The sequence below is a fragment of the Spinacia oleracea genome, chromosome 1 (genome assembly GCF_020520425.1).
Source record: "Spinacia oleracea cultivar Varoflay chromosome 1, BTI_SOV_V1, whole genome shotgun sequence".
NCBI lineage: Eukaryota > Viridiplantae > Streptophyta > Magnoliopsida > Caryophyllales > Amaranthaceae > Spinacia > Spinacia oleracea.
In genome coordinates this window covers 82,102,122-82,174,210 of record NC_079487.1, presented here as the reverse complement: position 1 = coordinate 82,174,210, position 72,089 = coordinate 82,102,122, and the positions used below count along the sequence as shown (strand labels likewise).

Sequence of the window (72,089 nt, the reverse complement as noted above, 5' to 3'; positions counted from 1 at the left end):
AGTGTTATATGTTGCATATTGCTAAAATCAATTCAGAATAGTTTAATAGTTTAACGCATCTCCCTTCAATTATTTATGCTGAGCTAGTAAGGATAACCTGCCTCTGGAGTATCATCGATGAGCACTCTTCTCGGTAGCTACAGTCCCCCGAACTCTCAATCTCTGCCCTGCGGGTGTACGTTGAGCGATCCCCACACCAGGGATCACAAGGGAACCTATGGCCGTCGTGGTCGAACATAATTGCACTCCCTTTATGTCACGATAACCGAGTTTTGTCAGTTTTTCTCATTGTCGTTAAAAACTGAATGGCGACTCCTATATTACTAGTCGATTGGGTGTAAACTCACAGGAAATCCAATTACACTTGATCTGACAACGTCACGCCCACGAGGGACGAGGTCACGCATTAGCCTCGTGCCTTTTCGACCCCCTCACAGGGAGTGTACCGTCCCATGTGGTATCTGGGTGAGCGGGTGACTCCTCAGCATAAAGTGAGAGGCAGGTTCGTCCATATGGATCCTCCGGAGTCTATGCTGGCGATGACTGTTGATGTTGCTCGGCTTTATTGGGATGCCATGGAGGCTGGGGGCGAGTCCATTTGTCTTCCATGGGAGAACTTTGTGGATAGGAGGAGCCGCTATAATGACCTCTTGGAGAGGCTTGCCCCAGCTGTTCTCTTGGTGCCGCCGGTGAGCTTTTGGATTTGAATCTTGTATTTTTGTATCTTGTATTCTTGTATTCTTGTATAATCGGACCATTGTATGTATGCTTGTAGGAGGAGGCGATCGACCCCAAGGATGTCCCTTATGCTGACAAGGTTATCCGTTATGTGGACTCATATGGGGAGCAGGTGGAGGTTACTATTCCAATGGCCTCTCCTCCACATCGGACGGCGACTGATGCCCTTCCCGAGTATTATGTAGTTGTAAGTGCCATCGCATTTTCTTGAAATTGGTTGAAATTTTGTATCCTTAGAAATTGTTCTTGAATTTTGTATGCAGGCGCCTCGGGCGAGAGTGCGTCGCTGGATGCTCGTGATTGATTCCTTGAAGAGGCACTACGTCAAACTGACCAAGAAGCTTGCTGGCAAGGACAGAGAGGTGATTTTTTTGCCTATGAGGTGTTTGTATTCTTGAAACTTGTATATGGATATCAGATGCTTGAATTTTGGATCTTGTATAGGAGCGTCGTCGAGGTCAGAGGGACTCTGTGGATAGGGGTTCCCCGGTAGATACTTCGAGAGAGCAGGCCGGGCAACTTAGGTCAGGGCCCGGGTTCTAGTGTTGGTTCCCATCAGAGGCATTCAGATGTTGATAGGGGAGCTGTCCCCTCTACTTATGCTGAGCCTACCAGGCATTTGTACTCTACATGAGCCGGATCAGGGGCAAGGAGCATGCGATTGACATTGTGGCTGATGATGACTCCGATTGACCCTGCATGGTAGCGAGCCCTAGCTTTGCTTTGGTTAGGATTTTGTATGATGATATTTGTATGGATTTTGTAGTTGTATTTTGTATTTAGATTTATATGGTTTGATTTTGTATGACTCGAATTTGGATTTTGTATGTTTTGAATCGGTATGATTTGAATTGGTATGGTTTGTACTTGTGTGTGTTTGTATTTGTATGGTTTGAATAGAATTTCGTATTGGTTGTGTGTGCTTTTGAAATTTATGGCTATATGTATGCATGCAAAATGAAAAAAAAATTGCCCATTTTTTCGGGTGTACATAACCACTATAAGCCCCCACTTTGACTGAGGTTTTTTGGTTAGAAAAAGCGCAAGTCAAAGTATATTCAACTCTTGCTCCATGCATATGCTAACTCGACTTAGGACGCCAATCTAGGACTAGAATGCTTTGAATTTTGAACAAATTAACCCGAAATGACCCGAGTGCTGATTCGGACTGCTTGAAATTGCGCGGCTTGCGGCTTTTGGAATCTTCAGCATGAATTATTGAGGCTGACCTAGCTGCCCAAAGCTATAAAGAGCGCGTACTTGGAGTCATAAAGTGGACGTTGAACTCGTCCTTCTTGCAGGCCCTGCGTCTGGCGCAGGCTATGGCGCCCAGCGCAGGTGTTTCTTTCGAGTACCACCATAAGTGCTAGTTTTTGTATAATTAGGGAGCTTTCGGGATCACATTTCTTGCACCAATCCTTCTCTGCTCTTCTTTACCTTCTACTTCTTCCCAAAAAGAAAGCAGATGGCTATATCATTTGAAAATGCCTTGAACTCTTGGCTTGGTTCGTTAGGCAAGCTGGAGAAAAGGGAGCTCGATGGCATGCATCTCGGGGTGCTCGTCTCTTTCCGACTCGTGAAGCTTGACTTGCATTTCATTCATGCTGCTTTGGAGGCTTGGGATCCGATTCAATACGTTTTCTGCTTTGATAACAACGAGGTATGTCCCCTCCCTGAAGAGTTCAGTGCCATATTGGGGATAGAGCATTGTATGCCTAGTGTTGAAGAACACTTTTTCTTGGCTTTTGAGAGGTATCTGGGCTTGAAGCCCCCACTTTTGAGTGCTGTTGTATATAGCCGAGGGGTGGATTTGTCCCTCCTTGTCACTTACTTTGCTGGGCTTGACGTCCCCAAGGTTTTCCGCTTGAGGGCCTTGAGTTTTTGTATCTTTGCTCGCTTCCTCTTTTCAAAGCAGGGGCTTGGCAATGGCGATGCCTCCCTAATAGAGATTGTGGAGTAGTTTGCTAGTGGTAGGGACCCAATGCCACTTGTGATTGGCGAGACATTGATGGGCCTTGATTTGCTGAAGTTGGACCCCTCTTCCATGCTGTCGGGAAGCCCGATGCTACTCCAAGTAAGAATCTGGAGTTTCTTGTATGTTGAAATTCGTACTTGTATATAGAACATTGAATTTTGAATTTCTTTCTTGTATTTTCCTCAAGGTCTGGCTTATGGAGAGACTCATGTTGGTGGCACCACCAGAGAATATGGAAAGCTATAATAGGAAGGGATTCACTGTGCGGCCAATTATGTATGGCCGACTTTCACTGGATGAGCGGCGCTGCGCACTCTCAGGGGTTGGATCTTGTATCAGGTGGGTAGTTCCTTGGTCGGGAATCGCTGCTATGAGATATGCACCCGACTCTACTGCCTTGAGAGTGCCTAGCCTTACAATGTTAGTCTTCTACTCGCCTGCTCGAGTGATGAGACAATATAGATTGTGCCGAGGAGCATCCGACACCTGTTGTACTGAATGCTGATCGTCTTGAAGTTTGGAGGCGGTATTGGGTTGCCAAACCGTTCTTGAATATTCAATTCCCACCTGAGCCCTGCTACTCTGTCTGCGGGATATATTGTATGGATGAAAGGTCCAAGCCAAAGGGACATTTCTCTCTCCGGGCCAGCGGGAGCCCGAGGTTCTAGAGCTAGGCGCTCTACATCAACTGATTGTGAAGAAGGTGACGGGAGTGTGGCCCGTCCGGTGCTTGACCGTTCTGGGTCCAAAGGAGGTTCATCATCCTCCCGTCTTGGAAGACTAACGAGTTCCTTCTCCCACCGCTTGGGCAAGGGGAAGATTGATGAATGATTGCGCGAAGAGCCACGGGATAGTACTCAAGGTGCCAAGACTCAAGAGCACAGTCGCCCGACTCCGGGTCTTTGTAGGCTTAAATGTGTTTGAAATTGTATTTGCAGGAGATGTGTTTCGAGTGTGTTTAGAAGATGTGTTTAGAAAGTGTGTTTTGTGGAAGTGAAAAGGCTTTGAACTTTGCTTCACTTGATTCCAACCTTGTAATCGAATTATCTTTGATGGAGGCTTTAGACCCAAATGAAAGTTACTGTGTTAAATTCCGCTTGAACATCCTTTGCATTTTATTTGCACATTTGGAATAAAAACCACAACAACAATTGAATTTTGAATTTTGATTTGATTTTTAGGATGCCCTTAATTGAGGAAATTTTGAATTTTTTTGTATTAAAGTGGTCGGGCCTTGGAATGAGGTTGCCTACGTGTCCCTTTAAGGAATCAGGCCGAACGTAGTTCTAACATACATAACCTTTCGAATTTGAATTTTGAATTTAGACATAGAACTTCTTGAGCTGATCCATGTTTGTCAAGGAACGGAACTCGGTCCTATCGACATCTGTTAACTCGACTACTCCTCCGGAAAGGATTTTCTTGACAATGTATGGCCCGACCCAGTTGGGTTTGAATTTTCCCCTTGGGCCCATGACGCTCTTGCAAAGGGCTTTCAGGACAAGCTCGCCTTCTTTGGTGTTTCAGGACAACCCTCTTGTTGAAATATCTGGCCACTCGGTGCTGATAGACTTGTACATGGTGAGCGGCTTGAAGCCTACGCTTATCGAGCATGACTAGCTCGTCATATCTTGCTTGTACCCATGCAGCTTCTGGGATTTTGCTTTCGAGGACTATCCTTAGAGTAGGTATCTCTAGCTCAATAGGTTGTACTGCTTCCATTTCATAGACCAATGAAAAAGGGGTTGCGCCAGTTGAAGTGCGGATTGAAGTTCGATACCCCCACAATGCGAAGTGCAGCTTTTGGGGCCAATCTTTGTACTTGGTTGTCATTTTCATGATGATGGTTTTGATATTTTTGTTGGCTTCTTCGACTGCCCCATTAGTTTGTGGGCGGTAAGGCGAACGATGATGTTGAATTTTATACTCGGTGAACAGATCTTCACACTCTCCTTGGAAATGGGTTCCTTGGTCACTAATGAACTCGTGAGGAACACCGTATCTGCATATGATGTTTTCTTGTATGAACTGGACAACTTGCTTGGAACCCAACACTTTGAATGACCTGGCTTCGACCCACTTGGTGAAATAATCGATTGCGACCAGTATGAATTCATGACCCCCGGTGCCTGTTGGAGTGGCTTTGACAATGACGTCGATACCCCAAGTTGAGAATGGCCACGGTGATGATTGAGAATATAGCAAGGATGGTGGAATGTGCTTCAGGTTCGCACACTTTTGACAGATAAGACATTTCTTGACGAAGAAGTAGCAGTCCCGTTCGAGGGCGGTGCAGTAATACCGAGCCCTGCTGACTTTGAGGGCCAACATCTTTCCATTCATGTGAGTACCACAGACCCCCATCATGCATGGTGTCCATGACTCTTTGTGCTTCATGCTTTTCAACACATCGGAGATTGGGGCCGTTAGGGGATCTCTTGTATAGAACGCCGCCTTCTAGGACGAAGTTGGCTGATTGTAGGTGTAAAGCCCTTTGACTTTTGCTTGAAAAATGCGGTGGATATTCAGAGTTTTGTAGGTACCTTTGGATGTCTGTAAACCAAGGCTCATCTTCAGGCTTGACGTCGTCAATAGAATGGACATAAGCTGCTTCTTGACGCGTTTCAATTATAATGGGCATTTCATCCATGCCATTTGGAATGTTGATCATTGATGCCAGTTTTTCTGTTGGGAGGTATGTGTAACGAAGATCTTCTACTTGTTCGGACATCTTCTCGAGATAAGACTAGTATGGGCCGGAAATCTGATTGATGATTAGGGAGGAATCCCCGTATACTCGAAGTTTCTGGACGCCCAATGCTAAGGCGGCTTCCAGGCCCATAATGGATGCTTCATATTCGGCAGCATTGTTTGTAACATTGAATTGTAATTTTGCTGATATGGGAATGTGAGTGCCGTCCGGAGCAACTAGGATTACCCCGACACCACATCCGTTTTGATTTGAGGCACCGTCAAAGTGCATCGACCAACTGTCATCGCTTGTCATTAGAATTTGCTCATCGGGTAGATCATAATCCTCCTCTTCTGCTTCGATGGGACAGTCGGCTAGGAAGTCTGAAGCTGCTGAACCCTTGATAGACTTTTGAGGGATGTACTTGAGATCGAATTCTGCTAACATAACCAACCATTTGGACAACCGTCCGTCGATAGCCGACTGTTCGAATAGGTACTTGAGAGGATCTGCTTTGCAAATCACATACACTGTGTGGGAGAGCATGTAATGCCGAAGTTTCTTTGTGGCCCAAACCAAGGCGATACTGAGTCTTTCGAGTTGAGTATAGCTGGTTTCGTACTCGAGTAACTTCTTACTTAGATAGTACACGGTGTTTTCTTTGCCGTCGATCTCTTGGGCAACATGGCCCTTACTGCCGAGTCAGTTGTTGTAAGTTAAAGCCTGAGGGGAGCCCCCGGTATCGCTGGCTTCAACACCGATGGACTTGAAAGATAGTTCTTGATAGTGTCAAATGCATGTTGACAGTCTTCGTCCCATACCTTGGGTTCACTCTTGCGGAGTTTCCGGAATACAGGCTCACAAATCATGGTGAGTTTTGAGATGAATCTGCTGATGTAGTGTAAGTTGCCAAGGAACCCCCAAATTTATTTCTCATTCGCTGGCGGTTTCATGTCTAGAATGGCGTTGATTTTTGAAGGATCAGCCTCGATGCCCTGAGAACTGATGACATACCCGAGTAACTTGCCTGACGTTACCCCGAACACACATTTTTGAGGATTAAGCCTCATATTGTATTGCCTGAGCCTGTTGAAGAATTTTTGAAGTACTGTTGTATTCTCATGTCGCTCTTTGGATTTGACTATCATATCTTCGACATATATCTCAATTTCTCTGTGAATCATGTCGCTCATAATGGTTGTAGCTGTTCTTTGATACGTAGCCCTCGCGAGTCTGAACGGCATAACTGTATAGCAATAGGTAACCCACTGAGTAATGAAGGTTGTCTTCTCCATATCTTCCTCTGCCATGGGAATCTGATTGTAGCCTGCGTACCCGTCCATAAAAGAGAGCAAGGCATAATTTGCTGTGTTGTCGACCAAGATGTCAATGTGAGGCAATGGAAAACCGTCTTTAGGGCTAGCCCTGTTAAGATCTCTGTAAAAACGCACATTCAAACTTTGCCGTCTTTCTTTGGAACTGGGATGACATTTGCAATCCATTCTGGATACTTGGCTTCTCGAATAAACCCGACCTCTAGCTGCTTAGAGACTTCTTCTTGAATTTTGAGGGAAACATCCTGTTTCATGCGATGGAGTTTCTGCTTGATGGGCTTTGAACCTGGAATAAGGGGAATTGTATGCTGACCGATGCTTGGATCAACCCCTGTCATATCATGATAGGACCATGCGAAGACGTCTATGTACTCTGAAAGTAGCTTGATGAGATCATCCTGCTCTGCTTGAGATAGAGTCAAACCAATCTGAACTAGTTTTGGATGACTGCTATTAGAAAGGTTAACTTTTTCTGTTTCCTCAATTATGGGCATTCTGTTTTCATGATTTTCGATAGCGTTTAAGATTTCAAGGTCAGTTTCTTATGAAGCAAGTTGTTTGGGTTAGGAATGTGTTTTGAATTTTGACTTGAAGAGTAGGAGGAAATTGAAGTATTATTGAAATTAGCAATCATTACATCGACAACTTTAACTTGAAGTTCGACCTTTAGAGGCTCTTGATTGATGCAAGAATTTATCCCTTGACTCATAGACTCATCATTAGACTCAGATCTAGACTCATCCTCTTACTCAGACTCGCTCATCATAGATCCTCCGCCCACTGTAATCTTGAACATTTTGCCATTTGGAGCAGTAATCTTGAGGGACTTCCTCCAGCAATTAACCATCTTCCCGCTAGGAGCAATAAGCTTAGACGGGTCAAAATCTTCGATTTGAGTGATCATTTGACATCTTCAGAAATGACTGGTGTTACTTCTTAGCCGAACAAAAGACCAAAAGCTGATGAATCAAGGCATTCTGGGGTAGCCTTGTTTTGTATGGGAGGTGCATCTTCGAGGAAGTGACAGTCTTGAAAAATCTCGAACCCAGGGTAAAGGACCCCTTTTGAAGTATCATAGAAAGGCTCTGGGAAGTCAAAGTGCAGGTCATCCTCCCCTTCTTTTATGAATTGCGCGTTGAGTGTGCGTTGACGAGGAGGGATTTTGAATTGGTCGTTACCAGCTCGACGGGCTCTTAACTTAGCCTCTTGTTGCTTGTTGTCATGCTTAGTTGGTTTGTATCCCAGGCCACTATAGTTAGTCTGACCATGGGTCTTGAAAGGAGATTCGATAGGCGATGACAGAGTAGTGCCCATGAAGCGCCCGCGCTTAATCATTATATACCTTGCCATGGATTCATTTTGGACTCGATGGCTCCTACTTCAGCACTGAACCCCCAAAGGTCTTCATCATTTTCATCATGCTGTATTAATATTAGAGCCTTGTCAGCTATCTTGGTTCTTGGATGGGATGCATTTAGAGTAATGATATTTCCTTGGACCTCCATTCGAACTTTCTCATGGAGTGAAGATGGTACCGCCTTGAGGTCATGGATCCAAGGTCTCCCCAAAAGGAGATTGAAGCTTGCTTTGATGTTGAGAACTTGAAAGCTCACCTTGCGCTTAATTGGGCCTGTTCGGAGTAGAAGTGTGAGGGTCCCCATTGCTTCCCGACGAGTGTTGTCGTAGGCGCGAACGCCTTGGGAGGAGCTAGAAAAGTCACTAGGAGTGAAGCCCAAATTCTCAGCAGTGCGAAGAGAACACACATTGATGGCTGACCCATTGTCCATTAGAGTCATGGGGATGATTTTGTCTTTGTATTCAACAGTCAGATATAAAGCCTTGTGATGGCTTGCCCCCTTGGGGTGATGGCTTGCCCCCTCGGGCTGGAGGTCTTCATTGGTAAAGGTAATCCCTTCTTCCAGATTTGTCAGTAACCCAACCAGCTCGTTAGGAGTAACTTTCGGGGTGACATTCAACTTGACAAGAGCATTGATTAGAGCAGTGAGATGCTCAACAGAGGAAGCCATGAGTTGCCATATATTTACCTCTGCCTTTGTACGCTTCAATTTTTTAATCAAGGGATTTTCCTCTGTAGGTGGAGGGACATTAGTTGCCGGTGTTTCTCTATTGGTTGGCTCTTGCATTCGGCCGGATCGAGTCATGACCTGAACACTGTTCTCTGCCTTCGTCCAAGTACCAATTGGCGTTCATAATTTCTTGACATTCATCATCAGAGAGGTTCCCAATAGGAGCATCATGGTATATGTCTTCATCGTTATTGGCCCATATCCCACAAATATCTTCTTGAGGTAATCTAGTAACAAACCCAGACTCCGAGTTTTCATTTGATTGCCCAGGTCGATCACGGGCCTCTGGTTATGGAAAATTTCCTCTACTTCGAAAGGACCCACATCATGGAAAAGGGTTTCCTGATTGTCTTTGAGAGCCCTTATGCGAGCCTCAGCTTCCTTAACACGTTCATAGATCTTTGCTACAGCCGTTACTATTGAGGTCATCTTGAATTGAATTTTGAGAGAATGAGTCCGAGCACCTAGTTAGCACATGACTTGAATTTAGAACTTGGGGACCTAGTTAGCACATGACTTGAATTTAGAACTTGGACTTCCCGACACATGGTATGATATGCATGCAATGAATGAGACCTAGACTTGACTCTAAGTGCCACTACGAAGATTCAGGATTTTGGATTTTGTACTTGTATCCGGGGTTTACGACCCGTTGGAAATATTTCGAAGGAGTTTTAACCTATTGTTATTTGTATGAGAATTTGTACTAGTATCGGGACTTACAACCCGTTGGAAATATTTTTGAAAGGAGCTTCATTCTTTTGTGGAGGTTTCCTCCTCGTACCATTTCCCTAGAACTTGAAATATTGAAAGGGAATTTCGACCCGTTTAATTTTGTATATTTGTCCCGGGATTTGCAACCCGTTGGAACTGTTTAGGGGGAATTTCAACCCAAAGTCGAGTCCGGAATACTTTAGGGGAATTTCAACTCGACAGAATGTAGAGATTGGATTTGTACTATTTCAAGGGACTTTCAACCCGGGAATAGAGTTCGAACTTGTATTATTTCTGGGGAATTTCAACCCATGGGAAGGAAAATTGAATCTTGCACTATTTCAAGGGGATTTCAACCCGATGGAATTTGTATGGGCGTTTGGATTATTTCAAGGGATTTTCAACCCGTTGGAAATGTTTTAGAAGGCCGAATTTGTATTATTTCTAGGGACTTTCAACCCGTTGGAATTGTTTTTGGAAATCGAATTTGTATTTTTCTAGGGACTTTCAACCCGTTGTTTGCAATTTCGAAATATTTTAGGGGGGATTTCAACCCATGATTGAATGTGGAAATTGAACTTGTATTATTTCAGAGGATTTCAACCCATGATAGAATTTGGAATATTTTAGGGGAATTTCAACCCAATTGAATCATATTTGGAATATTTTAGGGGGATTTCAACCCATTTGGACTTGGAGTATTTTAAGGGAATTTCAAAACAACCCGTGAGAAGGGAATGGGATTTTGTACTATTTTAGGGGATTTTCAACCCATGATAGAATTTGGAAATTGGACTTGTATTATTTCAAGGGATTTTCAACCCATTGGAAGTGCTTTTTGAATTTTGTATTTGGGAGAAATGGAAAGCAAGGGTTTTTGTAGTTTGAAAGTGAACTTGAAATTGGAATTTGACTTGGAACTTGAACTTGGAATTTGAAAAGAGGAGCTTTGTATAGAATATGAGGCTTTGAATTTGGAATTTTGAAGAACTAGAATTTTTGGACTTGAAAATCCGGCATTACGCCGCCATCGGTTTTAAGCATTTGAAATTGGAATTGGAATTTTTGATTCTTGAAAAGGGATAGGAATTTGAAACTTGAAAGTCCGGCATTATGCCGCCGTGGACTTGGAAATTTGAAGTGCTGATCATACAATCTTGAGATTGAATTAAAAATTCGGCATTATGTCATCATGGATTTTAGACTTGAGGTTTGGATCATTGAACTTGAAATTTGAATGATTGAATTGAAGAACATGGACTTGGAAATTCGAACTTGAGGTTTGAATGGTTGAATTGAAAATTCGGCATTACGCCATCATGAGTTTGGACATTTGAACTTCAGTTTTTGAGGTTTGAATGGTCAAATGGGAAATTATTAATTTAGGAATTTGAACTTGAGGTTTTGAAGTTTGAAGTGGAGGTTTAGAAATCCGGCATTACAACGCCGTTGGATTGAATTTGAGTTTTGAATTTGAAATTTGGACTAGAAAATCCGGCATTTTTGACGCCGTTGAATGGAATTTTGGAATTGGGAATTGGAATTTGGACTAGAAAATCCGGCATTATGACGCCGTTGGATTGAAATTTTGAATTTTAGAATTTGAAGTAGGACTAGAAAATTCGACATTATGACGCCGTTGGATTGAATCTTGAATTTGGAATTGGAAATTGGATTTAGAAAATCCGGCATTATGACGCCGTTGGATTGAAATTTTGAATTTGGCATTTGCGCGTGAGGCGTGTTTAAGGGTTTTGAATCAAATGGAGTGGCATCCTAAAATACCCTAAATCGGAGATTTTTTGATGCATGAGGTTTGAATGATGCTCCTAGGGTTAGGTTTCCTAGTTGGAGGCTAATGGTTTTGGCAAAGCTAGAATTCGAGGTTAGCCATTCACGCGTGCAAAGACGCCCACACAATGCACAAATAGCACGTTGTCACACTAGCATGAATATGAATGCGACATGCAAAGTTCTCAACCTAAGGCCGGTCTAAGTTTTGTATGATGCAAGTGGTCGGCTTAGGGCGTCATAAAGGGTGCTTGACTAAGAGGCGAATCCGGCAACAACTAGTTCACCTCCTCAAAGTGGAGTTGTTGGTTGGCGGACGACCTCCATACTTGACATCAGGAATGTCAAGAAAATTTCAAATTTCGGAAGGCGCGGAAATGGTCACACACTTTGGTCAGGAACCGTATGGAGAGTAACCATTTCGTTGCCCCCAGGGCTAACCCGAATGTAGAACACATCCGTATTGGGCAACGTATAAATTCATTTTGCACAAATATGATTTTTTAAAACATGTATGTCATGCCTAGAAATTGAAAAATTGTACTCGAATATTGTATTTGAAAAGCTTGTTTTTCGGCATTCGTTTTCAAGGTTTGGGAGCGTCCTTAAAAATTCAAAATCAGAACCGAACTCCCACTCGAAAACTTGGGCAACATGGGCAACCAACCACTGGAAGCCACTGTACTGAATGCAGGCATCAGCATCTGGCGCAGGGGTCTGCGCCCAGCGCTGGTGTTGGCACACAAAACTTGAGCGTGGCAGTGGCAAGTTGCTCAAAGCTTGCTCGTATAATCGAATTTGAAATCAGAACTCCCCACCGAAATCGCCAGAATTGTAGGGGATTTTTTTCGTATGTTATTCCCTACGGGGTTTTGTAAGTTTTTGAATTTCGAAGGAGTCGCCACCAAACAATATTAAAAGAGTCCAATTTGGAAAGACCAAGGTTGACTCTTTGTGGATAAGGCATTGAATCTTAGAAACAAATGGGTGAGATCCGGGCAAGGAAACGAGATGCTTATTTTACGAGCTTTTAAAATTGTATTCGAATACATGAAAAGAAGCATTTTCGGATAACCCTAGTCATGAAACTATGTTGGTTTGAACATTCATTTAGAACACGAACATTGCTACTTGTATGTGATCACTTTCTTTAAAGTTAATTAAAGGAACCTAAGGCCGGTTTGTCCAAGAATTATTTTTGTTAAACGTGATGTGACCTTTTGTATATTATTGAATTCAGCATGTGAGGTGATGAAATCAATAAATAAGTAAAGCATCATCACAATAAGTAAAGGAATTATTGAAAGTGCGTACAAAACCACATCACCTTAAAATAAGGTGAGTAAAGAGTGCAGAATTAAAATAGCAAGAATAAAGGTGCAATATTGAAATGCGATATTGAAAGGTGCGATATTGAAATGCTTTATTGAAAAGCGGTATTGAAACGACGGTATTGAAATTGTGATATTGAAATTGTACTATTGTATTTGAGATCCGAACGCCAAACGATTACTTAATAATAAGTGCATCCGACACGGATTCAATTCTAAAAATCTCAACTTTAGGACAAGTTTCTCATCCCAAAGTGTCTTGATTTTGATTATTGAAATTGAACTTTGAATATTGAACTTGAGTATTGAAATTAGGAGCCTTGAATCTCAAAGATTAGACCTTTTAATGTTAAAAAGGCCTCACCTTTAATGTGCTCCCTAACTTGAAATTGATTCTAGTTTAAGGAAGTGATTACAAACAACCTTAAACATCATCGAATCTTGAATATTGAATCTTGAACTTAGGAGGCTAAATATTTAAATTCCAAATCTTTTAATGTGAAAAAGATCTCAACTTTAATGTGCTCCATAACTTTGACATTGATTCTAGTTTAAGGAAGTGATTACAAACAACCTTAAACATCATAGAATCCATAACTTGTATTTGAATCATAAAAGGGTTTTGATTTTGTAAAAATGTGTGATTGTTGTAACACTTTTAAGAGTAAAAGTGTCAACTTTACTAATCATTTTTGAAATAAAGATTGAATCTTGTATGGCATAATGGAAATGGTGTTTTGGACAATCATTTGGAGAGGGTTTCAAGATTGAAACCTCCCAAAGACGACACCTTTGGCATTGTTTTTCCTAGTTAATCAAGGGTATGGACCCTAATGATAACATCATAGGATTTTGGATTTAGAAAGGTAGAAGAGTAGAAAACATTGTAGATTTGTGTAGGGATTCGGAATTACCTAGTTAGGATTAGGTTGGATTTCCGATTAGTGCTCCCAATTTCTTAAATGCTTGAAATTGTATAGGAATTTGTAGTTTAGAATTGGATTTTGTATTTTGATTTTGAGAGCAGATTTTGAAATTATGACGTTGCGTTTTTGTTTTGCTGCCCCAAATTCTTAAGAAATGAGGGCTTAAATAGAGAATTAACTAGCTAAAATCCAAAAGCCACCTGCGCCTGGTGCAGGTGACGTGGCTCATAATCCGCCAAAGCAAGGACGATGACGCCGTCCTTGCATTTGTCTCTTATGGGTGTACCTTTGTACGAATTGTACGAAGTTGGCACGTAGTGAATGCTTAAGGATTAAGGCTTGATTTGCATATAAAAACAAGCCGTTTTGAATTTCGAAAATGTGTTTGGACTCGGTTTTATGGGACGGGGCCCGGCATGCTCGGTTTTGTGGGTCGGCGCCCGAATTTGGATCCATTGGCGAGATTGTGTTTGGATTTTGAAATTGATATTTAGAAATTGAATTTTGTACCGAGTTCCGTAATGGGAACGGGCTCGGGGATTGGACTTTGGATTTTGGAATACATTTTAGCAATTGGGACTTCCGCACGGAGTAGCACCAACCACCTAGAAAGGATAATATTATCGTCATCATCCTATTAGGGGAGACATGATTTAGGTGTCTACACTACTCAAGGCATCTGCAACTACATTTGTTTTCCCTTCGTGATATTGGATGTCCAAATCATAATCTTTTATTAATTTCAACCACCTTCTTTGACGCATATTCAAGTCCTTCTGTGTCAAAATGTACTTTAAACTCTTGTGATCCATGAATATCTTACATTTCACACCATACAGAGATTGTCGCCATATCTTCAATGCAAACATTATGACAGCTAATTCTAAGTCATGGGTAGGGTAATTGGTTTCATACGTCTTCAACTGCCTTGATGCATACGCAATAACCTTCCGATTCTGCATCAATACACATCCTAAACCATTCTTCGATGCATCACTATACACATCGTAGGTATTATATCCATTTGGTAGAGTTAGCACTGGCGCGGTTGTCAATCGCGTCCTCAAAGCTTGGAATGCTTCCTCACACTTATCATTCCACTCAAACTTAGCTTCTTTCTTCATCAAGGTAGTCATTGGTTTGGCTATTCTAGAGAAGTCTTATACGAAACGCCTATAATATCCAGCTAAACCAAGAAAACTTCGAATATCGGTGACACTCTTAGGTGTAGGCCATTCACTAACTGCTTTGATCTTTGCAGGGTCCACTGCAATTCTTTCCTTAGACACAAAATGTCCCAAAAATGCAACTTTCTCCAGCTAGAATTCACACTTTAAGAATTTGGCGTACAACTGGTTGTCTCTCAATGTACTCAACACAGACCTTAAGTGTTCATCATGATCTTCTTAATTCTTTGAATACACAAGGATATCATCTATGAAAACCACTAAAAACTTGTCCAAGAATGCATGGAATACTCGGTTCATTAAGTCCATAAAAATAGCAGGTGCATTGGTTAACCCAAAAGGAATAATAGTGAACTCATAATGACCGCATCTAGTCCTAAATGCAGTCTTTGGTATATCGTGATCCGCGATTCTCAGCTGATGATAACCTGATCTCAAATCAATCTTGGAAAAGATTCTGGCTCCTTTCAACTGGTCAAACAGATCGTATATCCTAGGAAAAGGATACTTATTCTTGATTGTGACTTTGTTGAGTTCCTTGTAGTCTATACAGAGTCTCATACATCCATCCTTCTTCTTCACAAACAAGCTAGACTGGCGCCTGTTAGGTTATGATACATATGACAATTCATAAATCATGCGGAAAAACCATTTAGCAAGGAATACATATTATTTACACATAATCATATAGCATACTCTTTGTTGCGTGCCTTCCCTAGCTGCGCCCGAACCGAACAAGAACAAGTCTTTAGAACTCCAAGTGTCATCCCTCCGTAGATAGTCCACAGCACGTCGGATCCGCCTTAAGATTGACCAACTAGAATCGCCCTTAAGGTACTAATAATTTCGGCACTTTTAGGCAAGGTATGTGACTGAATTTTTCTCTCAAAAACTCACTTTGAATACTTGAATAATCTATGTAAATATGTGACCCTAGGCACCTATTTATAGAGTTATGGAAAAGGTTTTGGAATCCTATTAGGATACTAATTTATTTAATTATAATCCTAATAGGACTCTAATTAAATAATCATTATCTAATAGTTTTAGGATTTAATCATATTTCGAATCCCGATTGCTTTAGGATTCCCGCACAAGCATTGCATGAGCACCGTACACCCGCGCAAGCCTTGCGGCTCACGCTAGGCGCACAGCGCTCGGCCCACTGCTGTGCTCTCGCGCGCGCGCCCCAGGCCTTGGCTGGGCCTGGCCTTGCGCTGGGCCTGGTCGAGGCTTGGCATGCGATGGTGCGTGTTGGCTCGCTGGGCGATGGCCTGGCTTCGTGCTGGGCCTTCGTCTAGCGGGCCTCGTCCGATGCTAATTCGTACGATACGGTTCCGATTAAATTCCCGATTCCAGAATTCATTTCCGATACGAACAATATTTAATATTTCCGATTCCGGAATCAATTTCCGTTTCGAACAAATATTTAATATTTCCGTTTCCGGAATTATTTTCCGATTCCGATAATATTTCCGATTCTGACATTATTTCCGTTTCCGGCAATATTTCCGATTCCGGCAATATTTCCATTTCTGATAATATTTTCCGATACGTACCATGTTTCCGTTTCCGGCAACATCTACGACTTGGATAATATTTATATTTCCGATACGATCCATATTTCCGTTTCCGGCAATATCATCGTTTCCGGAGTATTCATTTCTTGCCTGTGACGATCTCAGCTCCCATTGAAACCAAGATCCGTCGATTCCGAATATCCATAGATGGAGTATTTAATGCCATTAAATACTTGATCCGTTTACGTACTATTTGTGTGACCCTACGGGTTCAGTCAAGAGTAAGTTGTGGATTAATATCATTAATTCCACTTGAACTGAAGCGGCCTCTAGATAGGCATTCAGCTCACTTGATCTCACTGAATTATTAACTTGTTAATTAATACTGAACCGCATATATTAGACTTATCATTGAATGCATACTTGGACCAAGGGCATTATTTCCTTCAGTCTCCCACTTGTCCTTAGGGACAAGTGTGCATTTCCTAATTCCTTTGTCGCTCGATGCTTGCTCTTGAACATAAGGTAAGAGTTGTCATCCTTATTATGTCCAGAGGTGTTTCTCGGTTTCAGAGTTCAACTGATCAAATAAACAGATAATCATAGCCTATGATTCATCCGAGCACGGCCATGCATTTCACAGTTTCTAGCTCTCCGAGTGGCCTTGTACAACTTTTAAGCATCTCATCCCGATTTATGGGAGGACAATCCCAATCTTGCGATCTTGAGATTAGACTTCGTTTGATAGGTGATTACCTGAGCGTTGCCTTTATAGCCTCCTTTTACGGTGCGACGGTTGGTCAACGTCAAAGCAACCAGTTCTCAAACAAGTAATCTCAAATCACTCAGGTATTGAGGATTTAGTGTCTAATAATTTTAATGAAATTTACTTATGACAGATTTTCATCTCTTACAGTAAAGTTTCATAGGTCTTTTCCGATACTAGTCTTCACAAAGTAAGTATCTATGCAAATGATTATGACATTGCCATGTCCACATAGTTCAAGAAACAGAACTACTAGTCATCTTGCATTCTAGTCGTCTAACATTTTCTATGCGTCCAATTTTATAGAAAACTCCGACTAGGGACCATTTTCAACCTTTGACATTCAAGTTCACTTGATATACATTTCTTAGTCACAGGACTGGTCCTGACAGTCTATCTTGAATATATCGTCAAATTGAAGGGACTCATCATTTAATAAACCACAAATTAAATGGAAAAATGAATTCTCTTCATTTATTGTGAATGATTAACCAATAATGTTTTACAAAGATTTAAACTTTAAAACTTTAAAACATTAAACAGAGACATCAAAGCCATTCTCCAATATGCTTGATTCCCATAGCTGCAGTGTGCGAGTTGTGCTTCGCCTGCGCCAGAGGTTTAGTCAATGGATCTGATATGTTGTCATCAAGTCCAATTTTGCTTATCTCGACTTCTTTTCTTTCAACGAACTCTCGTAGAAGGTGAAATCTACGAAGTACATGCTTGACTCTCTGGTGGTGTCTAGGCTCCTTTGCCTGTGCAATAGCTCCGTTATTATCACAATACAGGGCTATTGGTCCTTTAATGGAGGGGACTACACCAAGTTCACCTATGAACTTCCTTAGCCATATAGCTTCCTTTTCTGCTTCATGTGCAGCAATGTACTCCGCTTCAGTTGTAGAATCCGCAATGGTGCTTTGCTTAGCACTTTTCCAGCTTACTGCTCCTCCGTTGAGGCAGAAGAAAAACCCAGACTGTGATCTGAAATCATCTTTGTCGGTTTGGAAACTTGCGTCCGTATAGCCTTTAACAATTAATTCATCATCTCCACCATAGACCAGGAAGTCATCTTTGTGCCTTTTCAGGTACTTCAGAATATTCTTGGCAGCAGTCCAATGCGCCTCTCCTGGGTCTGACTGGTATCTGCTCGTAGCACTGAGTGCGCACGCAACATCCGGGCGTGTACATATCATAGCATACATTATTGAACCAATCAATGATGCATATGGAATCCCATTCATTCGTCTACGCTCATCAAGTGTTTTTGGGCACTGATTCTTGCTTAGAGTCATTCCATGAGACATGGGTAGGTAGCCTCGCTTGGAGTCCGCCATCTTGAACCTATCAAGCACCTTATTGATATAAGTGCTTTGACTAAGTCCAATCATCTTTTTAGATCTATCTCTGTAAATCTTGATGCCCAATATGTACTGTGCTTCTCCTAGATCTTTCATCGAAAAACATTTCCCAAGCCAAATCTTGACAGAGTTCAACATAGGAATGTCATTTCCGATAAGTAATATGTCGTCCACATATAATACCAGGAAAGAAATTTTGCTCCCACTGACCTTCTTGTATACACAAGATTCGTCTGCGTTCTTGATGAAACCAAAGTCACTGACTGCTTCATCAAAACGTATATTCCAGCTCCTGGATGCCTGCTTCAATCCGTAGATTGACTTCTTTAGCTTGCATACCTTTTTAGCATTCTTTGGATCCTCAAAACCTTCAGGCTGTGTCATAAACACAGTTTCTGTTAAAACGCCGTTTAAGAAAGAAGTTTTGACATCCATCTGCCATATTTCGTAATCGTAATATGCAGCGATTGCTAACATTATCCGAATAGACTTTAGCATTGCAACTGGTGAAAAGGTTTCATCGTAATCCACACCGTGGACTTGCCTGTAACCTTTTGCAACCAATCTAGCTTTGAAAACTTCAAGTTTCCCATCCTTATCCTTTTTCAGTTTGAAAACCCATTTGCTTCCAATGGCTTGGTAGCCATCTGGCAAATCGACCAAATCCCATACTTGGTTTTCAGACATGGAGTCTAATTCAGATTGCATGGCTTCTTGCCATTGCTTGGAGCTAGGGCTCGTCATAGCTTGTTTGTAAGTCGCAGGTTCATCACTTTCAAGTAATAGAACGTCATAGCTCTCGTTCGTCAAAATACCTAAGTACCTTTCCGGTTGAGATCTATATCTTTGCGATCTACGCGGGGTAACATTTCTAGATTGACCATGATTCTCACCAGATTCTTCTAAAGATCTATGAGTTTCATCCTGAATGTCATCTTGAGCATTCTCTAGAGTTTGTTGTTCGACTCGAATTTCTTCGAGGTCTACTTTTCTCCCACTTGTCATTTTGGAAATGTGATCTTTCTCCAAAAAGACACCATCTCGAGCAACAAACACTTTGTTCTCAGATGTATTGTAGAAGTAATACCCCTTTGTTTCCTTTGGATAGCCCACAAGGATACATTTGTCAGATTTTGGATGAAGTTTGTCTGAAATTAATCGTTTGACGTATACTTCACATCCCCAAATCTTAATAAAAGACACATTTGGAGGCTTTCCAAACCATAATTCACATGGAGTCTTTTCGACAGCTTTAGACGGAGCTCTATTTATAGTGAGTGCAGCTGTATTTAGTGCATGTCCCCAAAATTCTAATGGAAGTTTGGCCTGACCCATCATTGACCTGACCATGTCTAGCAAGGTTCTGTTCCTCCGTTCCGACACACCGTTCCATTGTGGTGTTCCTGGAGGAGTCAATTCTGATAGAATTCCACATTCTTTCAAATGGTCATCAAATTCATAGCTCAGATATTCACCGCCCCTATCAGACCGCAGTGCCTTAATCTTCTTGCCTAATTGATTCTCTACTTCACTCTGAAATTCCTTGAATTTGTCAAAGGATTCAGACTTATGCTTCATTAGGTAGACATAACCATATCTACTGAAGTCATCAGTGAAAGTGATAAAGTAGCTGAAACCACCTCTAGCATTTGTACTCATTGGTCCACATACATCTGTATGGATTAAACCCAATAGTTCATTTGCTCTTTCTCCAACTTTAGAGAAAGGTTGTTTTGTCATTTTGCCAAGTAAACATGATTCGCATTTACCATAATCCTCTAAGTCAAATGGTTCTAGAATTCCTTCCTTTTGAAGTCTTTCTAAGCGTTTCAAGTTTATATGGCCTAATCGACAATGCCACAGATAGGTGAGATCTGAATCATCCTTTTTGGCCTTTTTGGTATTTATGTTATATACTTGTTTGTCGTGATCTAATAAATAAAGTCCATTGACTAATCTAGCAGATCCATAAAACATCTCTTTAAAATAAAACGAACAACTATTGTCTTTTATTAAAAAGGAAAATCCCTTAGCATCTAAGCAAGAAACTGAAATGATGTTTTTAGTAAGACTTGGAACATGGAAACATTCTTCCAGTTCCAAAACTAGCCCGGAGGGCAACGACAAATAGTAAGTTCCTACAGCTAATACAGCAATCCGTGCTCCATTTCCCACTCGTAGGTCGACTTCACCCTTACTTAACTTTCTACTTCTTCTTAGTCCCTGTGGATTGGAACATAAGTGTGAGCCACAACCTATATCTAATACCCAAGAAGTTGAATTAGCAAGTATACAGTCTATAATGAAAATACCTGAAGATGGAACGACTGTTCCGTTCTTCTGATCTTCCTTTAGCTTCAAGCAATCTCTCTTCCAATGCCCCTTCTTCTTGCAGTAGAAGCATTCGGATTCAGAAGTGGGTTGACTGACCTTCCTCTTTACAGATTTGGCGCCAGTTTGCTTAGTTGGGCTGGCCTTGTTGCCACCTTTCTTAGCATTCCTCTTCTTTCCAGATTTCTTGAACTTGCCCCCACGCACCATAAGCACATCCTGCTTATCACTTTTGAGCGTCTTTTCAGCGGTCTTCAGCATACCGTGAAGCTCAGTGAGCGTTTTGTCCAGACTATTCATACTGTAGTTCAGTTTGAACTGATCATACCCGCTATGAAGAGAATGGAGGATGGTGTCTATAGCCATTTCCTGAGAAAATTGCTGATCCAGCCAACTCATATTCTCAATGAGTCCAATCATTTTGAGAACATGTGGACTTACGGGCTCGCCTTTCTTAAGCTTGGTCTCTGGTGGTGTCTAGGCTCCTTTGCCTGTGCAATAGCTCCGTTATTATCACAATACAGGGCTATTGGTCCTTTAATGGAGGGGACTACACCAAGTTCACCTATGAACTTCCTTAGCCATATAGCTTCCTTTGCTGCTTCATGTGCAGCAATGTACTCCGCTTCAGTTGTAGAATCCGCAATGGTGCTTTGCTTAGCACTTTTCCAGCTTACTGCTCCTCCGTTGAGGCAGAAGACAAACCCAGACTGTGATCTGAAATCATCTTTGTCGGTTTGGAAACTTGCTTCCGTATAGCCTTTAACAATTAATTCATCATCTCCACCATAGACCAGGAAGTCATCTTTGTGCCTTTTCAGGTACTTCAGAATATTCTTGGCAGCAGTCCAATGCGCCTCTCCTGGGTCTGACTGGTATCTGCTCGTAGCACTGAGTGCGTACGCAACATCCGGGCGTGTACGTATCATAGCATACATTATTGAACCAATCAATGATGCATATGGAATCCCATTCATTCGTCTACGCTCATCAAGTGTTTTTGGGCACTGATTCTTGCTTAGAGTCATTCCATGAGACATGGGTAGGTAGCCTCGCTTGGAGTCCGCCATCTTGAACCTATCAAGCACCTTATTGATATAAGTGCTTTGACTAAGTCCAATCATCTTTTTAGATCTATCTCTGTAAATCTTGATGCCCAATATGTACTGTGCTTCTCCTAGATCTTTCATCGAAAAACATTTCCCAAGCCAAATCTTGACAGAGTTCAACATAGGAATGTCATTTCCGATAAGTAATATGTCGTCCACATATAATACCAGGAAAGCAATTTTGCTCCCTTTGACCTTCTTGTATACACAAGATTCGTCTGCGTTCTTGATGAAACCAAAGTCACTGACTGCTTCATCAAAACGTATATTCCAGCTCCTGGATGCCTGCTTCAATCCGTAGATTGACTTCTTTAGCTTGCATACCTTTTTAGCATTCTTTGGATCCTCAAAACCTTCAGGCTGTGTCATAAACACAGTTTCTGTTAAAACGCCGTTTAAGAAAGAAGTTTTGACATCCATCTGCCATATTTCGTAATCGTAATATGCAGCGATTGCTAACATTATCCGAATAGACTTTAGCATTGCAACTGGTGAAAAGGTTTCATCGTAATCCACACCGTGGACTTGCCTGTAACCTTTTGCAACCAATCTAGCTTTGAAAACTTCAAGTTTCCCATCCTTGTCCTTTTTCAGTTTGAAAACCCATTTGCTTCCAATGGCTTGGTAGCCATCTGGCAAATCGACCAAATCCCATACTTGGTTTTCAGACATGGAGTCTAATTCAGATTGCATGGCTTCTTGCCATTGCTTGGAGCTAGGGCTCGTCATAGCTTGTTTGTAAGTCGCAGGTTCATCACTTTCAAGTAATAGAACGTCATAGCTCTCGTTCGTCAAAATACCTAAGTACCTTTCCGGTTGAGATCTATATCTTTGCGATCTACGCGGGGTAACATTTCTAGATTGACCATGATTCTCACCAGATTCTTCTAAAGATCTATGAGTTTCATCCTGAATGTCATCTTGAGCATTCTCTAGAGTTTGTTGTTCGACTCGAATTTCTTCGAGGTCTACTTTTCTCCCACTTGTCATTTTGGAAATGTGATCTTTCTCCAAAAAGACACCATCTCGAGCAACAAACACTTTGTTCTCAGATGTATTGTAGAAGTAATACCCCTTTGTTTCCTTTGGATAGCCCACAAGGATACATTTGTCAGATTTTGGATGAAGTTTGTCTGAAATTAATCGTTTGACGTATACTTCACATCCCCAAATCTTAATAAAAGACACATTTGGAGGCTTTCCAAACCATAATTCATATGGAGTCTTTTCGACAGCTTTAGACGGAGCTCTATTTATAGTGAGTGCAGCTGTATTTAGTGCATGTCCCCAAAATTCTAATGGAAGTTTGGCCTGACCCATCATTGACCTGACCATGTCTAGCAAGGTTCTGTTCCTCCGTTCCGACACACCGTTCCATTGTGGTGTTCCTGGAGGAGTCAATTCTGATAGAATTCCACATTCTTTCAAATGGTCATCAAATTCATAGCTCAGATATTCACCGCCTCTATCAGACCGCAGTGCCTTAATCTTCTTGCCTAATTGATTCTCTACTTCACTCTGAAATTCCTTGAATTTGTCAAAGGATTCAGACTTATGCTTCATTAGGTAGACATAACCATATCTACTGAAGTCATCAGTGAAAGTGATAAAGTAGCTGAAACCACCTCTAGCATTTGTACTCATTGGTCCACATACATCTGTATGGATTAAACCCAATAGTTCATTTGCTCTTTCTCCAACTTTAGAGAAAGGTTGTTTTGTCATTTTGCCAAGTAAACATGATTCGCATTTACCATAATCCTCTAAGTCAAATGGTTCTAGAATTCCTTCCTTTTGAAGTCTTTCTAAGCGTTTCAAGTTTATATGGCCTAATCGACAATGCCACAGATAGGTGAGATCTGAATCATCCTTTTTGGCCTTTTTGGTATTTATGTTATATACTTGTTTGTCGTGATCTAATAAATAAAGTCCATTGACTAATCTAGCAGATCCATAAAACATCTCTTTAAAATAAAACGAACAACCACTGTCTTTTATTAAAAAGGAAAATCCCTTAGCATCTAAGCAAGAAACTGAAATGATGTTTTTAGTAAGACTTGGAACATGGAAACATTCTTCCAGTTCCAAAACTAGCCCGGAGGGCAACGACAAATAGTAAGTTCCTACAGCTAATACAGCAATCCGTGCTCCATTTCCCACTCGTAGGTCGACTTCACCCTTGCTTAACTTTCTACTTCTTCTTAGTCCCTGTGGATTGGAACATAAGTGTGAGCCACAACCTGTATCTAATACCCAAGAAGTTGAATTAGCAAGTATACAGTCTATAACGAAAATACCTGAAGATGGAACGACTGTTCCGTTCTTCTGATCTTCCTTTAGCTTCAAGCAATCTCTCTTCCAATGCCCCTTCTTCTTGCAGTAGAAGCATTCGAATTCAGAAGTGGGTTGACTGACCTTCCTCTTTACAGATTTGGCGCCAGTTTGCTTAGTTGGGCTGGCCTTGTTGCCACCTTTCTTAGCATTCCTCTTCTTTCCAGAATTCTTGAACTTGCCCCCACGCACCATAAGCACATCCTGCTTATCACTTTTGAGCGTCTTTTCAGCGGTCTTCAGCATACCGTGAAGCTCAGTGAGCGTTTTGTCCAGACTATTCATACTGTAGTTCAGTTTGAACTGATCATACCCGCTATGAAGAGAATGGAGGATGGTGTCTATAGCCATTTCCTGAGAAAATTGCTGATCCAGCCGACTCATATTCTCAATGAGTCCAATCATTTTGAGAACATGTGGACTTACGGGCTCGCCTTTCTTATGCTTGGTCTCAAGAATTTGCCTATGAGTCTCGAATCTTTCGACTCGAGCCAGATCTTGGAACATGTTCTTCAACTCACTGATGATTGTGAAAGCATCTGAGTTGATGAACGTTTTCTGCAGATCCGCACTCATGGTGGCGAGCATTAGACATTTCACATCCTTGTTGGCATCAATCCAACGATTGAGGGCTGCCTGAGTGACCCCGTCGCCTGCGGCTTCGGGCATCGCCTCTTCTAGGACATACTCCTTTTCTTCCTGCATAAGAACTATTTGCAAGTTCCTTTGCCAGTCAAGGAAGTTTTTCCCGTTCAACTTCTCCTTTTCGAGAATTGATCGAATGTTGAATGAATTGTTGTTTGCCATATTAAAAACTACAATTGAAAAGAATAAACAAATAAATAACCATTCACAGTTTCTCTTAATAAACTTAAATTCTAGCATACATGCATAATTCAATGTTTATTAAGCATTTTATTCAAGTTATGTGTTCCGGCAGGTGTGAATAAAATGATTCCAAGATCCTAAAATCATTGAAGAACTAAGCACAGTTTGTCGACTTAATCCTAAAACATCTTAGGTAAGCAAAAGCCTTTTGCTAATAGTCTAGAAACTATTCTTGGTTGATAGGTACGTCTAAGAACTTATTAGGTAAACCTATCGATTTTGCCACGACATAAAAGGACTCCTTACTTATATCGTTGAGTTTCACCAAAACTAACATGTACTCACAATTATTTGTGTACCTTGCCCCTTTAGGACCAATAAGTAACACCTCGCTGAGCGAAAACTATTACTAGATTGATGTAAAGGATATCCAAGCAAGTGTATATTTTGGCATGGCACCTTTTAACTCAATTTTTAAGTTTGGAACTTAAGGCTCTTACTATGTTGGTTATATTTTAAGTGAACTAAAATCCTTAATCATGCAACATAATCAAGCTTTTGATCTCATGAATTTTAAGACATATTTAAAAGCAATAAATAATTTAAAACATGCATAAGATAAATGTGATCTAGTATGGCCCGACTTCATCTTGAAGCTTTAACTTCAAAGTCCGTCTTGAAAATCTCCGTGGGAGGCACCATTTTCTTCAAATAGGATAAGCTATAATTAAAACTAATTACAACTATTTGATGGTACGCAGACCATATTTGAATTGAAAAACAACTTTGGTACTTTAGACCAATTACATTCAAATTAATGGTACGCAGACCATATTTTCTATCCTATTTGGGCCATACTAGTCACTTCATAACCTGCAAAACAGTACATATACAATATATACCATTCACCCATTCATTATCATGAATGGCCCACATAGCTGGTTAGTAAAACACATTATGCATCACGTAAACATTTGCAGCAATTAATCAAGGGCACCAATAATCTACCAATTATTCAGTCCTTATTAATTCTAATCAAGTTGTTTTAACCTTAAGGATTTGTAGACCTAATCAAGAGTTTATGACTAAAAGGGCTCCCACTTAAACCAATAAATTCATATGCTTTACTAATTTTAAACATAAAAATGTATTTCTAGTCTAACCGGAAACATACAAATTTAATTAAAATTTAAAGCTCATATAAATTTATAATTGAATCCAAAAAGTTTAATTTAATTTCAGTCGTATTTAAATTAATTCATGATTTTAATTTTAGTAAAATAATTAGAATAAATAAAATTTATTATAATTACAATATTCAAAATTAAAATCCAAGAAAATAATTTAAATTATTAATTTTAAAATTAATTAAAATTACGTAAACTGAAAATTTCAAAACGATCTAATCGCAACGCAAACACCTCACGCATCACACGCCCATGGGCCACACGCACACAGCCATCGCTGGCCATGTGCGCGCAGCCCATGCGCTGCGTCGCATAGCTGCTGCTTCTACCCTTCGCAAGCCATCGCGCGAGCTAGTGCTCGCTGCGCGCGCGCCAGCGCTCGATGCACGCGAGCATGTGCTCGCTGCGCGCGCGCCTGCGCTCGATGCACGCGAGCCATCGCTCGCTGCGTTCGCTCGCTAGTGCTCGCTGCACGCGGGCCAGCGCTCGCTTCGTGCACTCGCCAGCGCATGCTGTGCGCGCTCGCTAGCGCTCGCTTGGTGCGAGCCAGCGCTCGCTGCGCGCGGCATCGACGCTGGGCGCAGCACTCGTGGCACGCGAGCTTGCGCTCGCTGCACGCGAGGCTGCGCGCGCTTGCGCGAGGCAGTGCGCGTTGTGGCGCAGCTCGCTTGCTGCCCACACGCGACAGCCGTGCCTTGCCTTCGCCCATGCCCATTCGTCCATTGCTCATAGCCCACGACACAAGGCAGGGCTGCTGCCTTGTGCTCGTGCACCATGCCCTTGCTCATTGCATTCGTGCCGCATGGGCGACGAGCTCCCTTGCTCGTCGTCACATGCCCGCACTATACAACACCCCTTAAGGGTAACACGTAGCGTTCATTGCTTTGTGCGTGCAAGTTATATGAACGAATCGCATAAAATTTAAAAAATTTATATTTAAAATTAAATGACAAATTAATAAATTAATATTAATTTCATAATTTTAGGGCGAAAAATCGAAAATTTATTATTCAATTGATTTCCGATTAACATGGATTCAAGTTTAGGTCATAAAAATTTAAAATTTATCATAAATTTACAATTTTTATGGTGGTTTTTAATCATAGGTATCTAATTAAATTATAATTAATTAAGAAAATCAAATTAATTCTAAATTATTCTAATTTTCAACAAATTAATCATAATTACAAATTAGATTGCATAATTAACAAGGCTAGGCATTCAAACTTGTTAAACATATACAGTAGGTCAATCAAAAATTCAAGATTTATCAACAAGAATCGCAAATATTTAATTTAACATCTTAAATTTACGAAATTTTGCATTCGAAAAACTAAAACCTTCGAAAAGTCATAGTTAGGCTTCGAATTTGAGAATTCTGGGTTCGGCAGAAAAATATTATTTTTGTCAAAATTTTAGAATGCCTTTTACATGCGGAATTGACACAAAAATCACTCAATTTGGATGAGTAACGAAGAAACTGCCGAAAAACTGCGTACGTATAATTAAATAAACGCAATTTGCAATTAATTAACAATTACGAAAATTAATCACCCCTTTTAATTCTTGCAAATTTGTAATATTTAACCATGTTCATGCAATTTAGATTATGAAAATAATAAGAGGCTCGTGATACCACTGTTAGGTTATGATACATATGACAATTCATAAATCATGCGGAAAAACCATTTAGCCAGGAATACATATTATTTACACATAATCATATAGCATAGTTTAGATGCATACTCTTTGTTGCGTGCCTTCCCTAGCTGCGCCCGAACCGAACAAGAACAAGTCTTTAGGACTCCAAGTGTCGTCCCTCCGTAGATAGTCCACAACACGTCCGGATCCGCCTTAAGATTGACCAACTAGAATCGCCCTTAAGGTACTAATAATTTCGGCACTTTTAGGCAAGGTATGTGACTGAATTTTTCTCTCAAAAACTCACTTTGAATACTTGAATAATCTATGTAAATATGTGACCCTAGGCACCTATTTATAGAGTTATGGAAAAGGTTTTGGAATCCTATTAGGATACTAATTTATTTAATTACAATCCTACTAGGACTCTAATTAAATAATCATTATCTAATAGTTTTAGGATTTAATCATATTTCGAATCCCGATTGCTTTAGGATTCCCGCACAAGCATTGCATGAGCACCGTACACCCGCGCAAGCCTTGCGGCTCACGCTAGGCGCACAGCGCTCGGCCCACTGCTGCGCTCTCGCGCGCGCGCCCCAGGCCTTGGCTGGGCCTGGCCTTGCGCTGGGCCTGGTCGAGGCTTGGCATGCGATGGTGTGTGTTGGCTCGCTGGGCGATGGCCTGGCTTCGTGCTGGGCCTTCGTCTAGCGGGCCTCGTCCGATGCTAATTCGTAAGATACGCTTCCGATTAAATTCCCGATTGCGGAATTCATTTCCGATACGAACAATATTTAATATTTCCGATTCCGGAATCAATTTCCGTTTCGAACAAATATTTAATATTTCCGTTTCCGGAATTATTTTCCGATTCCGATAATATTTCCGATTCTGACAATATTTCCGTTTCCGGCAATATTTCCATTTCCGATAATATTTTCCGATACGTACCATGTTTCCGTTTCCGGCAACATCTACGACTTGGATAATATTTATATTTCCGATACGATCCATATTTCCGTTTCCGGCAATATCATCGTTTCCGGAGTATTCATTTCTTGCCTGTGACGATCTCAGCTCCCACTGAAACCAAGATCCGTCGATTCCGAATATCCATAGATGGAGTATTTAATGCCATTAAATACTTGATCCGTTTACGTACTATTTGTGTGACCCTGCGGGTTCAGTCAAGAGTAAGCTGTGGATTAATATCATTAATTCCACTTGAACTGAAGCGGCCTCTAGCTAGGCATTCAGCTCACTTGATCTCACTGAATTATTAACTTGTTAATTAATACTGAACCGCATATATTAGACTTATCATTGAATGCATACTTGGACCAAGGGCATTATTTCCTTCAGCGCCCCCCAAGGCGATGCACTTGGTCTGATATAACCTTTCTCTAACAAATCCTCCAACTTACCTTTCAACTCACTCATTTCTCCTGAAGCCATTCAGTATGGAGCTTTCGAAATAGGTGCGATTCCAGGTACTAAGTCTATGGTAAAGTCAATAGGTCGATTGGGCATCATTCCCGGGATCTCTTCCGGAAACACGTCCATAAATTCATTCACTACCGCAATGTCCTCAGGTTGATCCTTAATAACATGCTCGAGGTTTCTCACATTGCACAAGAAAATGGGGTTTCCTTTACTGACTAGCTTCACCAGTTCCATTGCCGTGATGATCCTTACACTTCTAGGCTTTCCAAAACCACGATAGGACACTACTTTTTTTAAGCTAGACCTCAAATGAATCTTCTTCTTCTCACAATCAATCTTGGTTTTGAACATTTCCAGCCAATAATAAAAAAACCGGATCCCCTTAGGAATGGATTGGTTTTAGGTCTAATGGGTATGAGAAACCCCAATGCTACTACTCTAATACATGGGGCCCTCAATTCAATTCATCCATCTTGGATAACACTAAGGTTACATACCAACAAACCAAATCAAACTACTTGCAACAATGCATAAAATTTTCGAACACTGTGGGGAAAGTGGCGCTACCTGTTGGCCACCCCCTTGACTTATTCGAATCATATAGTTAAGTGGTGATTAATCACGATGCAATTAGAATTTCATTAAATAAATAAGAATATAACCCCTCTGCGATAATCACTCAACTTAAATATGAAACTTAGAGTCTAAGGATAACGGAAAGAATGTAAATACTTCTATTACTTCAACGAAAGAGTTCTACATCCTTTGGATAATACTTTATTCACTAAATCATAAATACTAGGTAACTTAAACCATAAATAGTAGCTTTGCTACTTTATTATTCAACCGAAATAAATGAATACTAAACTATTATAAATACTCAAATGCTAAAGGCATCACGACGATCATTCCTTTCATTGTAGTGCTCTGGAGAGAAGTCTTGATCTTCAGGATCATCCATATCTTCTTCAGGGTCAAACTAATACTCCATATCTTCATCATTTTGTTGTAGCACACTATTCACTTCATCATTAGTGTCAAGTTCAGTTTCAGTATCACTAGAGATATCAATTGTTGGTTCACGCTCTACAGGATTAGAATTTTCAATCTCAACAACATCATCATCACTATCCTCATTCATAACCTCATCACAATCCTCATTCATAGCATTCTCTACATCACTATCACCTTCTATGTGATCCAAGTTTAAGCTTTCTACAAACCTACCATCGTCATACACTAGTAGAAAAAACCCCTATTGCAGCCCCCTTGTTGCAGCGTACATGTATTAATACGCTTCAATAACCAGTCGGTCAACGCGGGTCAAACCTTTTAAAGGGTTGTTGCAGCGTACAATTTAATTGTTCCCTGCAAAAAAGTTTGTTGCAGCGTACAATTTAAAAGCCCCCTGCAATAACCTATTTTTGTCGCAGCGTACATTTAAAAGCCCCCTGCAATAGCCCGGGTCAAAAAAAAATTCGCTGCAATATTAAAATTTCATTTCTCGCGCTTAACTCCCCTCTTCTTCCCTTACCTTTTCCTGCGTAGTCCCCAAAAAAAACCCTTTCTGCGTCGCCATAGCTTACTCGTCGGTGGTTCTGGCCTCCTCGCCAGTCGCCACCTTTATTCGAAACCCTCTCCTCTTCCAAGAAAAACCATGAGCAGCTAGTGAGCTACCAGCCTACCCCCTCAGTCCTCCCATCTTCAATTCTCTGAACCTGTACCTTTCTTTCACGAAAGCCGGCCACCAAGGGTAAGACGGATTTGTAATCTCGAAATTCTGCCGCGTTCACCACCGTCTCACCACCTTACTATGGAGATCCAATTGGGTTCAACTACCACCGTTTCTCACCAATCGCGTTTCTCACCACCACCACCACCGCCCGTTTTTCTTCAAATTTAAGTGAATTTATGCACTACGGAGGTATATATCTCTATTCAATTTAAGATTCGGCTTATTCAATTTTTGTAAAATTGAATTAACTATTTTCCCCCAAATTTTAGGGTTTTGGCTCCATTTTATTTTTTAATCGAAAGAGGGAACGGTCTACTAAGCTAGGGTTTCCTTTTTTCCTCTTTCGTTCAGAATTAGGGATTTGAGGACGCTTAATTATCAGGATTTCATCGGCAAACTCTGCACTTAGATTTTGGGATATGGGTTGAGGTTGATTCTTTTTGGTTATGCTACTGCTCTTTAAGTATAGGCATCGGTATGCTTCTCTTATTTATTCTTTAAGATTTACATAATTTTTAGTGTTGATTGAAGTTGGATTTGCTGATTGTTAGAGGTTTTAGTAATCTTGTATGATATAGTAATTTATGGCAGATATGAACTATTTAAGTTTTGTTAACCATCATTTTGCCTTTAATCTCTTTGAAGAAGTTAAAATAAAATAAGACTTAAAGTTTTAGTTAGGGAACGATTAGAGCTGAGAAATACCATGTTTATCAAGTAATACTGTCATTTGATGGGAATTAGGATGTTCACTTCATATTATTAGAAGAATTGAATCCATCTTTACTAAAATTCTTCTTTCATTGAGATGTTAATGTCTCAGGATTGAATATAGCTTTGCAATTTCACTACAATAGTATAGATTTGTGATAATTTGGGTTTCATTGTTCAACACCAGCAAAGCAAATGGAGAGGCGTCGAGATTAGGTTTCAGAAATTGATGGTGTTTTTAATGATTAAATAAGACAGCTGGTGTTGGAAATGCTGCTGGAGTTGGAACTCATTCCTGTACTGAATGTGTTTCTGAATGTGCTGCTAAATGTATGCTTCTCTTCTTTCTTCTTCAAGATTTGTATTATTACATGGTTTACATAGTTTTTAGTATTATATTGAGGTTAGTGGATGTTTGAGGTTTTTTGTTATTCTTATATGACATACTGATTGTTAAGTAGATATGAACTAATTAAGTTGCTAACTTTTTGACACCAGACCATACACAGCTCAAGTCAACAATGGCCCATGTTGACCTAACAACTGCAAACAGTATCCAACAAACTCACTCCCAGCTGAGAAAGAGAAAGCAATGGAGAAAACGGTGGCGACATTGGAGAAAGGAACAATATGCTCAGCTTGGAATTACAGCGCTCAAAGATTAGCTACTGGTTCAATCAATGGTCTTCTCACCATCTTCGATTCTCCTGACCCTGCTTCCTCTTCTCCCTTCTCTCCTTCTTCCTCTTTTCAGGTCTGCTCCTCCTTATTTTCCCAATCAATTGCAATTTTTTTTTTGGAGACAAATTCATTTCTTAATTTCCCATCTTTGTGTTTATACTATAATGTATGATATTTTCAGTTAAATATACAATCTTTTATTTGCTGAACTTTATTTCTTTCTAGTAGTATGTTTGTTGTTCTATGTATGAAACAATTTAATTTATGATGGAAGTTTGTGAATGTTGGTTACTTGATACTATGGCGCATGGTGATCTTTCCGATTTTAAAAATGTTAACAATTATTAATCTTAGAGCTGTCAAATTGGTGTTTTGGTCGGATTGTGTGTTCGTCGAATCATCCCCGGTAGATCATCTAAGGTCCGGTAGCTCTAATTATAATGTATGTGAGATTTTGATGTAATTCCGAATTATGATTCAATTTAACATTTTTCAGTGTATCAATATTTGGGGGTTTATCAAAATTATGTTGAGTTTTTGAGAATTAAGTTGGAGGGTATATATCTAATTTCTTCCATTGAAGCTTCTGAAGTAGTATGATGCAACTTTCATGTGACAATTAACATGAGATTAGATTGTGGTTTTAGGTGCATGAGGGTAGCATTGTGAAGGTGGCATGGGTTCCTCCAGAGTATGGAGATGCCATCGCGTGTATTTTGGATGATGGGACGTTATCATTATGGGAAGAAGTTACAGGAGGTAACACTAACTCAAACCTCTTGCTACATTCATACAAAGCAATCATTTCTGCACATGTCAATTTACACCATATTGTCTTTTCTATAATGACTGTACTTCCCTTCTTAAAGAATGAGTTGTGAAATTGTATGCTCGTGTAAGCTTTCTAGCCGAGAGAATTATGTTGCCAACTACTTTCAGATCTCCGCATTACAAGTAGAGTAATGATTTACAAATCTTATGCTACCCTTTTGGCCTTTACCCTAATGACTACTAGTAATAAGTAAGACATTGATTTCAGAATTGATACGAGAGTGGTGTTATTGGTGTATGGTTACGAATGATTTAAAAATCTAAAACATTTGCGCTTCCCTTTTCCATTCAGAGGGGCAATCACTTCAGTGGAAGATCTGTACCAAGTTTCAGAATAAAAGTGCCCGTGTATTAGATATTCAATTTGGAGGATCCTCTACTTGTTTGAAGTTGGTAAGTGTTAGATAATAAAAAACTTGCTGAATGTGTTCTTCTTGGTGCATGGTGAAATCCTCTGACTTTATAATTGTGTCATGCATTTCTTTGCTTGTAGGTTGTTGCATATTCAGATGGGTATGCCAAAGTCTATGAGCTCCAAAATCCTTTGGAACTGAACACTTGGCAACTTCAGGTATATTTCCTGCTTGAATAATTGAATAAAAAATTTAAATGCTCCATTAACTTGATGCCTACTTATCTAAGGAGCTTTCATTTAGTTAGAGTATCTGTAATAGTCGGAGCCCTCTGCAGCTGCTCTTGTAACTTATTAAGTACAAGTTTGGATTTCTGTTAACAAACTTCTATTGTCAAATTGTGGTGTAGGCCGAGTTCCAGAATGTCATTGACTCTGTATCTAAATTTGCGAAAGCTTCATGCTTATCAGCATCCATTTCATGGATTCCACAAATAGGTGAAAGCCAGCAATTGAGCTTCGTTCTGGGATTCAATTCAGATATACCACAACTCAATTCTTCCAAGGTATTGTTGAGTCCAATAAGTTTTGCTGAGTATTCTAACTTTTCTTTTTCTTTTTCGTTCACATGCCCTTATAGCATTGGTAGTTATGTTGTTCTAGGCCTTCTAGCGTATATATAGAGAGAGTATACATGTGATTCGCCCTCTTCTATCACTTTTCATTGTGTGTGGTTGCTGTAACTGACCTTTGCCTTTTTTGCGTATGCTTTAACGTTTATTCTTAGTTACTGATATCACTCTTTATGCCACTTTGTTTTCCTCTCCCGGGATTTAATTATTGCTACTAAAGTAGTAATACTCCTCTAGTGCTCCTCTCGTCTCAGAAGTTGTGTTCATAGTAAATAGTTTGGAATCAGCCTCTTTGAATGCTGAATGATAAAAGGTAGGCTATATGCAATTTGACTTCCCAAATATAACATCAGTATGGGGATCCACCGTGAGTGTTGTTTTTCTTACTATTGTTTGTTGTGAGATGAATAAGATGCTTGTGCTTCACCGACTCATATCATATGTTTAACTTCGGCTCACTTACAAGTTACAACTGACAAGTATTAGCTTTTTTACTTTAGGTCTTTAGTACTTCGTATTGTTTCAATTTTCTTTTTGTTTGTGTGTGTGTGTGGGGGGGGGGGGGGGGGTTGGTGTAAAACTTTACATAATTGCATATATATATATAAGAACATATAGGTGTGTAAATCTAAACTGAAACTTTTCACGAAGCAATTTTATATATGTAGAAAACATAGCCACCATGAGTTTTGGCGCCAAATTGCCAACAATGTCTAAGAAAACTATGCTATTATTGTATTATCTGTCAGAGGAAGATCAACCCCAATCCTGCAACTTAGAACAGAGGTCTGGATTTGGTTAGGCTTTGTTTTGTTCGACTTATTTTCGACAAAATAAGTTCAGATAAGTTCAGCAAAAATAAGTTTTTTCCAGACATTTTCACACACAAATAAGTTTATTTTAGACAAAATAAGTTTTTTTCAGATAAAATAAGTTCAGATAAGTTCAAATAAGTTTATAAAGAACCTAAGGACTTATTTTAAACTTATTACATGTTTAATATGCTTAGTTTTAAGTTTCTAAGACTTATTCTAACTACTTATACACATTTAAGGCTTGTTTGGTCGTTATAGGACATATTTAGGCTAAAATGACATTTTCGCTCCCAACTATGAACCAAAGAACCTAAGGACTCATTTTAAACTTACTAAATGTTTTATATGCTTATTTTTAACTTTCTAGGACTCATTCCAATCCATTTATGCACATTTAAGGCTCATTGTGTCGTTATGGGTCATATTTAGGCTAAAATGACATTTTCGCTCCCAACTTTGAACTTAAGAACCTAATGACTCATTTTAAACTTATTATATGATAAATAAGAAAGTATCCATAAAAGGAAGGGTGTTGGAAGCCCACCATACACCAAAGTAATAAAATGCATGTCAGGCCATACCGACAGAATTCCCGCGCTTAAAAGAAAGAATGAAACAACTGTTGGGGAATACAGTTAAACATAATAACATGTGCTGAAATAATCCCCAAAGCCAGGAAGCATGTATAAAGCACAGATTAAGCATACTTACGTTTGAAGCGTGTTTTCCACAAATTTGTCAACGAACACGAACTTAGAACTCCACTTGTCGTTCCTCTACTTGGTTCACCGACATGCTCAGATCCTTCTTGACAACCGTAGCTTAGACAATCATTCAAGAGTTTGTGATTTTGGGAATAACAATTCTAATGGAGGCACAGAGAGTTTAGGGTTTCTCTTGCCTTAGGTTAGAATCTGATTTTTCCATTAGGTTAAGGAAAACATGTGTGTGGAATAATATTATAACCCTTAGGTCATAATACTAGACGGCCAAGGCACAAAGGCCAAGCGCCAGCCAGCTTCGTCCGCGCAAGCCCACACGCGCACAGCCACACAGGCGCTGGGCCTTGGATCGCGCTGTGTGCGCTGCTGCTGCTGTTCCTTACGTGCGCGCGCGCGCCCAGCCAAGGCATGGGCCTTGCGCGCTGGCTCGCTGCTACGCCCAGTGGGCCTTGCGCGCTTGCGCGCCTTTGCTCGTTGGGCTGGCAGCGTTGCCTCCTTGTATCCGCGATTATTATATTTCCGATATATTATTTATCGTTTTGTATACGACGAATCACCGTCGTACGATACGATTTATGCGTTTCGCCTAGCTTACGAATATTCACGATACGATATACGATTCCGATGCAAGGTCGTATCGTATAATACGTTTTCCAACTAATTCCCGAAAAGCTATTAAATGAATTTCCGATTCATTTAATCCGGTGATCTGTTACGTGTCATTGGTGTGACCTTGTAGGTTTAGTCAAGAGTAAGCTGTGAGTTTAATATTCGATCATTAGAACTCACTGATCGGAAGCATTGCTCCAGCTAGCTGTTCCGATCACTTGATCTCACTGAATTAATTGTTCGCAATTAATCTGAACCTTGGTATTAGACTTAATGCACTTTGGGTGAAGGACATATTCCCTTCAACAACGTTTTGTATCAATCAAGGAGTACAAGTTTTCCGGGAAGACTCCCCCTATTGTTCATACTCGAGGTATATACGTTCCAAGAGTTTTGAAACTCGTTCTGGTTGCACTTTACGTTAATTAATATTTTATGTACAAGGTGAACTCAAGACACAACAATAAGACATAAAATACAAGCAACCAAATGATGACACTTCATTTTAACCCTTTAGGGCTTGTGATCTGATAAAGTGTTTTTCGTGTCGTCGTTGAATCAAAAGCCGCTAAATCAAACAAAATTTATAAGATCCTAAACACACGCACTATATGGACTATAGTGGCAAGCTAAGGTATCATCCCAAGAGAAAGCGGTTTGAGCTTAAACACCAAGCTAGCTTAGAAAGAAAATTGAATTGATTGTGTCACAACTAAGGAATCTAGGCTTATTAGGCAAACAATTATGGCAAGTGTTAGGGAATCGGGGATCAACTTGGATTCATTGGGGAAAAACGAAATGCAATGCAAGCATGATAATGTAAAGATATGCAATTAAGGAAGCAACCAACAATATTGGCTTGGCACCCCTCTCGGTTAGTAAGCCTTGCCAACTCTAACTCCAATGGTACTCTCTCGCGTCACCTTAGAACTAGGATGGGAAATTAAATCAACTAGTCACTCAAATTCATTCATAGACTCTCAATTTTCTTGAAAAATCCACGAAGAACACTCCAATTATAATGACAATCTTAGTATTTGCAACTACTAATCAAATCAAACATGGAAATCCTAAATTGCAAGTCACTATTTAATCACATCACCAATTCAACAAATCAACTCTACATTCCCCAATTACTCCCCAAGAATCACCCCTAACCCCTAACAATTGGGCTACTCACTACACATTGAGCTAAGGAATGAAATCAAGGAATTGAGCATAGTGATGGTATTGAAAATGAAATTGGAGATTAAACTAGCAATTGAATTTGAAATGAATAGAATTCAAAAGAAATAGCAATCAATAAGGCAATCACAAAATTCAGAAATTAAAGCAATTAAGAATGCAAAAGAAGAATTAGAAGAGAATAAGAGGAAGAGAAATTACTATTAAGCTTCAACAATTCTACACTAATCTTCAAATTGAAATCTACAATCATGAATTCTTCAACTTCTCTCTCTAGAATTGAAACTGAAAATCAAAGCACTCAAAACTATCTCTCTAAAACTAATTTACAACAACTTACTAAAAACTTTCCTCTAAAATAATAAAACGAAAAACTATTTATATGGTTCCGAAAATAGAATTTTAAATGATGAAAAAGAGCCACCGCGCGACTACGTGCGAGCGCACATACCCCTGTGCGAGCAAACAGGAAAGTGTGTGTGGGCGCACAGAAATTCTGTGCATCCACACAGAGCGACGATTAAGAGGCTTTGCACCGTGCGAGCGCATGAAATTCTTACGCGGTCGCACAAACCAAATTCAGCAATTTCCTTGAATAATTCTCGTATTGTTGCACACCCTCTGTTGTGTGGGCGCTTGGAGGAGATGGTGCGAGCGCACCATTGTGTTTCGTGCGGGCGCGCAAATTAGTCAGTAGCTCATGAAATGTGGCTTCAAGTCTGTGCGAGCGCGCAGACTGTTGTGCGGGCGCACAACCTGGAGTCTTCATCAAGAACCCCTTTTCTTCACCGTGCTCGCGCAAAGCTGACTTGTGCGCGCGCACAGTCCTGTTTCTTGCACATTCTACCTCGGATTTCCACCTTTTCTCAAGATTTACCTATAAAAAATCAAAGTGGAATAAAACATATAAATGGCCTTTAAAATACACAAAAATCACACAAAACATAATAAAAACGATAAGAAATCCTAAGCTAAGAGTGACATAAATGCCGCTCATCAAACTCCCCCAAGCTAAGCTTTTTCTAGTCTCTAGCAAACTAAGCATAAAATAGGGAAGAACGAGCTCATTATTCAGATTCTAGAAATTATGAAAATGAGAACTACAAGAATATACAAACTAACTCACTATCGTAGGAATCACGGTTGCATTTAAGCACATGCAACAAGCTCTTTGAACCCCATAATCGCTCATGGGGGCGAGTGGGATCTCGCGAGGGTTTCCAAAGAGTTCAACCCATAACTCTAAAAAATGGATCAAGGCAAGACCTAAAAAGGAAAATAAACCAAGAAAAAACAAAGAAAAGAGAAGAAAGGAAAAGAAAACAAAACAAAACTACAAAAATTCTAGAACCGGGCTTTTATTATGGAACGAGCACAAAAGGATGCAAATATTCCTAAATCTATAAACGAATGCACGATAATCAATGTCCTAAGTCAAGTGAAAGATTCAAGGGTAAAGAATAGAGAACTAAGGAATTACACTCATCCATCCCCCTTCAACCGATCGTATCGCGTCTACTCTTTAGATCCTATTCACCCTCAAAGATAGCTTCACGTGACGCCGTGAAGGTGCCGGAAAAGACAAGAATTTCAAGAGAGGAAAGAAGGCTACTCGACATCTCGGCATGACAAAACCGCTCCTTAAACTTGACAATTTCCTGCCTCCACCGACAAGACTCAACTCTAAAGGGTCAAGAGGGATTTTATGGTGTAACGTTTAGGCTAGGGGTAAGGGCATGGATAAATTTGGTATTTGGAGCTCAATCCTAAAGTGGAGCACAAAATGAACTCAACTCAAGCAACAAGATCAAAACCAAATAATACCACTCATTTGGGACTCCCCCAAGCTTATTCAACAAATAAAACCAAACTAAACTTCTTTTTGCACTTTTCTCATTTTTTTGTGTTTCAAGTGAAACTTTTCTCTTTGCCTTGTTTTTCTCTATTTTTGGCTTTTCCTAAACTTTATGCTTTTGCCTCTTATTCATTATATACAACATACTTCTCCAAGATTTCCTTTCAAACCAACATCAATCATTTCTCAACGTTTTGCATATTTAATCAAAACCACAACGCACAATAACACTAAGCTTCACTATCACTTTTAAGGGTGAAAATAAAACAAAGGCTAATCGGCTTGTAATGAGCTAATAAGAAATGAAGGGGAAAGGCTCAAATGGCTAGCAAGGGGGCAAATGCAAACAAAATACAAGAGAAAAATAAAAAATGATGTCCTAATCTATAAAAAAGAAAATAGTCACCGAAAGAAATGCCTCCATCGTCCCCTAAAGTAGTTCGGTGGCGGTCTCGGGAAGGAAGAGTGAAATTCAGGATATGGGTAAGTCAATGCCAAAGATCCATGCCACTCAATATTTGTGTTTGAGAATTGGGTTAGAAAGAACAAGATCCACACATATGGGTAGCAATTACTATCCTCTTCGGATTCAAGTCACTAGAGAGAACGACACCGTCTTACCACAAACGAAGGGTTCAAGACTCATGTTATCCAAAGTTCTAACCGACTACCTTTACACCCTAATTTCTAGACTCGAACAAATACATTCAAAACGGTGCACACCTCTACCAATTAGGAATAAAAGCATTATAACCTACAAGTTCCAATTTTATTATGCCCGAATCAAGAATAAATCCTAAAAAACTAGAAAAAACTATCCTTGAATAAGAGGAAAAAGGAAAAGAAAAAGAAAAGGAAACGAAATGAAAGAAAGGAAAAGAAATACGGTCAGAAATGAAAGAAAGGAAAATCAATGAAAGAAAATCAATGCAACTAAACAAGAAATATGCAAAAAATCACACAAAAGCACGCAATCTAACATATGCAAATCATAGTGGCAACCACACAATAAAATCTCCCCCCCAAGCTCGAATTAGGCCATGTCCTCAAGGACGAAAATGAAACAAGGAGGGGCCCAGCTACCCATCCAACCAATGCCCCACATGAAGAATGCCCGATCCCAAAGAATGCAAGAGAGTTAGAAGGATATTACCGGATATAATGTGGGAGCAAGTTGTGAGGGGGTCGAAAAAAGCGCGAGGCTAATGCGTGACCTTTTCCCTCGTGGGTGTGACGATTCTTTTTTATTCAATCAAGTGTAATTGGATTTCCTGTGAGTATACACCCAATTGACTAGTAATATAGGAGTCGTCATTCAATTTTTAACAACAATGAGAAAAACTGACAAAACCCGGTTATCGTGACATAAAGGGAGTGCAATTATGTTTGACCACGACGGCCGTAGGTTCCCTTGTAATCCCTGGTGTGGGGATCTCTCAATATACACCCGCAAGGTAGAGATTGAGGGTTCGGGGGACTGTAACTACCGAGAGGAGTAATTCGCTCGTCGATAACTCCAGAGGCAGGATATCCTTACTAGCTCAGCATAAATAATTGAAGGGACGTACATGAGTTAACTATTAAACTAATCTGAGTTGATTTTAGCAATATGCAACATATAATACTAATTCGATCGTGATTATCTGATCTAAATAACATTAAGGGACCTAGCATGATAATCCGATTTCCCAAAAATATTATATTTGTTAGGCGTGATAGAACAATCAGATTAGGTTAGTTTAACAGTTCATAAAAAGGGCGAGGAAAGCAGTTAAATCATCGAAAAGGGACACGTTACGACGCACCTTTGAGAGGTGCGTCACGGTGTGAGGGGGTCGAAAAAGCGCGAGGCTAATGCGTGACCTGTCCCTCGTGGGTGTGACGATTCTTTTTATTCAATCAAGTGTAATTGGATTTCCTGTGAGTATACACCCAATTGACTAGTAATATAGGAGTCGCCATTCAGTTTTTAACAACAATGAGAAAAACTGACAAAACCCGGTTATCGTGACATAAAGGGAGTGCAATTATGTTTGACCACGACGGCCGTAGGTTCCCTTGTGATCCCTGGTGTGGGGATCTCTCAATATACACCCACAAGGTAGAGATTGAGGGTTCGGGGGATTGTAACTACCGAGAGGAGTAATTCGCTCGTCGCTACCTCCAGAGGCAGGATATCCTTACTAGCTCAGCATAAATAATTGAAGGGACATGCGTTAACTATTAAACTAATCTGAATTGATTTTAGCAATATGCAACATATAATACTAATTCGATCGTGATTATCTGATTTAAATAACATTAAGGGACCTATCATGATAATCCGATTTCCCAAGAATATTATATTTGTTAGGCGTGATAGAACAGTCATATTAGGTTAGTTTAACAGTTCATAAAAAGGGCGAGGAAAGCAGTTAAGTCATCGAAAAGGGACACATTACGACGCACCCTTGAGAGGTGCGTCACGGTTCTCAGAAAACTAACCACTTTGACTTTGCTATTTCTCTTTTTTATTTAACGAATCTCGATTATGGGACGGGATACGTTCTGTTCGATTTATGGATCGATTGCGACAGAACGCGTGAACAGTTTCGCAGCGAGAGGCTTAGGCTAAGGGGTTTAGAGTCAATACTCATAATATATTATGTGTTGTTGTGTCGTTTCATGTCGAAACTAGGGGTCTATTTATAGGGAAGAGTTCGTGGAAAGATAGAATTGCAGAGTTCTAATCCACAAAGAATTAGGAAAAGAGACGTACCCAGGTATTTTCAGCGCCCAGGCCTGGGCGCCGAAGATTTCGGTGCCCAGAGCCAGGCGTTGAAAATAGGGTCTGGGCAGTTTTTGTTTAGTCAGATTCGGATTCTAAAATCCGTAGAGTTTGAGATTAATTTGAGTCTTTTAGCGCGTATCAATTTGTGACGGAATGCGTCTGGGCCCGTTACGAACTCTAGGCTCGTTAGGATTTTAATTAATACGTAACTCTTATTTCCGAATCCTATTAGGAATAGGATTCTCGCAGTTTTCTATCTCATTTAGGATTTATTTTGGAATCCAACACCTAATTCTGACAGGTTTCTATCTTTTATGATTTGCCACTTTTAGAAGCTACCTTTTACGGCGGTTTCTATTTTTAGCAGGTTTCCATAAATAGCAAGTTTCGGGTGAAATGAAATGGGGAATCGAGATTCGTTTATTTTATAGGAGATGCGTTGTCAAGTGGAGTTTTTATGCTTTCATCATCGAACCTTTCCCTTTGGGAAATGGGGACAAAAGTAGGTGTCTACAGTTAGCCCCCACTTTGACTGAGTCTTGGAGTAAGACGATGGTCAAAGTATTAGATGGAGTGCGTCACACAAGCCATGGTGTATGTGACCTGTTTTGCGAGGGTCTCACTGAAGGAAATAATGCCCTTGGTCCAAGTATGCAGTCAATGTTAAGTCTAATAAATGCGGTTCAGTATTAATTAACAAGTTAATAATTCAGTGAGATCAAGTGAGCTGAATGCCTAGCTAGAGGCCGCTTCAGTTCAAGTGGAATTAATGATATTAATCCACAGCTTACTCTTGACTGAACCCGTAGGGTCACACAAATAGTACGTAAACGGATCAAGTATTTAATGACATTAAATACTCCATCTATGGATATTCGGTATCGACGGATCTTGGTTTCAGTGGGAGCTGAGATCGTCACAGGCAAGAAATGAATACTCCGGAAACGATGATATTGCCGGAAACGGAAATATGGATCGTATCGGAAATATAAATATTATCCAAGTCGTAGATGTGGCCGGAAACGGAAACATGGTACGTATCGGAAAATATTATCGGAAATAGAAATATTGCCGGAATCGGAAATATTGCCGGAAACGGAAATATTGTCTGAATCGGAAATATTATCGGAATCCGAAAATAATTCCGGAAACGGAAATATTAAATATTTGTTCGAAACGGAAATTAATTCCGGAATCGGAAATGTTAAATATTGTTCGTATCGGAAATGAATTCCGGATTCGGAAAATTAATCGGAAGCGCGTCGTACGAATTAGCATCGGACGAGCTTGCTAGACGAAGGCCCAGCACGAAGCCAGGCCCACGTCCAGCAAGGGAAACGCGCGCCACAACACGCCAGCCCAAGGCTGCGCCAGGCCCACCGCAAGGCAGGCCCAGCGCGCGCCCAAGGCTGCGGCAGTCGTGGGCTGCGTTGCTCGGGCTGTGCGCACGCGCGCATGGCGCCCCTCGTGGGCTGCTGTGCGTGCGTGTGTGTTTGTGTTCACATACGAAACCTAAAACGTACAGGATTCGTTTAATGATTAAATTCCTAATCCTATTTGATAAATTAATTAAATAAGAGTTTCACTAGGATTCTAATTTAATTAATTCGTATCCTAGTAGGATTCCAATTCTCTTTCCATACCCCTATAAATATGTGGCCTGGGTTCACAATTTATAACGAGTTTTCAAGTATTCAAAGTGAGTTTTGAGAGAAAAATTCAGTCACATATCTTGCCTAAAAGTGCCGAAAATTATTAGTACCTTAAGGGCGATTCTAGTTGGTCAATCTTAAGGCGGATCCGGACGTGCTGTGGACTATCTACGGAGGGACGACACTTGGAGTCCTAAAGACTTGTTCTTGTTCGGTTCAGGCGCAGCTAGGGAAGGCACGCAACAAAGAGTATGCATCTAAACTATGCTATATGATTATGTGTAAATAATATGTATTCCTGGCTAAATGGTTTTTCCGCATGATTTATGAATTGTCATATGTATCATAACCTGACAGTGGTATCACGAGCCTCTTATTATTTTCATAATCTAAATTGCATGAACATGGTTAAATATTACAAATTTGCAAGAATTAAAAGGGGTGATTAATTTTCGTAATTGTTAATTAATTGCAAATTGCGTTTATTTAATTGCGTTTATTTAATTAATTTTCGTATTTAATTAATTGCAAATTGCCGCAGTTTTTCGGCAGTTTCTTCGTTACTCATCCAAATCGAGTGATTTTTGTGTCAATTCCGCATGTAAAAGGCATTCTAAAATTTTGACAAAAAAAAAAAATTTCTGCCGAACCCAGAATTCTCAACTTCGAAGCCTAACTATGACTTTTCGAAGGTTTTAGTTTTTCGAATGCAAAATTTCGTAAATTTAAGATGTTAAATTAAATATTTGCGATTCTTGTTGATAAATCTTGAATTTTTTATTGACCTACTGTATATGTTTAACAAGTTTGAATGCCTAGCCTTGTTAATTATGCGATCTAATTTGTAATTATGATTAATTTGTTGAAAATTAGAATAATTTAGAATTAATTTGATTTTCATAATTAATTATAATTTAATTAGATACCTATGATTAAAAACCACCATAAAAATTGTAAATTTATGATAAATTTTAAATTTTTATGACCTAGACTTGAATCCATGTTAATCGGAAATCAATTGAATAATAAATTTTCGATTTTTGGCCCTAAAATTATGAAATTAATATTAAATTATTAATTTGTCACTAATTTTAAATATAAATTTTTTAAATTTTATGCGATTCGTTCATATAACTTGCACGCACAAAGCAACGGACGCTACGTGTTACCCTTAAGGGGGTGTTGTATAGTGCGGGCATGCGACGACGAGAAAGGGAGCTCGTCGCCCATGCGGCACGAATGCAATGAGCAAGGGCATGGTGCACGAGCACAAGGCAGCAGCCCTGCCTTGTGTCGTGGGCTACGAGCAATGGACGAATGGACATGGGCGAAGGCAAGGCACGGCAGTCGCGTGTGGGCAGCAAGCGAGCTGCGCCACAGCGCACACTGCCTCGCGCAATCGCGCGCAAGCTCGCTTGCCACGAGTGCTGCGCCCAGCGTCGATGCCTCGCGCAGCGAGCGCTGGCAAGCGCGCGCAGCGAGCGCTGGCTCGCATCAAGCGAGCGCTGGCGAGCTCGCACAAGCGAGCGCTGGCGAGCGCGCGCAGCGAGCGCTGGCTCGCATCAAGCGATTGCTGGCGAGCGCGCACAGCGAGCGCTGGCGAGCGCGCACGTCGAGCGCTGGCGAGCGCGCACAGCGAGCGATAGCTCGCGTGCATCGAGCACTGGCGCGCGCGCATCGAGCACCAACTCGTGTGATGGCTTGCGAAGGGTAGAAGCAGCAGCTATGCGACGCAGCGCATGGGCTGCGCGCACATGGCCAGCGATGGCTCTGTGCGTGTGGCCCATGGGCGTGCGATGCGTAGGGTGTTTGCGTTGCGATTAGATCGTTTTGAATGTTTAATTTGAAATTTTCAGTTTACGTAATTTTAATTTTAAAATTAATAATTTAAATTATTTTCTTGGATTTTAATTTTGAATATTGTAATTATAATAAATTTTATATATTCTAATTATTTTACTAAAATTAAAATCATGAATTAATTTAAATACGACTGAAATTAAATTAAACTTTTTGGATTCAATTATAAATTTATATGAGCTTTAAATTTTAATTAAATTTGTATGTTTCCGGTTAGACTAGAAATACATTTTTATGTTTAAAATTAGTAAAGCATATGAATTTATTGGTTTGAGTGGGAGCCCTTTTTAGTCATAAACTCTTGATTAGGTCTACAAATCCTTAAGGTTTAAACAACTTGATTAGAATTAATAAGGACTGAATAATTGGTAGATTATTGGTGCCCTTGATTAATTGCTGCAAATGTTTACGTGATGCATAATGTGTTTTACTAACCAGCTATGTGGGCCATTCATGATAATGAATGGGTGAATGGTATATATTGTACATGTACTGTTTTGCAGGTTATGAAGTGACTAGTATGGCCCAAATAGGATAGAAAATATGGTCTGCGTACCATTAATTTGAATGTAATTGGTCTAAAGTACCAAAGTTGTTTTTCAATTCAAATATGGTCTGCGTACCATCAAATAGTTGTAATTAGTTTTAATTATAGCTTATCCTATTTGAAGAATATGGTGCCTCCCACGGAGATTTTCAAGACGGACTTTGAAGTTAAAGCTTCAAGATGAATTCGGGCCATACTAGATCACATTTATCTTATGCATGTTTTAAGTTATTTATTGCTTTTAAATATGTCTTAAAATGCATGAGATCAAAAGCTTGATTATGTTGCATGATTAAGGATTTTAGTTCACTTAAAATCTAACCAACATAGTAAGAGCCTTAAGTTCCAAACTTAAAAATTGAGTTATAAGGTGCCATGCCAAAATATACACTTGCTTGAATATCCTTTACATCAATCTAGTAATAGTTTTCGCTCAGCGAGGTGTTACTTATTGGTCCTAAAGGGGCAAGGTACACAAATAATTGTGAGTACATGTTAGTTTTGGTGAAACTCAACGATATAAGTAAGGAGTCCTTTTATGTCGTGGCAAAATCGATAGGTTTACCTAATAAGTTCTTAGACGTACCTATCAACCAAGAATAGTTTCTAGACTATTAGCAAAAGGCTTTTGCTTACCTAAGATGTTTTAGGATTAAGTCGACAAACTTCGCTTAGTTCTTCAATGATTTTAGGATCTTGGAATCATTTTATTCACACCTGCCGGAACACATAACTTGAATAAAATGCTTAATAAACATTGAATTATGCATGTATGCTAGAATTTAAGTTTATTAAGAGAAACTGTGAATGGTTATTTATTTGTTTATTCTTTTCAATTGTAGTTTTTAAAATGGCAACAACAATTCATTCAACATTCGATCAATTCTCGAAAAGGAGAAGTTGAACGGGAAAAACTTCCTTGACTGGCAAAGGAACTTGCAAATAGTTCTTATGCAGGAAGAAAAGGAGTATGTCCTAGAGGAGGCGATGCCCGAAGCCGCAGGCGACGGGGTCACTCAGGCAGCCCTCAATCGTTGGATTGATGCCAACAAGGATGTGAAATGTCTAATGCTCGCCACCATGAGTGCGGATCTGCAGAAAACGTTCATCAACTCAGATGCTTTCACAATCATCAGTGAGTTGAAGAACATGTTCCAAGATCTGGCTCGAGTCGAAAGATTCGAGACTCATAGGCAAATTCTTGAGACCAAGCTTAAGAAAGTCGAGCCCGTAAGTCCACATGTTCTCAAAATGATTGGACTCATTGAGAATATGAGTCGGCTGGATCAGCAATTTTCTCAGGAAATGGCTATAGACACCATCCTCCATTCTCTTCATAGCGGGTATGATCAGTTCAAACTGAACTACAGTATGAATAGTCTGGACAAAACGCTCACTGAGCTTCACGGTATGCTGAAGACCGCTGAAAAGACGCTCAAAAGTGATAAGCAGGATGTGCTTATGGTGCGTGGGGGCAAGTTCAAGAAATCTGGAAAGAAGAGGAATGCTAAGAAAGGTGGCAACAAGGCCAGCCCAACTAAGCAAACTGGCGCCAAATCTGTAAAGAGGAAGGTCAGTCAACCCACTTCTGAATCCGAATGCTTCTACTGCAAGAAGAAGGGGCATTGGAAGAGAGATTGCTTGAAGCTAAAGGAATATCAGAAGAACGGAACAGTCGTTCCATCTTCAGGTATTTTTGTTATAGACTGTATACTTGCTAATTCAACTTCTTGGGTATTAGATACAGGTTGTGGCTCACACTTATGTTCCAATCCACAGGGACTAAGAAGAAGTAGAAAGTTAAGCAAGGGTGAAGTCGACCTACGAGTGGGAAATGGAGCACGGATTGCTGCATTAGCTGTAGGAACTTACTATTTGTCGTTGCCCTCCGGGCTAGTTTTGGAACTGGAAGAATGTTTCCATGTTCCAAGTCTTACTAAAAACATCATTTCAGTTTCTTGCTTAGATGCTAAGGGATTTTCCTTTTTAATAAAAGACAATAGTTGTTCGTTTCATTTTAAAGAGATGTTTTATGGATCTGCTAGATTAGTCAATGGACTTTATTTATTAGATCACGACAAACAAGTATATAACATAAATACCAAAAAGGCCAAAAAGGATGATTCAGATCTCACCTATCTGTGGCATTGTCGATTAGGCCATATAAACTTGAAACGCTTAGAAAGACTTCAAAAGGAAGGAATTCTAGAACCATTTGACTTAGAGGATTATGGTAAATGCGAATCATGTTTACTTGGCAAAATGACAAAGCAACCTTTCTCTAAAGTTGGAGAAAGAGCAAATGAACTATTGGGTTTAATCCATACAGATGTATGTGGACCAATGAGTACAAATGCTAGAGGTGGTTTCAGCTACTTTATCACTTTCACTGATGACTTCAGTAGATATGGTTATGTCTACCTAATGAAGCATAAGTCTGAATCCTTTGACAAATTCAAGGAATTTCAGAGTGAAGTAGAGAATCAATTAGGCAAGAAGATTAAGGCACTGCGGTCTGATAGAGGCGGTGAATATCTGAGCTATGAATTTGATGACCATCTGAAAGAATGTGGAATTCTATCACAATTGACTCCTCCAGGAACACCACAATGGAACGGTGTGTCGGAACGGAGGAACAGAACCTTGCTAGACATGGTCAGGTCAATGATGGGTCAGGCCAAACTTCCATTAGAATTTTGGGGACATGCACTAAATACAGCTGCACTCACTATAAATAGAGCTCCGTCTAAAGCTGTCGAAAAGACTCCATACGAATTATGGTTTGGAAAGCCTCCAAATGTGTCTTTTCTTAAGATTTGGGGATGTGAAGTATACGTCAAACGATTAATTTCAGACAAACTTCATCCAAAATCTGACAAATGTATCCTTGTGGGCTATCCAAAGGAAACAAAGGGGTATTACTTCTACAATACATCTGAGAACAAAGTGTTTGTTGCTCGAGATGGTGTCTTTTTGGAGAAAGATCACATTTCCAAAATGACAAGTGGGAGAAAAGTAGACCTCGAAGAAATTCGAGTCGAACAACAAACTCTAGAGAATGCTCAAGATGACATTCAGGATGAAACTCAGAGATCTTTAGAAGAATCTGGTGAGAATCATGGTCAAACTAGAAATGTTACCCCGCGTAGATCGCAAAGATATAGATCTCAACCGGAAAGGTACTTGGTATTTTGACGAACGAGAGCTATGACGTTCTATTACTTGAAAGTGATGAACCTGCGACTTACAAACAAGCTATGACGAGCCCTAGCTCCAAGCAATGGCAAGAAGCCATGCAATCTGAATTAGACTCCATGTCTGAAAACCAAGTATGGGATTTGGTCGATTTGCCAGATGGCTACCAAGCCATTGGAAGCAAATGGGTTTTCAAACTGAAAAAGGACAAGGATGGGAAACTTGAAGTTTTCAAAGCTAGATTGGTTGCAAAAGGTTACAGGCAAGTCCACGGTGTGGATTACGATGAAACCTTTTCACCAGTTGCAATGCTAAAGTCTATTCGGATAATGTTAGCGATCGCTGCATATTACGATTACGAAATATGGCAGATGGATGTCAAAACTGCTTTCTTAAACGGCGTTTTAACAAAAACTGTGTTTATGACACAGCCTGAAGGTTTTGAGGATCCAAAGAATGCTAAAATGGTATGCAAGCTAAAGAAGTCAATCAACGGATTGAAGCAGGCATCCAGGAGCTGGAATATACGTTTTGATGAAGCAGTTAGTGACTTTGGTTTCATCAAGAACGCAGACGAATCTTGTGTATACAAGAAGGTCAGTGGGAGCAAAATTGCTTTCCTAGTATTATATGTTGACGACATATTACTTATCGGAAATGACATTCCTATGTTGAACTCTGTCAAGATTTGGCTTGGGAAATGTTTTTCGATGAAAGATCTAGGAGAAGCACAGTACATATTGGGCATCAAGATTTATAGAGATAGATCTAAAAAGATGATTGGACTTAGTCAAAGCACTTATATCAATAAGGTGCTTGATAGGTTCAAGATGGCGGACTCCAAGCGAGGCTACCTACCCATGTCTCATGGAATGACTCTAAGCAAGACTCAGTGCCCAAAAACACTTGATGAGCCTAGACGAATGAATGGGATTCCATATGCATCATTGATTGGTTCAATAATGTATGCTATGATATGTACACGCCCGGATGTTGCGTACGCACTCAGTGCTACGAGCAGATACCAGTCAGACCCAGGAGAGGCGCATTGGACTGCTGCCAAGAATATTCTGAAGTACCTGAAAAGGCACAAAGATGACTTCCTGGTCTATGGTGGAGATGATGAATTAATTGTTAAAGGCTATACGGACGCAAGTTTCCAAACCGACAAAGATGATTTCAGATCACAGTCTGGGTTTGTTTTCTGCCTCAACGGAGGAGCAGTAAGCTGGAAAAGTGCTAAGCAAAGCACCATTGCGGATTCTACAACTGAAGCGGAGTACATTGCTGCACATGAAGCAGCAAAGGAAGCTATATGGCTAAGGAAGTTCATAGGTGAACTTGGTGTAGTCCCCTCCATTAAAGGACCAATAGCCCTGTATTGTGATAATAACGGAGCTATTGCACAGGCAAAGGAGCCTAGACACCACTAGAGAGTCAAGAATGTACTTCGTAGATTTCACCTTCTACGAGAGTTCGTTGAAAGAAAAGAAGTCGAGATAAGCAAAATTGGAACTGATGACAACATATCAGATCCATTGACTAAACCTCTGCCGCAGGCGAAGCACAACTCGCACACTGCAGCTATGGGAATCAAGCATATTGGAGAATGGCTTTGATGTCTCTGTTTAATGTTTTAAAGTTTTAGAGTTTAAATCTTTGTAAAACATTATTGGTTAATCATTCACAATAAATGAAGAGAATTCCTTTTTCCATTTAATTTGTGGTTTATTAAAAGATGAGTCCCTTCAATTTGACGATATATTCAAGATAGACTGTCAGGACCAGTCCTGTGACTAAGAAATGTCTATCAAGTGAACTTGAATGTCAAAGGTTGAAAATGGTCCCTAGTTGGAGTTTTCTATAAAATTGGACGCATAGAAAACGTTAGACGATTAGAATGCAAGATGACTAGTAGTTCTGTTTCTTGAACTATGTGGACATGGCAATGTCATAATCATTTGCATAGATACTTACTTTGTGAAGACTAGTATCGGACAAGACCTATGAAACTTTACTGTAAGAGATGAAAATCTGTCATAAGTAAATTTCATTAAAATTATTAGACACTAAATCCTCAATACCTGAGTGATTTGAGATTACTTGTTTGAGAACTGGTTACTTTGAAGTTGACCAACCGTCGCACCGTAAAAGGAGGCTATAAAGGCAACGCTCAGGTAATCACCTATCAAACGAAGTCTAATCTCAAGATCGCAAGATTGGGATTGTCCTCCCATAAATCGGGATGAGATGCTTAAAAGTTGTACAAGGCCACTCGGAGAGCTAGAAACTTTGAAATGCATGGCCGTGCTCGGATGAATCATAGGCTATGATTATCTGTTTATTTGATCAGTTGAACTCTGAAACCGAGGAACACCTCTGGACATAATAAGGATGACAACTCTTACCTTATGTTCAAGAGCAAGCATCGAGCGACAAAGGAATTAGGAAATGCACACTTGTCCCTAAGGACAAGTGGGAGACTGAAGGAAATAATGCCCTTGGTCCAAGTATGCATTCAATGTTAAGTCTAATAAATGCGGTTCAGTATTAATTAACAAGTTAATAATTCAGTGAGATCAAGTGAGCTGAATGCCTAGCTAGAGGCCGCTTCAGTTCAAGTGGAATTAATGATATTAATCCACAACTTACTCTTGACTGAACCCGTAGGGTCACACAAATAGTACGTAAACGGATCAAGTATTTAATGACATTAAATACTCCATCTATGGATATTCGGTATCGACGGATCTTGGTTTCAGTGGGAGCTGAGATCGTCACAGGCAAGAAATGAATACTCCGGAAACGATGATATTGCCGGAAACGGAAATATGGATCGTATCGGAAATATAAATATTATCCAAGTCGTAGATGTGGCCGGAAACGGAAACATGGTACGTATCGGAAAATATTATCGGAAATAGAAATATTGCCGGAATCGGAAATATTGCCGGAAACGGAAATATTGTTTGAATCGGAAATATTATCGGAATCGGAAAATAATTCCGGAAACGGAAATATTAAATATTTGTTCGAAACGGAAATTAATTCCGGAATCGGAAATGTTAAATATTGTTCGTATCGGAAATGAATTCCGGAATCGGAAAATTAATCGGAAGCGCGTCGTACGAATTAGCATCGGACGAGCTTGCTAGACGAAGGCCCAGCACGAAGCCAGGCCCACGTCCACCAAGGGAAACGCGCGCCACAACACGCCAGCCCAAGGCTGCGCCAGGCCCACCGCAAGGCAGGCCCAGCGCGCGCCCAAGGCTGCGGCAGTCGTGGGCTGCGTTGCTCGGGCTGTGCGCACGCGCGCATGGCGCCCCTCGTGGGCTGATGTGCGTGCGTGTGTGTTTGTGTTCACATACGAAACCTAAAACGTACAGGATTCGTTTAATGATTAAATTCCTAATCCTATTTGATAAATTAATTAAATAAGAGTTTCACTAGGATTCTAATTTAATTAATTCGTATCCTAGTAGGATTCCAATTCTCTTTCCATACCCCTATAAATATGTGGCCTGGGTTCACAATTTATAACGAGTTTTCAAGTATTCAAAGTGAGTTTTGAGAGAAAAATTCAGTCACATATCTTGCCTAAAAGTGCCGAAAATTATTAGTACCTTAAGGGCGATTCTAGTTGGTCAATCTTAAGGCGGATCCGGACGTGCTGTGGACTATCTACGGAGGGACGACACTTGGAGTCCTAAAGACTTGTTCTTGTTCGGTTCGGGCGCAGCTAGGGAAGGCACGCAACAAAGAGTATGCATCTAAACTATGCTATATGATTATGTGTAAATAACATGTATTCCTGGCTAAATGGTTTTTCCGCATGATTTATGAATTGTCATATGTATCATAACCTGACACTCACGAGCCCCCGAGTGATAACATTTGACTTAAGGGTCATCACTTGAAGTGTCGACATATCCCTCACGTGTCATTGGGATTTGTCAACTGATAGTATAGAAACTTCCTTACTTTGTTATTTGGAAGGATCTAAAGATGCGTAGAAACTCCCTCACTTTGTCATTGGGAGTAACTACAGATGTTTTCGAAATTAAAGCTGTAAAGTGTAATTGGGCCTGGCCAAGCCCAATCACGAGGTAAAACGTTTTTAAAGATTCTCATTTTCAGGGCTAGCTAAACGAGAAAACCCCCTTGTTTTTATAGGATGTAAAACGAAGGAAAATCCAACAAACCAATCCTTTAATTTTTGGAAAAAGGGAAAACCAATAAAAGTTATCGCTGCAGCGACTAAGGACCTGCGCTGTTAGTGAGGCAGACCCCGCCCGCTGAAGGTGGGCGAGCCTGTCCTCTGAGGGTGGACCCCCCGTCCGATAGAAGTGTACGAATCTGTTTGATATTTTTTGAAAATAAGGACCTACGCGGTTTGTGACGTAGACCCCGCCCACTGAAGGTGGCGAACCTTGTCCGCTGAGGGTGGACACCCCGTCCGATAGAAGTGGACGAATCTGTTTGATGTTTTTGAAAATAAGGACCTACGCGGTTTGTGACGTAGACCCCGCCGGCTGAAGATGGCGAGCCTGTCCGCTGAGGGTGGACCCCCCGTCCGATAGAAGTGGACGAATCTGTTTTGAAATTTTTTTTTGTTTTTTTTTTGAAAATAAGGACTTACGTGGTTTGCGCCGTAGACCCCGTCGGCTGAAGATGGCGAGCCTATTTTGAATTTGAAGACTTTATTTTTTTGTCGAAAACTGAGGACCTGCGCGGCTAGTGACGCAGACCCCGCCCGCTGAGGGTGGGCGAGCCCATTTTGAATTTCTTAGTTTGCCTATGTAGAAGAGCTTTTGTGATTACAACCTGTTGGTGGGTCGTAATATTTCCAGATTAGATGTGTCCTATAAGTAAGTCCACACTGTGTATATTTTTGTTTAACAATATTTTTTTTTGAGATATTCAAACATGATATGGTGTATGGCGCAGTTTGGGAATGTGATTTTGATCGCGCGCTCCTCGTTGAAGTCTATTTTTCGCGAGCCCCCAAGCATTGGGGCTCGTCGGTTGTTTTTCGCATCCTGTAATCATGTTTGGGGTCATGCTCGTATGTGCGAGCGACCTTCTTATAGTAGTGTGCTACTCTTAACAAAGTCGTGAGGTGCGACTTTCAGCAATTTTCAAGTCGAATGAGTATGAAAGGGCCCACTAGAAGTTAGGGCCTTTTTTTAGCATGGGTACATTTTTGGCGCCCAGGCCTGGGCGTTGAAATAATTCACGCCCAGGTGGGGCGTTGAAAGTGTTGTTCGGGCTGATCTTTTGATGACACAGTTGGCCTCTTGTTCATTCGTTTATTTCACTTGGAAGTTCTATGTATTCTCTTTTCTTTTGTTTTTTTTCTTTGTTTTTAGAACGTGATGATTTTCTTGAGAAGCCGTAGCCGATTGGTGGACTACGGTACTTGTCGCTTTGGGGCGATTATTTTAAGGAACTGTTGCTCTTAAGGTGTACAGTTATTGCAATAGTCGGGCGAGTCTATATGGCCCGAGGAACATACCTTGAGGTGTAAGAATTTGATCGCTCTTATATTTTTTTTGAACGTGTTCGTGAATGATGATATGTATGTGCGAACGAGCGTTCATAGAATGGCCGTTGTGCGCGGCCCATTAGTCAGTTTGCTTGAATCATTTTTTTTTGAGCAATGACTGATTTTGAATAGTTTGCTTAGAAGCTTGATAGGGTTCATGCCCATTCATGAAGTGGGCTCAAGCATCGTGCCCTTCTTGATCGTTCAAACATTTGCTTCGGGTTTTTTATTTTGCTATGGTCGTTTCGTAGCTTGGAGCCCCCAAGTATGCATGTTGGGATGCTTTCCTTTTGGCGTACGATTTTTGTAGGTTCTTTCGAGAAAGATGCCTTGGGGTTCCGCTCGTGTAGGTGCGAGCTATCCCTTCCGTGGTAGGTAATATTTTGCTACCTTTAATCCTTAATGTAGAAATCGTGTGGCTTGCATTTTGAATTTGGGCGATAAGTAGTCTTTGCCTCTTTTACACGTGCCCTTGGTCGTGCCTACATTAGTGCAATATGCCTTACTCTTCTTTTAGACTTGTACCGTGGGACGGTTGAACTTATGGTGCGACGTAGGCTTGTGTGGCCTAACGGCGTGTCTTAGAACATTTCTCCAGGTGTTGGGATATTATTATTTTTTGCATTGGAGTATTTCATCATGCCTCGTTTAGGTGTCCGAACAAGTGTGGCATTTTCTGCATGGGTTTGCACGGCTTATTACTTCGTTCGATGCGAGGATTCATAGGTGTTTCTTTCTTATTTTTATATCTGGGCAAAACTTGGCTAGCAGAAAGATCAGCGCCCAGGCTGGGGCGTTAAAGATGTCGGCGCCCAGCTCTGGGCGTTGAAAATGATTTCTGGGCAGAATTTTGACAGTTCTTTTTCTTTCCTGATTTTTTTTTCTTTCGCTTTTGCTTTGGAACGACTTAGACTGTGTAACGGGCGCTTTGTAGGGCGAGCGTTATGTGCAGTAGTTTGATCGGAGTTTTGGTGACTCGCGATTTTCAGTTACCCTTGTTAGTGGGGTGACTTTATATATTCTAAGTAGTGCTTAGAATTTGGGAGGGGTTGTAGCCATTCTAAGGTTCGTTTTGCACGATTAAAACTTAGGATTGAGCCCCTATGACATATGTATGGCATTAGCGTCGAGAATTTGCGATAAAATCGTCATTTCGAGCATTTTTAGAGTGTTTTTCTCAAGCCCCCAATTGTAGCTACGGGATTGGCTTGGTGCTATAATGCTTTGCATACGTTTTTATGCATTCATGGTGACACAGATCATGAATAGTTTGAACCAGATACGTTTAGTGCGGGGTATGTTCGAGTAGTGATTTGCTACTTCTCTTGTAAATGTCGTATTGTGCGACATTGCCAAGGTCAAGGTAGTCACATGTTGAGGTGTGCCTTGACTAAAAGCTAGGTGCCTTTCTTTACCCATAATCATATTTAAAAATCTTTTTGACTCACTTGCAACGTTGAGATGGACGCACACTAAGCTTAAACCAACGACACTTTATTTGTCCGAAGAAGTCTTTAAAAATCATTTGAAGATTATTTAAAATCCGAGTTCTACTGTGTACAATCCGAGGTGTCCTAAGTAGGTTGACTTATAGAAGGGTTCGTACAAGATTACATGAGTGAATCAAAATAATGTTACGATTTTTGGAATGCTGTCTAAGGATTTGCTGGAAGCCAGGGTGCGGGCGTCAAGATAGACTTGTGCCCGTTTGGCATATGATTTAGGCTTTTAAGGCCATCTTTTCCAGAATTGCGGGAATATAAACCGTTTTCAAATTGACTTAGATTTACTTGGTGTATGTCTGCACAAAAGGTCAAGATATACTTAGTTCTTTCCCTAGCTCTTTCATTTCAATTTTTAGCCCCCAGTTGCTGTTATGTCTTCCCATTAATGATGTTTTTAGAATTCGATTTTAGATGCCCGTGTTATTTTTCTGAGTAGGGTGAGCCTTGGTTAAGTGCCAAGTCCTATTGACAATGTCTGATTTTTTTTTCAAAGGAGATTAGCAAGCATTTGAATTACCACGAACGGATACCCTGAGTTCGGAGGAACGATGGGGCGATGCCGTAGAACAATCCTCTTTATTGCAAGCTTACTGCCCTTACTATTCGTTGGCGATCATGACTGTGTCTAGTGGTGAAAGAAGGTCTTTAAGCGAACGACTATGTCTAGTGGTGAAAGAAAGTCTTTAAGTGAGTTAGTTCGCTTTAGGGAGGGTCAAGTCGAGTACTTTAGAGGTCATGGACGCTTGCGTTAGCCCCCATTCAATTGAGGCAGAGTGATCTTTTGAGTCTTGGCTAAGTGCCTAGGAGTGTGAGTGCTCCTTCTGGCAAGGGTACGTGCCTTTATTATTTTTCGATGTGTGCTCATCAATTTTGGCATCTTGGTGACTTGGATTCTTCCTTTGACTTAAATTTTTCTTTCGACTTGGGTTGCAAGTAATTAAATTTCAATAAGGGACTTCTATTTTTTATTCTTGTTTTTCTATAGGCTTTAATATTTTTGCAAATTGGTTGGACCGAATCATGGATTGCCTACGTATCCGCCTTAAATAGATTTAATTTGGAATCAGGTCTTGCGTAGTTCTTAGCCTAGAAAATGGTTTCATAGAACGCCGATTTTAAACAAGTATGTTCTGAGGTGGAAACATATTACTTGAAACGGTAGAATAAGTGAAGTTTATTATTATTTAAATCTGCTGCCTTGCCGTAAGCCAAAAATTTGTTTTATATATTTTTTGAGGTACATGTGATTTTTTTTTTGGTGGTACGTATGTCTGAATACGTGTTGTACCCCCCCAAGTGTTCATTATTTTTCCGTGTATGTGCGGATAAAATGACGAGCACTTCTGGACAATATTTGGCGAGCAGAGAGAATCAGCGCCCAGGCTGGGGCGTTAAAGATTTCGGCGCCCAGCTGTGGGCGCTGAAAATTATTTCTGGGCGGATCTTTTTGGTGCGCTAAATGCTTCTTTTCTTTTTAGACTAACTTTAGAGGCGCTTTGCAAAGTTTCTTTTTTATTATTCACATTTTTTATTTTTACGTTGAGAGTAGAATATACTCTTCATTTGTCTCTTTTTTATTTGTGAATCAAGACGGCTTGAAAGATGGGTTGAATGAGATAGGATAAGTTGTATAGGTATTAGTCGAGCATGAGGATTACATCAACCAAGGCCAATGAGTAGCATGGGGACGGCTCAAGGGTATATCAACAGGACGTATCCAAACAAGTTATATGGTCATTATGCTAATGGTGTTGTAAGAGCAGGTTTGGACTTTGGAAATGATGGGCATGACGCACGTGTCAATGGCCGTGCGTGGTTTGCGGTTGATAACAAGTTCAAAAACAAGAGTTGAGGTAAAGGTTTCTCGGGTTATGGCAATGACAACATGGACGGGTTAAATGAGCTGCACAGGGACCCCAGAGCGAAGGCGTCTAAGAGCATAAGGATTGGAAAGGGTAGACATCGTAGAATTTTATGATTTGGATTGGTTGACTCAATTCTTTTCCTTCGTTTACTTGGGTAAATTGCGCACTTTGGGAGGTACGGGCTAAGTATTTCATGGCACGCTCTTTTCCCTTTTCTCTTTCTTTTTAATATTTCATGGTTTGCTCTTTTCGCTCTCCCTTTTCTTTTTCTATTATTTTTCTTTTTCGCTTGGGTTTTCCCCCCTTTTTATTTAGGCTAAAAGGTAGATGGTTGTGGTCTTTGAGTCACGAGGCGAGACTGAATGAGCCTCGTTTGGTAGGCCTATAGTGGACCTTTAATTTTAGTAGGCCTAGGGTGGACCTTTAAATTGTCTTACTTTGCAAGCGTATTTAGTCGTTTCTTAAAATGTGCAAATAGCATAGATTCAAAATGTTATTTTTACCTTATTGAAATTTAACGGAAAAAATTACATCGAAGATAATTTTTGCTTCTTTTCAGATTCCAGTTTCGGGGATTTAATTGGAAGTTGTGATTTAGACTCAAACTTTCATTAATCTTTCTGATTATAACACGTGTATGAATACAAGGAGGTGGCCTAGACTCAAAATAATGGCGTGGCGTAAGCCTATAATACTTGACCAAGCGACTCTCAGACTTAGGCTAATTGGACCATAACTTTCGTTGGTTGAGACTTTAGATTTTAACCCTTGGGTGTTCATTTGTCATGCGCCATTTTGTTTAATGTTGGCAAGGTAGTTAATTGGGGAGATCGAATTTTTATTTTTGCAAGACTAGAATCATTAGTGCGGCTTCTCTCTTAGTGTGTATTGCTTTACCCCAATGGTAGCCCTATTGGTATGCCGATCTGGGTATTTTCATGGTTGGTCATGTTGCATTCATGGAAAATCTTTTAGTCCGTACTTAATAGTATTTCAAGGAGTGAGTGACTCGAGAGGACTATGATAGTCGTGACCCAATGTGATTATAAGCCTTGAGGCCATTAATTTTTCTTGCCAATGGTATTGATACCTTAGGTTCACTTTGGGGTTGTGCGACTATGGGGGATGATTTCCAGAATGTGACTGTTTCCATTTTGCAAATACTACAGTATATTCTTTTTATTGGTGAGAGAGTATTGAGGCCGTGGATTCTTAGCAAGGGATGACAATTACATATGGTTGCTTATTGATTTAAATGTTAGGAGGGGAGACTTAATATGGTTTAACCTTTTAACTTGCAGAACGACACCAAGCATTGGGACCGATTCTATGGATAAGACAACTAAGACTTAGGATTTGGATTGTACTTTTGCATAGCCTAGTCTAGACTCGGATTTATTTTTTATTCGAACATTATTTTTCTTGAAGACTCTATTTGAACATTATTTTTTGAATATTTTGCCCATGTGACATTCAAGGTCGTTTAATTAGCATGCTCAGTTTTGGTGCCGAACATCGTCGTCGTAGGAGGCCTAACAACGACACAAAGAGTTATTTTTTTTTAGTCGCTTTTAGAGTCGAGTGCCTTTTCATACGCCCTTGCAGAAATTTTTACCAAAAGTTTTTTTTTGCTACGTATATTTTTTTATGCGCGGGCACCGAGGCTGCTATTCCTGACCAAAAGGCCAGGCAGCAACTTCAGCGCCCAGTAGTGGGCGTGAGAAATTTCGGCGCCCAGCCAGGGGCGTTGAAAATGCGTCCCTGGCTGGTTCTCGTTTTCTGTTTGCGTATACTTTTGTTTTTGCGACTTTAATTTTGCGTGCTTGCCTTATAACGTCCTTTACGCGTTGTGCAGCGTTTGTGGGATTCGTTACAGGCCATCCCGAATGTCGCTTTTTTTTGTGGCGATCGTTCAGGTTTGCGGAACACGTATTGTGGTATAACTCTTTGGCCAATTGGTTTATGAATGTTTGGGCAATTTTTAAGGTCGTTAGTTTTCTAGCATTATTTGTCTAGCATTATTCGTACGCACAATCATAACATAGTCACATAGTTCGCTACACATAACTACATTACAAACATGGATTTGAAAATTAAATATGCTACGTAGTTTATGATAGGCTTCTATGGGTAGTTTATTTGCGCCTGGCTTGGTACCGCTTCTATCGTAGATCCAACACATGCCCCGGTCGAGGTAGTGTCTTCAACAGACGAATTTCGCCCAAGAGGCCAACCCGCAAGTGCAAGCCAAGGGGGCATGCAGGCGAGAGGGACCTAATGAGCGAGCGATTGGGTTCGGGATAGGTGTACTACCTGCACAAGTACCGAGTGGGAAACATGCGCGGCGTATGCACCCCCCTATTGGCGAAAAAAGGTATCCTTAGTCCCAACTCCCGAGGGAGCCGAGATTCGTTATGATGTTCTGCCCGTTCACATTAAGATGCTGATTTTCAGGTCGTCCCAACTTGATGGGGAAATACACGCGGGGTAGGATCGTTTCACCCTTCGGCTATTTTGATTACCTACAAGCACGAGTATTTCCTTCACTATCCCCAGTGGAGTCGCCACTGTGAGGGGGTCGAAAAAACCGCGAGGCTAATGCGTGACCTTGTCCCTCCTGGGTGTGACGATTCTTTTTTATTCAATCAAGTGTAATTGGATTTCCTGTGAGTATACACCCAATTGACTAGTAATATAGGAGTCGCCATTCAGTTTTTAACAACAATGAGAAAAACTGACAAAACCCGGTTATCATGACATAAAGGGAGTGCAATTATGTTTGACCACGACGGCCGTAGGTTCACTTGTGATCCCTGGTGTGGGGATCTCTCAATATACACCCGCAAGGTAGAGATTGAGGGTTCGGGGGACTGTAACTACCGAGAGGAGTAATTCGCTCGTCGATAACTCCAGAGGCAGGATATCCTTACTAGCTCAGCATAAATAATTAAAGGGACATGCGTTAACTATTAAACTAATCTGAGTTGATTTTAGCAATATGCAACATATAATACTAATTCGATCGTGCTTATCTGATTTAAATAACATTAAGGGACATAGCATGATAATCCGATTTCCCAAAAATATTATATTTGTTAGGCGTGATAGAACAATCAGATTAGGTTAGTTTAACAGTTCATAAAAAGGGCGAGGAAAGCAGTTAAATCATCGAAAAGGGACACGTTACGACGCACCCTTGAGAGGTGCGTCACGGTTCTCAGAAAACTAACCACTTTGACTTTGCTATTTCTCCTTTTTATTTAACGAATCTCAATTATGGGACATGATACGTTCTGTTCGATTTATGGATAGATTGCGACAGAACGCGTGAACTGTTTCGCAGCGAGAGGCTTAGGCTAAGGGGTTTAGAGTCAATACTCAGAATATATTATGTGTTGTTGTGTGTTCCTTCACGTCGAAACTAGGGGCCTATTTATAGGGAAGAGTTCGTGGAAAGATAGAATTGCAGAGTTCTAATCCATAAAGAATTAGGAAAAAACACGTCCCAAGTAATTTCGGCGCCCAGCTCTGGGCGTCAAAGATTTCGGTGCCCAGGGCTGGGCGTTGAAAATAGAGATCCCTGTAATTTCAGCGCCCAGGGCTGGGCGTCAAAGATTTCGGCGCCCAGCTCTGGGCGTTGAAAGTGATGTCTGGGCCGAATTCTTTGTCAGATTCGGATTCCTGAAATCCGTAGAGTTTGAGATTAATTTGAGTCTTTTAGCGCGTATCAATTTTGTGACGGAATGCGTCTGGGCCCGTTACGAACTCTAGGTTCGTTAGGATTTTAATTAATACGTGACTCCTATTTCCGAATCCTATTAGGAATAGGATTCTCGCGGTTTTCTATCTCACTTAGGATTTATGTTGGAGTGCAACACCTAATTCTGACAGGTTTCTATCCTTTATGTTTTGCCACTTTTAGAAGGTACCTTTTACGGTAATTACTATTTTTAGTAGGTTTCCATAAATAGCAGGTTTCAGGTGAAATGAAATGGGGAATCGAGATTCGTTTATTTTATAGGAGATGCGTTGTCAAGTGGAGTTTTTATGCTTTCATCATCGAACCTTTCCCTTGCGGGAACGGGGACAAAAGTAGGTGTCTACACAAGTCCCGCACAGAACCGGAATAACGAACGAACTCACCAAAAGTATTCGGGCAAGGCAAAGGTGGATGAAATGACTCCACACCAAGAAAGCGCATAAAAAGCAAAACTCAAATAGAATCAAGAAGCCACGGGATGCCTCCCGGGAGCGCTTCTTTAACGTCACTAGCTTGACGGTGCCCCCCAAATTCATGGGGGGTCTTGGAGGTCCATGATGGCAAAAGTTCCATTAGAATCACCTACTAAATAATGCTTGAGCCGATGTCCATTTACTTTGAAATTTCCGGCATCACGACCCCAAATTTTGATAGCACCATGGGGGGAAACTTTCACCACCTCAAACGGGCCGCTCTAACGAGACTTGAGCTTGCCCGGGAAAAATTTCAATCGAGAGTTGTAGAGGAGAACTCTATCTCCTTCCTTGAACTCCCTCTTGTCAATAAGTGCATCGTGATATTGCTTGGAACGAGCTTTGTAGATACTTGCCGAGTCATAGCTCTTCAAGCTCATGGGGTCGAGTAGACGTCGCTCACCTGCACAAGTAAGCTCGAAATTCAAGGTTTTGATGGCCCACATGGACCTATGCTCTAGCTCGACCGCAAATGGGAATTCTTGCCATACACAAGCTTGTACAGGGTCATCCCAATCGGGGTTTTGAAAGCCGTCCTATAAGCCCATAAGGCATCATCAAGCTTGATGGCCCAATCCTTCCGGCTCTTAACAACCGTCTTCTCTAGGATCGACATAATCTCGCGGTTGGTGACTTCAACTTGACCACTAGTTTGGGGGTGATACGCCAACCCGACCTTGTGATGCACACCATACTTCTTCAAAAGGGCCTTGAATTTTCCATGAGCAAAGTGGGATCCTCCATCACTTATCAACGCTCTAGGGGCTCCGAAACGAGGGATATAATCTTTTTTAAAAGAGAAATCACCACCTTATGATCATTGGTGGGTGAGGCGATTGCTTTCGCCCATTTAGAAACGTAGTCAACGGCCAAAAGGATGTACAAATTTCCATATGAAGAAGGAAGAGGGCCCATGAAGCCAATGCCCCAAACATCAAACACCTCTAGCTCGATAATGGAAGATTGGGGCATCTCTTGCCTCTTAGACACATTTCCCGTGCATTGACAGCGATCACAAGTTTAGACAAAGGCCCAAGCATCCCGGAATAGAGTGGGCCACCATAGCATACTTTGTAGGCCCCTTGGAGGCGGTTTTATCCCCCCCCCCATATGCCCCCCCACAAGGAGAGGAGTGACACTTGCGTAGAACATTAGCAAACTCATCATTCGGTACACACCTCCGTAATACCCCATCCAGGCCTCTTCTCAATAAAATAGGCTCATCCCACACATATCGCCTAGCTTCATACTTCAATTTCCTCCGTTGTTGAGTGGAGAAATCCTCCAAGATTGCCCCACAACCGAGGTAGTTCACAAGGTCAGCGAACCAAGGTAGAGAGGAGCTTTCAACCATGTACAAAGCATCATCGCGCAAGGCGTCCTCAATTGGCAAATCTTCCATATCCCCATTGCCAAGCTCAAGCCTATAAAGATGATCAGCAACCACATTTTTGGCTCCCTTCTTGTCACGAATCTCAATGTCGAATTCTTGGAGGAGGAGAACCCTTCGAATGAGTTTTTATTTATTTTTGGAGGAGAACCCTAAGACACCCGCAACGGAATAGTCGCTAAGACACCCGCAACGGAATAGTCGCTAAGACACCCGCAACGGAATAGTCGCTAAGACACCCGCAACGGAATAGTCGCTAAGACACCCGCAACGGAATAGTCGCTAAGACACCTGCAACGGAATAGTCGCTTGCATCGCACATTAGTTCAAAAGGGAGGAACCAATCGGGAGCTTGCACGATAGGAGTGGAAACCAAAGCGAGCTTGAGCTTGTTGAAGGCATTAAGGTACGCGACATCAAATTGAAAATCAAACTCCTTTTGAAGGAGATTAGTAAGGGGCCTTGCAATCAACGAAAAGTCCTTGATGAACCTCCTATAAATGCCCGCATGCCCAAGGAAGGAGCGGATGCCCTTAACATTGACCGGAGGAGGGAGATTTTCAATTACCTCAATTTTCGCCCTATCCACTTCAATACCAAGGTGTGATACCTTATGCCCAAGGACAATCCCCTCATGCACCATAAAGTGACACTTCTCCCAATTAAGCACCAAATGAACCTTTTCACATCTCTCAAGGCACTTTTCAAGGTTGAGGAGGCACTCATCATAGGTGGCCCCACCCACCGAAAAATCATCCATGAATACCTCCATCTCCTCCTCAAGAATGTCTCCGAAAATGCTCATCATGCATCTTTGGAATGTCTCGGGGGCGTTGCAAAGCCCAAATGGCATTCTCCTATAAGCAAATGTTCTATATGGACAAGTGAAAGTAGTTTTCTCTTGGTCTTCCGGGTTTATGGGGATTTGGAAGAACCCGGAATAACCATCGAGAAACTAAAGTACTTGTGCTTTGTTAGTCGCTCAAGCATTTGATCTATGAAGGGCAAAGGGAAATGGTCCTTCTTCGTGGAAAGGTTGAGTTGACGGTAGTCAATGCACATTCTCCACCCGGTCACCGTCCGGGTAGAGATTAGCTCTCCTTATGCATTTTTTTTACCACCGTCATCCCACCTTTCTTGGGGACAACGTGGACCGGGGACACCCACCTACTATTGGATATAGGGTAGATGATCCCGACCGCCAAGAGTTTGACAATCTCTTTCATAACCACTTCACCCATTGGTGGGTTAAGCTTGCGTTGTGTATCCCGGTGAGGGACGAAATCGTCCTCAAGTTCAATGTGGTGCATGCAAAGTGTCGGGCTTATACCTTTCAAGTCATCTATGGTATACCCTAAAGAACTTTGATGCCGCCTCAAAACATGAACGAGCTTGAGGACTTGTTCATCATTCAAACTAGCATTAACTATGACGGGGAATAAGGAATTAGGACCAAGGAAGACATACCTCAAGCTCGAAGGTAGAGCTTTGAGCTCAACCTTAGGAGCTTCCTTACCATCTCGTTGCTTTAGGTCATCTAGAACGTCCTCCCGGTCAACAAAAAGGCAACATTCCCTGGCACTAGAGGAAAAAACATCATAAGTTGCGGTTAAATAGGCTTATAAGTTACCCTTTATATATAAGGGCAACATATGTCATGGTCACATTTGGCAAATTATCAAAAGTTGGCTTTGACAAGCGCAACTTATAAGCTCATAAGTTGCTCTTGTTTGCAACAAGAGCAACTTATGTGAAGCTTATAAGTTGCGCTGGTTGCAAACAAGCGCAACTTATGAGCTTATAAAAGTTGCTCTTGTTGAGCTTCACATAGGTTTCTCTTGTTGCAAACAAGAGCAGCAACTTTTGAGTTTTTATTTATTTTTTTAAAAAAATCTGCAATATAATTCCTGATTTTGCAACATAATTTCTGATTTTGCAATATAAAATTCCGCATTATAATTTATAGAATACTGTTTCACCAAACATCAGCTTGACATTCCTCAAAAATGATATAAATTTCAAATTTACAATAATATTACCGAATTAATTCAAATGTAATTAATTAAATCAATAAATAAAAAAGTAATGTAAAAGTCATGGTTAACCACAGGCCTGCTCTATTTACACTAAGGGTAGTTCACAATCGTTGAAGTAAGTTGCCCACTTGTCTCGAACTTCATCCAACTCCTCTTTGTTAAAGGGCCCCTCCCTTGGAGTTTTGAAAACCTTTAATAGAACAACGTACATGCAAACTAATAAATTAAATTAAGTTTCATATGCGAAAACAGAAATTATATTGGTAGTGAAAACAACTGTATGAGGTTACTAAAATTCATTTCAAGTTCTTTATGCACATCTAAGGCTCGTTTGGCTCGATATAGGTCATATTTGGCCAAAAATTGCATTTTCGATCCCAAATATCAACAAATGAACCTAAGGACACTTTGAAAATATTTTTTATGTTTCATATACTTAGTTAGAGGTTACTAAGATTCATTTCAAGTTCGTTATGCACGCCGGGTCATTTGGGTCAATATAGGTCATTTATGGCCAAAAATGGCATTTTCGATCCCAACTATCAACAAACGAACTTATATTCAAATTTTACACATCTTTCATGATTCATATGATTTTTTATATGTTTATAAGACTCATTTCAAGTTCGTTATGCAGGCTTATGGGTCATTTGGGTCGATAAAGGTCATTTATGGCCAAAAATGGCATTTTCGATCCCAACTACCAACAAACGAACCTATTTCCACATTCTAACCCCTTTTCATGATTCATATGATTAGTTATATATTTATGAAACTCATTTCAAGTTCGTTATGCACGCCTGTAGGTCATTTGGGTCGATATAGGTTATTTATGGCAAAAAATGGCATTTTCGATCACAACTACCAACAAACGAACTTATATTTAAATTCTAAACCTTTTTCATGATTCATATGATTAGTTATATGTTTATAAGACTCATTTCTAGTTCTTTATGCACGCCTATGGGTCATTTGGGTATAGGTCATTTATGGCAAAAAATGGCATTTTTCGATCCCAACTACCAACAAACGAACCTATTTCCATATTCTAAACATTTTTCATGATTCATATGATTAGTTATATGTTTATGAAACTCATTTCAAGTTCTTTATGCACATCTAAGGCTCATTTGGCTCGATATAGGTCATATTTGGCCAAAAATGGAATTTTCGTTCCCAAATATCAACAAATGAACCTAAGGATACTTTATAAATCTTTTTTATGTTTCATATGATTAGATAGAGGTTAATAAGATTCATTTCAAGTTCTTTATGCACATCTAAGGCTCATTTGGGACGATATAGGTCATATTTGGCCCAAAATGGCGTTTTCGATCCCAAATATCAACAAATGAACCTAAGGACACTTTCTAAACATTTTTTATGTTTGATATTCTTAGTTAGAGGTTACTAAGATTCATTTCAAGTTCTTTATGCACATCTAAGGTTCATTTGGCTCGATATAGGTACATATGTCCTATAACGCCCAAAACGAGCCTTGGACGTGCATAAATTGACCAAAGTAGATGAGAATGAGGATTGGCAATTAACCTAATACTAAGTGTATTAAAAATGAAAAGGGTTTAGAATTCCTATTTTGGTTCATTAGTTGAGAGTTGGGAGCGAAAACGACTATTTTAGTCAAAATATGACATACACGATCAAGCTAGCCTTAAATGTGAATAAATTGACCAACGTGGATGAGAATGAGGATTGACAACCTAATACTAAGTGTATTAAACATGGAAAGGGTTTAGAATTCCTATTTTGGTTCATTAGTTGAGAGTTGGGAGCGAAAAAGGCTATTTTAGTCAGAATACTAAGTTTTTACTGGTTTGGGTGAAAATCTATTTCTAATACAGTGAAATTATAACTATTCAGAAACATAACCTGTTGGAGCTAATGAGTATGTGCAACTAGCTTGATAATTTAGTTATTAGTATAATACTCCGTAATAAGAAGAAAAAAAATAGCTAGTTAAGGTACAATAGTTCAAGCTTTATAAATAAAGAAGATTAGATAGAGGAAATGTATGGTAAATATTACTGGGAATTTATTGTAGTTTGTCCTGCATTTTTTGCCTCATCACAAGTCCTTAAAATAATAAAGTAGATATACACGTCAACATATTTCGTACTCAAGTATGCAATGGATATCTTACTCCGATCTTTGCCAAGTAAACTCCTCTTGCTAGAGCACCAGATGGGGTAGTCTCCTCATCTAGGTAGTGTGTATAGGGTAGTTGTTGAGGAGAAAAGGTGCTAGCATTCCTTCACTTTAATCCACTAAAACAAATGGAACAACAAATGAATATAACGGGAATTGAAAGTACACTAAGTAGTGAGAACAACAACTGCACATAACAAAACAGAACAGAACAGATCTACATAGAACATAATTGATCTGCATAGAACGGATCTAACAGAACTGATCTGCACAAAACAGAACTGGCCTGATATGAACATAACATAACTGCACAAAACAACAACTACACAAAACATAACAGATCTGCCAGAATAGAACAACAACTTATTCGGACTTTTTCAGCAGTTCATTCAGCAACTGCGTATACAACAACACCTTATACACTAACAGCTCATTTAGCTTATACATAAGCAGCAGGTTATGCAATATAGGTTTAGGTATTCACAACAACAAAGAGGCAGAAATAGCAGAATGCAGGGCAGTGTACAGGAGAGGAACCACTTAGTTTAAATTAGGCAGAAACAGGAGAGGGCATAGTAGTGTTGTACAGAGAAGAGCAATGTGCAGTTGTCTAGTAGTATCTGAATGCATTTAAAAATTAAAAGAACAAACAAAAATTCAAAAGGACACATCTTCTTACAGGCTGACAAAAATTATGTAAAGATACAGTCACACACAAACATCTTTGTTTAAATTAGGCTTTTTCAAGAGAAACATAAAAAACTTATTTATAGGCTGACAAAATTTTGTGGCAGAGCAGTGTACAACAGAGGGAAGAGCAGTGTGCAAGTGTGTAATAGTATTTGAATACAATTTTGCAAATTAAAAGAACTAACAAAAATTCAAAAGTTCACATCTGCTTACAGGCTGACAAAATTTATGCAAAGATACAGTCACACGCAAACATCTTTGTTTAAATTAGGCTTTTTCAAGAGAAACATAAAAAAATTACTTACAGGCTGACAAAATTTGGTAAAGATACAGTCACACACAAGCACCGTTGCTAAATTAGGCTTTCGCAAGAGATACATAAAAAAATTTACTTCTTGCTGCCATACCGGTGATGGCAAAATCCATTAAGGATGCATGAAAGAATTTATTCCCAATACTTGACCTTGCGATCAAACAATTCATGTCCGCATAAACCATGAGACATAATAGGGGGCAGAGAAGAGAGCATTCGAGAGGTCGATTTACTTACACATATCAAACTTATTTTAGGCAGCTCATATTTAGGAATATGGCTTTGGGCTAGATAAGGTTATGTGGATAATGTCTGCTTATAAGACAAGTAATTGGCTTTACACCTTTTACTTCCTAATATAATCAATATCACTTATTTATATAAATATTCTAGATACTATAATACAGAATACATAATTCCTTATCCTCACACGTGTCCAATTGACATAGATGTAGGAAAATGCAATAACTACACGTGAAGAGAATAGCGACCTAGTAACTCTTAAGTGAAGAGAGATACCAAAAATTTGTCATTCATCATTCAGTTTCTTGAGAATGGATCACTCAATCAACCAACTCAAGTAACAAAACAGTTGCTAGAGTAGATAGTAATAAACTACACTCTGAAATACAATGCATTCATACAAGGAATATCTTAAGCCAATTAGCAGTTTAGCATAAGAGCAAGAAGCTAATAAGAATTCCGCCTTCACAAAAACATTAGCATAAACAAACAAATAATTTTAGATATTAATCCTCCACGCCACCATGGCAACCATTGATGACACCTAAATATTGTGAGATAGAACCAGATTTGGACAACACGATTATCTATGCGTGAAGCTGCTTAGAAGATTATTAAGTGGTTTTGTTGATGTAAGTCTAGCATCTAGTAGTGTAGCCTTCTAGTGTTAGGTGATTTATTTTGGTGGCTAGGTCTGTATTGTCTCCTTATACTACTCTTACAAGGATCTTAATTCGTATTAATAAAGTCATTATTAGTTGCCAAAAAAGTAAGGTACAACAATAGTACCTTGAGTATAAAAAAGAAAGAAATAAGTGGACCTATTTTTATATGAAAGGTTTTTGGATAAAGCTAAGTGCCTGAAATTATCAAGTATAAACTTACTAAACAGGAAAGGCATGGCACCCACACGAATAACCAGATCCTGGATTCTGAAAAAGCTGCCACACAAAGGCATTCAGTGGCAAGTCTCTAGATAACAATTCAGTCCAAAAGGAAGATTTAACATAACTCTTGACCATAATCTCCTTGCCATAAGAAATGGCAGAACATCTCCACTTGCACTTGTTGAAAAGAACAAAAATATTAACATACGACTAAAAATAACAAGATTGAAGTTCCATGTCGCCTCTTGAGTGGAGACTTCCCAATTTAATCCCTCCTCAGGGTAAACCTGGTAAAGCCTATAAGTCCAAAGTAATTATACAAATATATAATACATTCATCAATTCCTTTATTTTCATAGAAGAGATGGTTTTGCCTAGGTTCCAAATTTTAATCATTGGTGCAAGGCCAATTCATTGTTAACCAATTCCTGTACACCTATATGGCTCTCCATCAAGGAAAACTCTAACTAAATGCAACCGTAATATGGAGTACAACATTCAAGATTTCCGAGTATGATTAAAAAAAAATTGATATTCATTGCAGGAGTAATATCTTCAAAGCACGATTTTGATAATTTTGGAAGACTGCAAATAAATTGAAAGGGTGAACGATCATAATTCAACTGCCAATGATTTTTGGAAGGCTGAACAGTCGCAAATCAATCATCTTACCATGTAAAGTTAAAATGGACACATTTTCAACATGGAAAACATAACAAGATCCATAACTAGTGAATATTGAATACGAAAATCTCAGTACAATAGTTATTTCACTGTATGCAAGACCAACCCCAACAAAAACATTACCTTTTGTATATATTGATTACAGAAGACCAACCCCAAGAGATTAATTACATTCTGTAAACATTGTATACAAGACCAACCCAAACAAATTAATTACTTGGAAAAAAGGGTAATTTAACTAAAATTAGAAGCATTGAAACTCTAACCTTTGGACAAGAGATGAACTCAAGGGGATGTGGATTTTCTTTGCCGGTGAGGAGGTTCGCAGTGGTGGTTCTTCTTGTCGATCGAGGTCATCGCCGGTGGATTGGAGAGAATTGCAAGGTCGGTGCGACTGTGTGACTGTGAATTGAAGAGCAATAGTGAGAAGATCAGAGAAGTGAAGAAGGTGGAGAAGAAGAGAAGAACTGCGGTTTATGAAAGGAAGGCCGACAAAAGTAAAAACCTATCTCAAAAGATGCGCTTCCCATTCACCAGGAGGGAATATTTTCTTTTTCCTTTTTTGTTTTATTTTTTGTCAATCAAATGATGCCCTTATTAAATAAAGGCCACCTTTAAGAAGCCACCTTTGATGATTTTTCTACTAGTGCGGGTTGGTTATCAAGTGGGGTAGAATTCATTGCTCCTTGTAATTGGCCGCTTCAACCCCTATATTTCCTAAACCTTCCCTATTCAAGATAACAAGCTCAAGAGGATCGTTAGTAATGAGCAAGTGCTCATGCATGTCATGTACAAGGGGATCAAGGAAGTCAACAAAGAAACAATTTTCACTAGGTGAGCTAGGATAATGCATAGTATGAGTCAAATCAAAAGTAAGACTATCCTTTCCCACTTTCAAGGTGATTACCCCTTGTTTCACATCAATGATGGCCCCCGCCGTGGCTAAGAACGACCTACCAAGAATAATAGGGACATGAGAGTCCTCATCGATATCAAGCACAACGAAGTCGACGGGGAAAATGGACTTTCCTACCCTCAATGGTACATCCTCAACCTTGCCAATAGGATATTTGACCGAACGGTCAGCA

At 40.2% G+C, this 72,089-nt stretch overlaps 2 protein-coding genes across 2 annotated transcripts; one reads left to right on the top strand and one right to left on the bottom strand.

Moving 5' to 3' along the window:
- Positions 1-32,321: 32,321 nt before the first annotated feature.
- LOC110799707 (protein SEH1-like) lies at positions 32,322-34,300 on the top strand. Its single transcript, XM_022004981.2, has 5 exons — positions 32,322-32,492; positions 33,067-33,178; positions 33,543-33,643; positions 33,744-33,821; positions 34,013-34,300. Exons 1-5 carry the CDS (start codon positions 32,331-32,333, stop codon positions 34,283-34,285), a joined length of 726 nt encoding a protein of 241 aa, XP_021860673.2. The 5' UTR covers positions 32,322-32,330; the 3' UTR covers positions 34,286-34,300.
- Positions 34,301-63,049: 28,749 nt separating this feature from the next.
- LOC130465477 (uncharacterized) lies at positions 63,050-64,835 on the bottom strand. Its single transcript, XM_056834250.1, has 4 exons — positions 64,324-64,835; positions 63,782-64,097; positions 63,403-63,573; positions 63,050-63,301 (listed from the first exon to the last, which is right to left on the bottom strand). The coding sequence occupies exons 1-4, from the start codon at positions 64,833-64,835 to the stop codon at positions 63,050-63,052; spliced, it is 1,251 nt and encodes a 416-aa protein (XP_056690228.1).
- Positions 64,836-72,089: the final 7,254 nt, after the last annotated feature.

What these genes read in the sequence shown, in the direction of transcription:
- LOC130465477 (XM_056834250.1), bottom strand. Translation starts at nt 64,835, where the DNA reads ATGCCATTTGGGCTTTGCAACGCCCCCGAGACATTCCAAAGATGCATG. An exon ending in ATCGTGCAAGCTCCCGATTG is followed by an intron (nt 64,098 to 64,323) that starts GTTCCTCCCTTT and finishes ACTCATTCGAAG; the next exon opens with GGTTCTCCTCCTCCAAGAAT. An exon ending in TGAGAAGAGGCCTGGATGGG is followed by an intron (nt 63,574 to 63,781) that starts GTATTACGGAGG and finishes AATGTGTCTAAG; the next exon opens with AGGCAAGAGATGCCCCAATC.
- LOC110799707 (XM_022004981.2), top strand. Translation starts at nt 32,331, where the DNA reads ATGGAGAAAACGGTGGCGACATTGGAGAAAGGAACAATATGCTCAGCT. An exon ending in CCTCTACTTGTTTGAAGTTG is followed by an intron (nt 33,644 to 33,743) that starts GTAAGTGTTAGA and finishes CTTTGCTTGTAG; the next exon opens with GTTGTTGCATATTCAGATGG. An exon ending in TGAACACTTGGCAACTTCAG is followed by an intron (nt 33,822 to 34,012) that starts GTATATTTCCTG and finishes ATTGTGGTGTAG; the next exon opens with GCCGAGTTCCAGAATGTCAT.